Below are 72,089 nucleotides of genomic sequence, written 5' to 3' on the forward strand. Positions count from 1 at the left end.
AATAAAGAAATTTTTTTTTAAATCCTTCCAGGGTTTCTTCATTCAGACATTTTCTCTATTGTACTTCTCATGTGAAATAGTTTCCATGATATTCACAATTCTAAAGTATCTTATAAGTAGCAAGTATTATGGAACTTTAAGCATCCGAATTATGCATTTATGCAAAATATTTTTTCAAAGGCCAAAATGGACTTTGAAAAACGTATACCATGAAGTGATATACGAGAGGTCGCTTTAATAATAGAAATCAAGAAGGGTCATATTGAGAATGTTACCAATATGACGACTATGGACAATAATTATAATGAAACTTTTTCCTTAATATGCGTTACTATATTGCCTCATGAAATGTCTCATGTACCTCATTTCAATTTGTTTCTTTTTTTTCTTTAAGAGATAGTTATGATATTGCTAACTGCTATTTGCAAAAGATGCGATCGATAAGTTTCATTAAAGAATGTAAGCATGGAATGATCTCATCTTGCATTCGCAACATTAAAATGAAATAAGTAAATGCTAACTGGTTGTTAATATTTTAAATTTTTTTTTGTACATAGAAATGACTTTATTCCATATAATCAAGTCAATCTTTTAACCAAAATGAATTTCTTACAACTTTTTCAACACAATGAAATTCCACTCAATATTGCTTAAGTTGTTTAAATAATAAAATCCGTTCTTTGGTTACTAGTAAAGGGTTTATTGCCGCAGTGGATGCAAAAGAAATCATAATCCTCGTAAGGGGGTTTTGTAATTTTTTTATGCAATAGCTTCGAAGTTACTTTCCGTGCTAACAAACAAAGAATGACATTTGATTGTTCATTTTTACATCTGTATGAATAGACCTTCAAAGTAAAATTAAAAATTGTATTATAAATGAATACGTCACTGTATGCAAAAAATTGAACAAACATTTTTCAAGAAATCTATGCATGTGGCTGCTAAGTATCGGTAGTCCACTGATTAATGATAATGGTCTTCATAAGAAACTGGAGGTACTGTGAGCAATGAGCTCACTAAATTATACCCCCGCCTCCCATATGAATATAATGGCAGTGTCCATGTTTTGCTCTGAGAAATCAAAAATATATGTCAGATAAAAAAGTAAAATATGAGGAGCACAATGACAATATTTAATTAAGAATCTGTGAAAGTTTCATTAAATTTCCTTCAGTGGTATGTGAGGAGTTGCGGATAGGAGATATGTACCCCAAAGCGTAACAGACGGACGGACGGACGGAAATACCGATTACTATATATCCTCCCACTTTCCAAACGGGTGGTATAATAAAGGAGAAATAGTCAGTGGATGTACATGTAAATATACCATAGTGACCTAAGAAAAATGTAATGCTTATGGAGATATATCTTTAATATAACATTTAAATATATATACGTATATTCAAAAAGGCACACTCTTTTCATCGACCATAAAATTTCTTTGTTGCAATTTTTTTTTACTTTTCCTTTATTTTATCATAGTATCCTACATTATCGACATTCATTCAAGATAAATAGAATTACCACTTTTCTTTTTCAAACAGAAGTTTTTATTTAGTTTGTAAATGCTTCCGGGCGTCCTAGTTTCTTTTTATAGATCAACTTTTACAGATTGTTTCAAGGAAAAAAATAATACGAATTCAAACAACTTCAAATAATTGGGGTTTTGGAAAATAAATGAAACTAGAGGTACTGTGAGCGATGAGCTCACTAAATGATACCCCCGCCTCCATATAGTTTTAATGGCAAAGTCCATGTTTTGCTGTGGCCGGAAAACCCAAAATATGTGTCAGATCAAAAAGTAAAATAGGAGGTCACAATGGCAAGATGTAATAAAGATTCTATGAAAGTTTCATCAAATTTCATTCAGTGGTATGAGAGGAGTTGCGGATAAGAGATGGGTACCACAAAGCGTAACAGACGGACGGACGTACAGACGGACGGACGGAATTAACGATTACTATATACCCTCCCGCTTTTCAAGGTGGGGTATAATAATTTTGTTCAGGCGTTTTCAATCTTTGTTATAAGGTACTGATCAACGTATAAATAACAACTTTGGAAAAACATCTAGATCTTTTTTTAAGAATAATTGTATGTCAGAAAAAAAACTCATTTAAAAGTTTCACGAAATAATAATGGCTGTCGAAAACTCTAATTTAAATAATGTGTGTGGGTTTCTTTTTTAAATATTATAACTATTTCCGATTTACTGATTTGAAACTATAAATGATTGCTACCAATTATAAGCAATTATAAGCAGTATTTTTTCTTACAACAGTAGACCAATGAAGAAATTTACATGTACACCAAACAAATGATAGAATAATCTTTATATTGCAACTTATTTCAAATACCCCGATATATTAAGTAAAAATCTTAACAAATGAAAAGACAGTAAACTTATTTATGAAATTAAACATCAAACACGGACCTCTAGAACATTCAGAGACGGGATGTGATGCCATTAAAGAGTAGACATCCCCGGTTGACCGTTTACACCGGCGCCTTACCCTTAACATGATTTGTCGAACGAGAAAAAATTGAAATTTCTGTACTAAAGACCCAATAATGTTTTTTTTTTAAAACGCCTGTCAATTTCGACTAAATGATACATAAGATATTTTCCTTATTTAACACAAGTTATTGTATCGATCATAGAATAGCGAAATATAAGTAAAGACTTTTAACGATTTTGGCCATTTCCTTATTTCATCAACCTCTTTTCAAAAGCTTACGGTTGTCTCTTTTTTTTTTTTTTTGAAAATATTGAATTTAAAAATGTAAAAAGAGTGCTGAGAATTCTTTGCAAAGATCCTTTTCAACACTATATGATCCAGATCTTTTTAAAAACACTAAGATCATGATTAAACATAATTTCATAATAAAAATCCGTAATTATGTGAAATATTCATTTTAAAATGTCCATTTTAACCATTGCCGTGTTGGCAAATTATGAATTCATCAATCAGCCACAGATTCTATAATTAACTTTTTGATTTACATCAAATTGGAATTTAGGCCTCAATTCTGTAATTATTTTAATAATTTATCATAATTATCTTCTTGTAATTACATGTATTTTATTTATCCAACCATCCATGCATTCATCTCAATATTTAAACTTGCATCCAATAATTTACCAGAGTATTAAATTCTGTGCAATGTAAATACAATTTTTTTATGTTCATTGTGTGTTATATTTTTTGATTTGTATTGCAGTGATACATTAAGAATTTATTATACTAAGTAATCCTTTTGCCTGTTTGCTTACCATAATAGTAGTGTGGGCGGGGAAAGGGGCTTCGAGACCAAAAAATCATCTTATCTAAAACTCGAAGATCTTATCTGATATGTGTGGGGGTGGGGGTCGGAATTTCAAAAATCATTTTCTATATATACATATAAGAAATTATGGTTGAAATACTGATCCCATATGTCAGTAAATGTTAGTGTTTTGAATGCAAACATGTTGTATATAATTGAGTTCAATTTTGAGATTATTTAGTAAAGAAATTCAAAAAACATATACATGTGAATAAAGAAATTTGTTTTATTTTCGGATACTAAAATACCTGAACATGATTTATTATTAATTATTATTAAGAGTGTATACATTATTATTTTCGTCTATGTAAAAATAACATGCGCCACAAACACAAAATTCAAACTCAGAAAACGCAATTCAGATGTTTTAAAATCAATATCTGAAAGTCAGCACTTGTAAAGTGGCATTTAAATTTATTAAATAAATCAATTAAATTAAATATGAAAAAAAAATAAAAAGTCATCCCATTTTGTTATTTTTATAAGCATAAGAGATGTTATATTCATGATTCAATAAATAAATGTTTAAATTTATGAATATGCTGAATCAAAAGATCGGCAACTCTCGACTAACCTTATATAACCCGGATGTTTAACCGTAGTTTACATGCATTTGTTTGCCAAAGGACGAAAGGTAAGCCTTTTAAACAAAACTTTTTGTGTATTTTTATGAGAGTGATTATTTAACATTGGCTTCACAATTGAGATATATCAACTTGTTGAGAAAATAGAAAATGATCTATCCCAGTTCCTTTGTAATATTTTCAAGTTTAATTTAATTCATTAAAAGTTTATAAATGATTTTTTTAAGAGGCAAGCGCAACCTACTTCCTGTTACGTATCATTAATCTTTAGGGTGAAAATATGCATGTTATTGAATATTACTTTTTGTATTGGTAAATACTTTTTCCATTTTTTTTTCATTACTTATTTTTTTACTTTCGTTTTTAATTCAATGTTTTAACTACGGAAACCATTAGAGATATTTGAAAGACGACAACTATCATTTCTTATTGATAATTATATAGGGAAAAATGTTTTCATGTAGATCGAAAACTTTACATAGTAATAAAAATATCATTTGAATACTAGTATATTCATTAGAATAATTACATGAAGGAATTAATTGAACAAGATGTGTTTGTGAAACACTGATGCCCCCGTATGGCAACATAGTGAAGATTAAACTTTTCTTAGATGCAAAGTTAATATATTGGTACCGAAAGTGGGGTCTCCTAACTGGAAAAACAATTGTATTGTAAGCCCTATCTGTTCCCAAGTAATGGCCAAGCTGACGTTTTTTCATAAGTACATAAATTCTCAAGATCAAGGTCATAAGGTCAAGGTTATTGGTATCCAATGAAAGATCTTTGCACAAAGATCATATATTTGAAGTATGGAAGCCCTAGCCCTAACCATTTTAAAGTTTTGGCCAAGGTTAAAAAAATTTTATAGTACGTTAAACTCCAAGGTCAAGGTCAGAAGGTCAAGGTTATTGGTCTTCGATGAAAGGTCTTGTCACACGAATTACATATGTGAAGTATGAAAGCCCTAGCCTTTATTCTTCAAACGTTATTGCCAAGGTTAATGTTTTTTCAAAAGTCCGGAAATCTCCAAGGTCAAGGTCAAAAGGTCAAGGTTATTGGTATCTAATAAATGCTCTTGCTACAAAAAATACATATATGAAGTATGGAAGCTCTAGCCCTAGCCGTTCAAAAGTTATGGCCAAGGTTAAGATTTTTTAAAAGTAGGTCAAACTCTAAGGTCAAGGTCAAAAGGTCAAAGGTCTCAATATCAAATGAAATGTCTTGTCACGAGGATTAAATATGTAAAGTATGAAAGCATTAGCTCTTATCCTTTAAAAAATATGGTCAAGGTTTGTTTTTGAAAGTAGGTCAAACTCTAAGGTCAAGGTCAAAAGGACAAAGCTCTTGGTATCCTTTGAAGCATCTTCTTACAAGGGTTACATAATTATGTTATGTATGGAAGTTCTAGCTCTTACCGTTCAAAAGTTATTTCCAATGTTAAAGTTTTTTTCATTAGTACGTAAATCTCCTAGGTCAAACGGTCCAGGTTGGTGGTTTCCTGTGAAAGGTCTTGCCACAAGGAATATATATGTGAAGTATAAATGTCCTGGTTTCTGTTGTTCAAAAGTTATGGCCCAAGTAAAACTTTGAATTTTTTGTGTAAAAGTGGATCAAATTCCAAGGTCAAGGTCAAAAGGTCAAATTTTGTTGTTACCCAAAGAAAGTTCATGTCTCAAGGAATACACATGTGAAAAATGAAGAGTCAAAGCTCCACTAAATCAAAAGTTATGGACAAGGTTAAAGTTTTTTTGGACAAACAGACAAACAGAGATACAAACAGACAGACAGACACGACAAAAACTATATCCCCGAAACTTCGTTTAAGGGGGCATAAAAATAATTTAGCAATACTCCTTTTGTTGTAAAATCATTTTTAAATAATAATATCACTCTTGATCCTGAAAAAATCACATACCATGAACACAGGGAGGGTAAAAACTGGTGAAGAAAGCTTTTCCATGTCCCTCTGTATTGAATCCGTCATCGTATAAAAAACACTAACACAACGCAAGTGAGTTAAGGCTACATATGGTGTTTTTAATGCAAAATATCTAGTTAAAACCTGTAATTGCTTCACAGTACGCACAGAAAATGCTAAGACTTGTTTTCTTATACATTCTTGGTACCCACGATATGCTATAGCCTGTACACATTATGACGTCATATTATGACGTCATCAACCTTTACTACACAAGTTTATAAGAAATATCAACAAAATCGCTTCGGCGCAAGGGCATACATTACTTTGTTTTACAGAAACAAGGTATAAAGGGAAGCAGAATATTCCAAGGATGTAAGATATTGCTGCGCATATGTCGAAACTGCGATTGTTAAGTCACTTTTCTTACAGTACTAAGTTGAAACGGGGTAAAAATGAGCAGTCAAGTGTAAGATAAGTAAATTTTTTATCGTTTGAAGAAGAGTATAGGATTTGTGCAGCAATTTTATTACTTTTAGGAACATTCTCTTTACCATTATACATTATTTATTTTAAATTAAATAAGATATGCCCTTGCGCCGACGTTGTTTTTTTATGTGTTTTATTGCCTTCAATGGGAAAGAACTATGACGTCATAATATGACGTCATAATGTGCACTTGCAATAATATACTGTCGGTACTAAGTATATATACGAAAATCAATTTGAACATTTTCTGTACATAAAATACACAATTTATGCATTTTTACTAGCTCATTTGCATAGAAAACCCATAATTAGCCTTAACTCACTTGCGAATCTTGCAATAAAATTGTTTGAAACATGTCAGTCAAGTCATTATCAAATACAAATTTGGTCATTATAACGCAAATTAATTAACAAAATACACATAATGAAGAATATTGTTATAAACCCTTTAACATCTACTTATTTGAATGTGCTGGACTGAGTTATTAAAAATAGACATACCAAGAACGTTTATTTTCAAATCGAATGAGTTGAGATAAATATAGTGTAGTGAAGAGTTTGCTTTCAACTTAAGCAATGCTAAGGAATGCTAAAAGACAATCTTAATATTTTTAAATCGTTTATATTATATATGAAGAGCATTAATGAACCTTGAAATTATACATACGAAATATATAATAGTGTGGGGACACATGTTTGAATATTTTTTATTTTGTCTAAATAAATCTTATTTTATGATAAAAATGGTTTTAATTTATAGCGAAATGTCCTTATTGTTTTAAAAATGCCATAAAAAGGTTAAATTAAAATTTGAAAAAAAAATCGTTATCATTTATTGTGCTATTTGCAGATGACAGAAGTCAAGACTTCGAAAAACTGGCGTTCTGGCCTCAGTGTTGCTGATTGTAACAGATACATGCTTGAAAACGAGATCCATTGTGACGTATTATTTAGAGTGGGAAAAGAAGAAAAGCTTGTACGCGCTCATAAGTATGTTCTAGCGAGCAGAAGTCCCGTGTTTGACGCCATGTTTTATGGTGACCTGGCGGAAGCTAAGGAAATTAAAATTCCTGACATTGAACCACCTTCGTTTGATGTTCTTCTCAGGTAGATAAAAATGTTTTTTATTTGTCCTTTTCTGTGGTGCGTCTTATTGATTTTAATGATATTTAAACAACCTTTCTCCTTTTCTGTCAGGCCACTCCTACGCAGACATTGAACCTAGTAAAAGCATTATCACAATGGATTTTGATTGATAAATTGAATGGCAAACGCCTTTTAATAAGCATTTCGTCGTCATCTCTTTTTTATAGTAATATCGTTCGTTTTTAACACATTTATCTTGTTTTACCTTGTACTGACCTAAATAAAATTTCGTTTAGTAGCTAGGAAAAGATTTTTGTTCAATTTATGAAATATATCTCCTACAATATAGTAGGTTTTAAGTCATGAATACATGTAACTAGATTACCAAGACCATAATGCATTTAGAAATAAAATTATATCGACTTTTATCTCTTACACTAATAAATGTTTGACTTTTGTGATTAAAAGTATATGCAAGTATCTTTCCCATATGAGCTCAACCAAAAACAAAATTGATTCCTTTAAGCCAAAGATGATTAAAATTCACCGTTTAATGATTACTGCAAAATGTATTTGAAATTTTCATTTTGTTTTATTAAAATCAAAATGTATTTATGCAAGCATTTCTTTCCCATTAAATTGCAGATTTGTGTATTGTGGCGAAGTAGAGGTAAATAAAGAAACTGCCATCGGAGCGCTCTACGCTGCTGAGAAATACGATATTGAGGCGTTGAAAAAAGCGACGATATCATACTTAAAAAGTAACATAACAACGGAGACTGTTTGTACATTTTTGGAAAATGCCAAGTTATTTCACTTAGAACGTCTGACTAAAAAATGTATAGAATTTATAAATGAAAAGTGCTCAATCATTTTACAATTACCGATTTCCTTACAGATAAGTAAGGACACCTTAATGGAAATTTTATCCTCAGACAACCTAGATATTGAGGAGTTGAAAGTTTATCATTTTCTGATAAGTTGGGGTGAAGGCCAGTGTGAGCTCAAAGGTTATGAGAGGTCGGATGAAAATATCAGAAATCAGATAGGAGATGCCTTGTATCAAGTCCGTTTCCAGTTCATGGATCTAGATACATTTGTTAAAAACGTTTGCAGACGCAACATACTTACTTCGAAAGACAAATTAATTTTGCAGCAAGTGATTGTTGGGAACCTGGAGAAAGAAAGCACCAAATTCAATCTCGGAAAGCGAAAACCTGCATTGAAGACCTACAATGTTATACGTAGAAGTAGCCCCCTTAAAGGTTCGTATTCCGAATATACAGGACGTCGTCAGGATCGTCAGACATTCTCTCCATGGGGATTTCACGTGAAGAAGGCTTCCTGGCCCTGATACATATAAAATTGAACATTGATTAAATTTGATTAGAATAGTAAATATACCTTCACAGAATGAAACACAAGGGATATCCAGTTCAATATTGTATTACAATAATCTATACTTTAAACTCCCAACAACAAATATAAGCTGGGCGTGACGCTTTAGGGATCATCAACCTGGAAAGGAACATTTTATAAACAATTTATTTCTGAACAAGGTTTTCAATTTGATTTTTTCTTCGACATGATGGAGAAAATAATGGAAGTTTAGATTCCGGTGGATAATTTCCTGGGTTTATTTTTTCATTGCAATAATAAAAATACATGAAAAAATTTATTTAATTTTATTTCTTTTTTTTCAAGAAAAAAAGACGGATATTTATATTTCTATATATTTTTGAAAAAAAAACTACAGTATTAAAACATCTCATTTTTCATTATTTTCTCCAAATATAATACGACCTCAAAGTTTCATTTATAATTTTATAACAAAACATATAATCACCTCTAACATAAATACGACCACTGTGGTTAGACATCACCTATTTAAGCAAGAATATTGAGATTTTTCAACTGAAACATATTTTGTGTTACATATGTTTATTCATAATAAATTAATAATAAATAATAAAAAGTTCAATTTAATAAAAATGAGACAACAAAAACAATCCATGTCTAAAACTTAATGAATTACGTAAACAGGTTATTCTTTTTTTTTGATTTTCAGTTATGCATAAATGTAAAATTCTGAAATCGTTCCGCACATAAAAAACATTGTTGAGTTTTAATATGAAACATGAGATTTTTTGTGGAAAGGAAGGACAATAAAGTTTGGTGGAAAAAATGATTTAAAAAATCAGAAATTATTATGTGTCCATTAAGCAATGACCCTGATTGTAAATGTAATAATACACTTTGATCAGGTGAAAATTTCATCACCCCTTTGATCTAAATAGATAAATGTGTGTCTTATGTGATCCAAATATACTATATGTGTACATGCATTACTTTTTTTCTTCGTAATCACATGTGCATTTTAAACGAAGGAAGTTTTATCAATTCACAATATTCATTTTCTTTCCTATATATATTGTTTAAAATAGCGGTTTAATAATAGAAATCAGAAGGGTCATATCGAAAATTTAACCTTTATTCCGACTATAGACAATTATTGTGAAGAACTTTCCTTCTTAATATCTGCTTTACCATATTGCCCAAAGGAACGTCCTATGTACCTCATTTCAATTTGTCTCCCAAACGTGTATCGTTTATGAGATAATTTGATAATTGTAAAGTACAAGATCTTATTCAAAATGTATATTCACTAGATGTATAAACCTGTGAAATAGGACGTTATTCATGCATTACATACTAATCAATTTTAATTGACGATTGGACCTGTTTGCTTCAATACTTATTCGGCAATAAAGAAATTTCATGATAAATTAAAGAATAAATTTATGAACAAAAAGTGTTTCACATTGTGCAAAAAATTATCATTCTCATTTTTGTTCATTGTAAATGCCTCTATTGTCCCCCGCTTTCACAAAAGCCATGAAACATTAAATCTCATTAGTCTGTCTGTCTGTCAGTCTGCAATTCTGTCTGTCTGTCGCAAAAAAACTCTAACCTTGGTAAGGGCATACGTATTTGACATTATATGTCATAAATAATTGCATCTCATCCGCTATGACACCGATCGGTGGACCACAGTTCTTTGAATGAAATATATATAGATAACGACCAATATTCAAGATCAAAAGTCCGTAAAACAATACAAAATAGGAGCAGAACAAACATGGACTTCTAAAACATTAGAAGATAAGGTCAGTGGAGGAGTGGACATTTGATTGTTCAAAGTTGGTTTATTTGCTTCACATTAAATTTCTTTTAACATTTAATTTTTTCTTCACTTGATAAATACATGATATAACAATAATCATATGAATGTGTCGAACCATTATCATATCTACGTACTAATATAAGCTCATCAAATGAATTTATTACGAAAATATCATATGCTACTTTAATTGAAACGAATATTATTTGCTTTCAAAAAATTTTCAAATTAAACAATAAAAACATAGATATGAAATAGTTGGGGGAAAAACAAGATCTGACATATATTTTAAAAAAAAAACCTCCACAACAAATTCAAAAGAATATTTTTAAATTATACATCATAAAACAAAACAAAAAGAATTAGATATTTATGCACATTTGGTATCATATCTTTTATTATAACACCTTGTTAAATGTCTAAATATTTATTTATCATAAATACAATCTATTACATAAGCTTAATGTGCAAATGACGAAGATTTCTTTTCTTTCTTTTTTTGTAACAATATATAACCTTTGAAAATGAAGATTTTTTAATTCCATCTGTTAGAAGTTATTAGTAGAAAAGTTTTCAAAACGTAGCATATAGATTCTTAAAATCATGATAAATACAAACAAAACAAGATAAATACCCCAAAAAAATCGATCAAAGAAATAAGAAATTGAATCTGTATGTCCACCATTAACGACAGATTCCGTGGCTTTTCTATCACACACAATACCAACGGGAAGTTCCTTTACAACTGGTCGTAGATCATACCTACCACCACATTTTGGTACCAACTGCATAACATTGTATCGTTTCTTTTCTTGCCTACATTCGCTATCTTTCTTCAATTCACATTCTGTCCTATTGAGGTTCTGTGCTTTATATATTACTCTTGGTATCCAGTTCTCGTCAACATCCGGTATCCATACCCAAGCACAGGGACCACTTCCGGTTTTAGTGGGACATCTGTTGGCTTCAGCGATCATTTTTGAAATTCTTTCAAGAGATGACAAGGAAAACGTTATGCTTGGAGATTGCTGACCAGATACTTGTTGAATGGGATGATGAATCAATCCAGAAAGGAAGACAAAAATAATTGCTGATGTGATAACCTGAAAAAAGGATATATATATATATATTTTTTTAATGGAATGTAATGATTCATTTATACTTCTGTTTGATAAATGCCTCTGTGAATATCCACATATCTTAATTATATTAATCAGTTTGATTTATTATTGATCTGTTATACTAATACTTAATTTAACCGATAAACATAACAGGATTGGACTGCCTTCATAAGTCCTCTTAAAAATACTTTTAAAAAATTACAAATACTTACCGAATTATGGGTTTAATTTAGCATATGAACACTCATTTAACAACTAAATTTTGCATGCACCACAGTGTATTTCGGAAAAATATTTTGCAATTAAAGCAGCTGTATTTTAAGATATTATTTTCGTATTTCAATTACCAGTATTATTTTCAGAAAACACATTTCGTTGCTTAAAATATATAAGGACGTAAAACGTTGGGAATTTAAACGTAAGTATACATTGCTTGGACGATGAAACAGGGCTTAGTTTAAACAGCTATGTTTGTTGAATTTTTTTTCTGGTAGAGAATTCAAATAGTTCATTTTTGATACTGCTATTGAAAGAAACTTTGATTATTATGTACAATTAATGAATTCTGTGGTTTTCAGAAGTCTATTGCTCATATGCTAGTGAAAAAAAAATTTTAAAAAAGTTTTGAATTGTCATAAACTGACCTGGAGATTTTCAAGTAATTGTAGTCCTCCGTATTCCAGAATTTTTTCCCCTTTCAGTTTCTTTAATGATTCAGTGTGTGATTAGATGAAACAGAGTTTTCTTCTTCATCAAACCATCGTCAATCTCAAAAAAAAGTTTTCATCAAGACATCTAGGTCTTTGTATCGAAATTTAAACCAAAGAAAAATTGAATGACCTTGAGATTTTCAATTAAGTTTAGTCCTCCACACGTCAGATGTACTTTTTCTCCTCTCAAGAATATCTTTGCCATGCACGGGTAGATGCTATTTTCAAGTGTTCTTTGAAAATAACCTTTGATCCGCGTATCACTCATTATTTTTTTTTAAAAAACAAATTAACCTCTTGCTTCATTATAAATTTAAATGTGTCTATTGAAACACCTAATTTTTTCATCAACATCAAAAGTACAAATTTTATTACAAATGATGTGACTTTTCTCTTATTTCTACGAAGTACCTTGTTATTATCTGCAAAATCAATTTTAATTCAAGAAAAATAGATGTACCGGTTTTCTTTTCAAAACAGAAGTTTTCATTCACTTTGTAACTTCCTAGAGTCCTATTTTTTATCAAAATAAACAGATTCATTCTATGAAGAAATCCTGATGAAACAACTTCTAATACATGTAATTGAGTTTTCGGATTTTTTTAAAGATTTTTTTTTAAATAATGGTATCTCAGAAGAAACTAAATTAAATGTTTTACTTAATTATAGTGGGTGAGGAAGATTAAACATATCTTTTTTTTAAATAATATTTTCACATTTAAGGATTAATTTTAAATGACTGCTATATGTATTTTAAGCAGTATATTTTTCTTCTCAAAATAGCTTCATTGTAGGTAATTTACATATTCTTAAAAAAACGAAAAAAGAATCCCTCTATTCAAATTTAGTTCAAATATCCTGAAATATATGTGAGAAGTAGTACATTAAATTAAGAATGAAGAAAGAAAACATTATTCATGAAGTTTAACATCAAACACGGACATCTAGAACATTCAGAGACGGGTTAGATGACATTAATAAGTAGACCTTCCCGCTTAAAAGTTGACACAGGCCATTTGCCCTTAACATGATTTTGCAAACGAGAAAGACTTTAGAAAATTCGGTTTCGCACTGAAGGCATTATTTTTTTTTATCAAAACGTGAGTCAGATTTCGACTCAGTGATAGATTTCTTGTAACGATAGTAGAAATTGCAAAATATTTACGTTTACATATAACTTCTTTGGTCATTTTATTGATTCATCATTTTATTTGTCAAAAGATTGTCTCATTTTTTCTTTTGAAAATATTGCATTAAATTTTAAAAAATGTAAAAAGATTGCTGAAAATAAGTTGCAAACTTCTCTTTTTTTTCCCCCATATTATCCAGGGGCGGGATTCATAAAACTTTTTGGTTTATTCTTAAGTTTAAATAAACCACTTAAACTATGTTTATTTACTTAATTTCCTTAAGTTTTACTTAAATGTGGTAGAAATATACTTTAGTGTAATTCATAAACATACTTACTGCTTAAGTACTGATTTAAAGTTAAGTGTCCTTAGGAGGTGTCTTAAGTAGGTAAGTATTTCTTAAGCAAATAAGTATTTTTTAAGTTTTCTCTTATATCTAAACAAAATGGCTGCTCGAAGAAGGAATTTTAGGGAAATAAGAGATTATTTCAATGAATATTCAGATATGAGTTAAAAGGTTCAGACTTGATTCTGGTGGGATAAACTTTATTGAAGGATTAATAGGCAATGAAATAAGGTCCGCGTCCGTACGGAATCATGCACTAACATCTACAGAAAAGATTTTGTTAACCCTGAGATTCCTAGCTACTGGAAAGATGCAACTTTATAATGGGGATGATATGGGAGTTTCCCAATCTTCTGTCTCTAGAGCAATATCTTGTACCATAAAAAGTTTGTCATCCGTACGAATGGTGCGAAGATTGATCAATTTCCCTACATCACCAGATGAAATCAGACGTAACCAGGAACGATTTTTTCAGATAGCAGGATTCCCTGGGATTGTTGGTGCCATCGATGGCACCCATGTTCAAATAATTGCACCTAGACAAAATGAGAATGATTTTTTCAACAGACATCATTACCACAGTTTAAATGTGCAAGTTGTGTTTCATTCCCAATGTAAACTCATTGACATTGTTGCAAAATGGCCCGGTTCGACCCATGATACTCGCATCCTAAATGAGAGTGGGCTTCGAGTCCTGTTTGAAAATGGTCACATTCCTCTTCAAACGCATTTGTTGGGTGACAGTGGCTACCCATCTCGTAGATGGCTACTTACACCATTCAGAATTCCTCAGCCTGGTCCACAGACAAATTACAACAAGTATGTATGATTCATTATCACCCATTCTCAGAAAACTCATGTCTCCTGGCCTAAGACTTAACTTGAAAAACATGATAATTATATATTTCTGACTTAAAAAGCACCAGCTTATGCTATGATTGAGCTATAGACTACATTATAAGTATATACTTAGCCATATAAATTCATCCCTAATTATTAAAATAAATCATAAAGAATGGTTTAAAAATGCATGTTTTGCTGTTGCATTTTGTGAAAAAAAATACTGGCAATAAAATATACAAATATGATATACCAACATAAATCAAATTTTCTATAAGATATTAAATTGCTTTAATTATTTACAGTGCACACAAAAGGACTAGGAGCACTGTTGAAACGCCGCTTTTACGTTCTGCATGGGGAGATAAGAATGTCGCCTCAGAAGGCATGTCAAGTTGTGATGGCATGCGCAGTCCTCCATAATATTTGTAAAGATCGACAAATTCCAATTACTGATGATGATGACAACAATGATACCAGTGATGATGAAGATAGTGGAGATGATACTGCTCAGGGTCATCATGTGCAAGCAAGAAATGATGGTGCTGCTAGAGGCAACAACATTAATGGCATATTGTACAGGCAGCAGTTTGCTGCAACTCACTTCTGACATTAAAAATAAACAAACGTTTCAAAGTCAACAATTAAGATTTAATATTCATGAACAAAATTTAACATGTAATTATAATAATTCAGCTCATATTCACTTAATCAAGGTCAGATAAACATTAATGTATCTCAATAAATATCATTCAAAATCTGACACACAAGCTTTTCTTTATATTTTGGCAATTTCAGTTTGCAAGTAAAATGTCTTTAAAGGAATACCATATCAAAATTTAATCGTTGGATCTTGAAAATATCTTGTTTTGAGAGATTTTCATGGCTGAAATACCTGTATGAGTTCTTGCTTTTTCTATATTTTTTCAAATAAAAAAATTGACAAATGACATTTTAGAGCTTAAAATTGGCTGTTAATGAATGTATATAAATGTAACAATTGAATTCAAAAAAATGAGAAATATACATATTTAGACAATTATTTCTTTTTTATATTTATATATATTTAGAAATTTAAAAGAAAATACTTGATAATATACATTTTTTTTATTCATGAAAAGAAAAACAAAAGGCCCATGGGCCACATTGCTCACCTGAGTAACTGGTGATGCAGTTCTTTACCAGATTTCCCCTCTTCTTATATCTATTGTGGCCCTCTACCCCACCCCCTCCCTCCTACCACCCCTACCCCGTCTTGATTTTAACAATTTAGAATCTACACTACCCCAGGATCCTTCTACTTAAGTTTCAGCTTTCCTGGCCAACTTGGTTCTTGAGAAGATTTTTCCTATATATTTCTATATAAAATTTGGATTCCCTATTGTGGCCCCGCCCTAACCCCGGGGTCATGACTTTAACAATTTAGAATCTACACTACCCCAGAATGCTTACACATAAGTTTCAGTTATTCTGGCCGACTGGTTCTTGAGAAGAAAGATTTTTTAATGACCCCACCCTTTTTGTCTATTCTTTATTATCTCCCCCTTGTGAGGGGACTTGGCCCTTTATTTGAATAATTTATACTTCCCATCACCCACTGATGCTTTGTACCAAGTTTAGTTAAAATAAGCCCAGTGGTTTTTGAAAAGAAGTTGAAAATGTAAAAAGTTTACAGACGGACGGATGGACAGACTACAGACAAAATGAGACCAGAAAAGCTCACTTGAGCCCTCGGCTCAGGTGAGCGAAAAATCTTGACAAAATATAATAGAAGGAAAATCTATGCTATAAAAATAATGTTTTTTAAAGAAAATTGTATAAATGACATTTTGAATTTAATGAAAATTCTTAATTATCAAATTTGAACATATTCAGATTAAAATAAAACTGAATTAATCAAACCAGATACTTTAATAAATAATCATTTATATAAAATTTTGGTTTGGTATTCCCTCTTTGTTTCAACATGTATTAAACTATCAAAAATTTCATTCCTCCAGTTGACGCTTGAGGGTCTTTACTTTCAATTCAAAATATTCTACATAATGTATCTCTAATTTTAGCTTTTTAACAGTCAGCTCCCCAATTAGATCTTGTGTGCTTTGAGGTGTCTTTCTTGACGTTACTGGTGCCCTGGATATTGTGTGAGGCAACAATGGGGACCTCAGGCTCTGGGTAATCACGGGCTCTGGGCACGTCAGTGTAGGAGCAGGTGATGACAACTCTACGGACAGTGGTAAAATGCTAGTTGATGCTGATGCTGCATTGCTGGTACTTGCATCTTGCGCAAACTGAATAGAACTGAAACAATAGAAAGACAATCAACTTTTATAAATATGCATGGTGTATATTTTTTTTAAAGAAAAGTCTCATGTCCATTGGAGACACGATAATTGCTTCTAAAGCATAAACATTTCCTCATAAATATCATTACCATATAATATTTTAGCCTGAATGCAAAAACAAACATTTTTGCTAAGGCCTAGCTGAGTTTAAAACAAATGATTTTATCAATTGAGAAGTCCATAAAGATTAAAATTTTTAATTTCTCCCACAAAGTTGAATATTTATAATTGAGTAAATAATGTAAATAAACTGAAGAACATTACTTTTATTTACCAAACATTTTCATCTGTCAGGAGGTGAAGAATGTGTGATGAGTCTATGCCTCCGTCGATCCCACTTATAATGGAGTTATTCTCCCCCAAGCACCATTTGTACTGTCTCCCCTATAGCACTTAAAGGTTTTGAGGGAGGTCCTCCACCTATACATAATACAGAAATTGATATTAAGCGAATCTGTATACATCTGTGAAGAATTAAATTTGTATTATAATATACAATTGGGAAATTAAATGTCAAATTCCTATTTGTAAAAAATATGTTTATTTCAAATATATTATAGATATGAAAGATACAGTTAAATTCAGTTTTGCAGTTTATGTAATAACTTATCAGCACTATGCCTAAAAATCTTCTTGAATTGTGTATTCAAATTAAATCAACATATAAACACATGTATTTAGATTAAAAAACACAATTATCTGAAGAAAGATGAGTGAAAGATATGAAGAAAGAAAAATCAGATACATGTAGCAGTAAATATTTCAAGGCTTGACAGATCTCTGCATAAATAAGCTTGTGGCACTTATGCGGCGTATTTTCTTTGATGACTAGTGTACTGTAATTTCCAATACCCGTTCTATTCCCAGGTAGGCGTGGCCTACCATCGTACAATAACTTTAGAAACTGCAAGTTATTGCACTGTATCAAAGGGGGCGTGGTAATTGTACCGTACAATAATTTTAGAATTATTGTAAAGTAAGAAAAGAAATCAAATCCTCACAAAATTTATCCTTTAATCAACCATTGTAAAGTTTTTTTTTCTCTCCAAAAAACACCTTTCAATTAAATTTGATGTCCTTGTACAATTCTTACAAGCAAGTTGAAAACAAAGAAATACAAAAAACCTCAATTCTAAAAAAAATGGGTTTGAGTAATTTAACAATCTATCTGGCCAGTAATTGACCTTTGTGAAAATTTCACTTTAAAACTGAAATGTAATGTTACAATTTTTAAATTCTCCAAACGGGAATCTGTTCGGTTTGAATCTCTTGCTCTGAGGTTCCTCCTCACCCTGGACGTTTGCTGCAGTCAGTGGAATAGCGGGGCACTTGTCTGAAATATCTGGAGCGCATCCATCTGGAGGATTCATCGGAGTGGAATTCTCGGTACACTCCTTGGGCGGATCCAAGATCTTTGACACATTAGCTTCCATTTGCACACTGGATCTTTTGTATTTACGGACACCTGCTTGAGAACGATGACCAGTCCGATCCATTATCTGCTGCTCCGCAACACCAGACATATATAGCTGGGTCGCACAAGTACGTTTGCCGCTATGATTCGAATAATTACCCTGTAAACCACCTTCCGTGCAAATGATTCGCATTAAGTTTTTCAGCTTGTTAATTCCCACGACCTGATTTCCGTATCGAATTGGCACCTCAGATGCTGCGGGCAGAGGTCTTCGATAGAATGCTCCTTGACGTCCAAGGGAATCCAGATATAGATCAAAATAGTCAGCAATGCATCTCTCCCCTACAAGAAAATTTTAACGAGTAATTGTACATCCTCACAGAGAGAGAGAGAGAGAGAGAGACAAAAAGTGAGAGAAAGAGAGAGATAGAGATTCTCTTACCGGACTGGCAGTGATGTTTAATGGTCTTGTTGCACACATTTAGCTGTCCGAGTCCACCTTTGTACGTTTTGGTTTTTCGACCCGTAAACTCAATAAATTTTCCCAGCTTATCTGATCCAATAGTAAACTGTTCACATGCTAGGTTATGATGTTCGTCACATCCGCGCAGACCAAAGATTTTACATGCGTAAAAGAAAATCGTTTTCTGAAGTTGTTCTGCATTTTTCTTTCCAAACACTCCAGCATCCCACAACTTGGCCTCATCTTCTGGTAAAATAGGATCGGCCTGCTTCGTAGTACACCCTATGCCTTTTTCAATCAGCGACTTCAATTTTGCATCTAGAACTTTCCGAAATTCAATGAAAGTTGTGTTTTTTTCGTCTAAAAAGTTTTTATCGTACACACCTTTGTCTCGCAAAAAACGAAGTAGTCCACATGAAATCAAGTACAGGCTCTTAGGGGGGTAGTCCTTACCATCCTGCCGTCTTGCTTCTACTATAAAACGTTGTAACCAGTAATTCATTTCCTCGCTGCCCTGGAATTGAAGTTCTGGAATAGTTTCGGATCTGCCGGTTCGCCATTTCTCAAAAACGTTGACCGCCCATCTAGTGTTTTGTTTAGTGTTAATGTTTTCCTGGCTTTCAATTAGAGATTTCAGTTCACTCTCCGTCACTGGGGCCGCAAAACGATCACCTGATGTGGTCAGCAAATTCGAACTATTTTCATTTTCTCTCAAAAAGTCATATTCAAGCTTAAATTCACCATGCTCCAACCCTGTGTCGTACTCGGCAAGCGTCTGTGTAAGGCTCATGTTCTGTAATCCGTCGAAAGCTTCCATTTCGTCGCAAACTTGAGATAATGTCAGGTCGTCTATTTCCTCAACTTTGAAGTCATTATCCAAAAAATCTACGTCGCAAACTTGAGACAATATCATGTCGTCAATTTCTTCAACTTTGAAGTCATTATCCAAAAAATCTACGTCCATCGTTCAGCTTGATTCGATCCCAGTCTAAATTGTAGCGCGAAAAATGCCACTGAAGCTCGTGAAAGTAGGCGTGCCACAAAACATTTGCTGGACCAATAGACATACAATAATTGCTGTATCTGGAAATGAAACGGGGTCGTGACCTCGTGCCCTGCGGGCACTCGTCACGCCCCCGTTTCATTTCCAGATACAGCAATTATTGTATGTCTATTAGTCCAACAAATATAACTTATTGTTATAGGCCTAGTGCTCAGAACCATGGTCATGACTAGATTTAATTGCGTACAGAGCTCATAGACTAACGTGTCCGAACGGAAGAAATTCGGGTTCTGCAAATTGTTCAATAAATAGAAAATAAAGGTAAACAGGCATAAATTCTACCAGCAAGCTTTGCCTGTTTACCATATATTTCTATTTATTGACAAAATTGCCGAATCCTTTGATTCAATGCACACCGCTTTCTTAATTAGTACACATGTCTATCTGCAGCTGATATGAGCTTGTCGCATGGGCTTAATCATGTATAAATTTTATTATTGTTACCTGTGGCAGTTGTTTCCTTCCTGTAAGAAGAAATTTCAGTCTTTGATGTTGATAATATGTTGTGCAATTTCTTCTCAACTTCCGAAGTTGTCCTCGGAGTACTACTGGATGCGTTCAGCTGAACTGTCACCTTCTCCCATGTTTCTTTCTTCAGTTTTGATGTTACACTTGGTCCTAGCTTTGAACGGAGTATATCTTTATTTTCATTTACTAATGTTACAAGTAACAAACATTCTTCCTGCGTCCAATTTGGATTCCTCTTTTTCCTCTGCTTCTCCTCAGTCGCCATCGCGGCCATGTCGTCTGTATACGATTTGAACATAATTTACCTCCTTCACATAAGAGCGCACTTTTTTGTTCGGGAATTTTTATGCGTTGCTATGGTGATTGTACTTAAGTATGCTAATTTTCTTAGCGTTAAACTTTGTTAAGAATTGTGCTTAGAAGTTATATGAATTAATATTTAAGAATTTTACTTAACTAAGAATTTTTTTAGTACTTAAGAACAACTTTTAAGAAAAATTTTAGAAGTTTTATGAATTCCGCCCCAGATCTTTTCATGCTTTTAAAAAAAAATATCGTAAAAAAAATATAGTTTCCTATACATCATGTACATATCTGCAATTTTTTGCAGAAATGTGCATTTCAAAATGGCCATATTAACCATTACCGTGTTGGAAAATTATCAGTTGATAATCTTCTAAAAATCTTTTCCTAAAATTGGGATTTTCACATTTATTTTGTAATTATTTATTTTTTCTTATTTTGTAATTATTTTAGCTATTCATCAATCCTTGTATTCATTTAAATATTTAAACTGACATCAATAAATTGACCAAGGTATTCAATTCTGTGCAGTTGAAATGTTAATTATTTATATTCAGTACGTGTTATGTTTTTTGATATTTCTTGCAACGATACCATGGATACGTCAAGTATTTATTATACTAAGTAATTATTTTGCCTGTTTGCCGGTCATAAAAGTAGACGAAGGCTTCGAAAGAAAAATAATCATCTTACCTCCAAACTCGAAAATCCTATTTCATATATGTGTTGGGGAATGGGATTTTTAAAATTATCTTATATAGATCTAGTAAAAAGTTCTGTTTGAAACAAAATTAAGATCAACATCCCCCTCCACTTTATGACTGTTCCGTGTAAATGCAAACGTATTGTATATAAATAAGGGGGCCGACTGGGGTTTTCATTGCGCAATTTTTCGCATAGCATAATAAAATGGAAGCGTTTTTACTTTTTTACATTGTAAAGCAACTTTTTTCACTTAATAACATTAAACAAAATTAAGAAATTACAGTTTTAAAAATGTAATTACAATGTTATATAACTGAATTTTTAAACCTACTGCGCAGCTGATAGGTAGGTTGACGTCGATATAGTGTGCTTTTGACGTTATGATAAACTGAAGCTCTTAAGGGAAGGGGTAATCAAGATGTTATTAAAGAAAAAAGTAATAACATACTCTCATGAAATTTAAAACATAGACATCTGAGAATTTCTCCATTATTTTTAGTATAGGCCTAATTTCATATAAATCATTTGTGACTTTCATATTTTGTACATGTAGTACTCTATAGAAAAAAGGAGAATTCGTTAATGTTTGGCCTTTTGAGATGCTCCCTCTGGTAACAAGAGTGTAGAATTTTGTGTGTCTTACATATAATGCACAATATAGTATTACTTATCATATATTATAGTTTGAACAAAAAGTCTATCGTAGTATTTGTATAATTTTCTTTTAAGTGCTAGAATTGGAAATTTTCTATATACACTCTATAGTAAATGTACCTGTATTTTGAGACGGTCCCTTAAAAATACCTGGAAGGTAGATTTCTCTTAAACTCGGCGTGTACGCTATAGTTAATGTAAATTATACGAGGGCTGTTCGGAAATTATTGAGACATTGTGAATATTTTGCTTTCTAATGAACGTCTTTCGGTGAAAATTTGCATATATACGTTTGACATACACTAAAAATTAATATAAGCAAGAAATATTTTACAAATATTAAATATTTTCTTTACAATGGTATATAAATGTGACTATAGTAGGGGTACCCGGAGCAGTCGCGGAAATATGTAACACCAAAATTCTAACTCTTCGTTGATCCATAATGAGAGTGAAAATAATTCAGTTTAAGTGTATAATTTTTCAGCTTTTTTTCAAATTCGTGTTGTGCAACTTTGATAGAATTTTGATCAGAAATACGGAGATCATAAAAAAAATTAAGCGCGGTAGAGAAATCTGCTAACAAGGACAAAATGGATTTTGACGTCAAGGGCGGAGCAGCCAGCATACCTAAAATTTTGTGTAGCGCAATGTAGAACTCTTTTCAAGACTGAACGACCTGCTAAAAAAATAACAACAAGAAAAAATAATGTGTTAGGGTTTGTTTTTTCATTGGCATACATTTTCTTTACAATTAATTTAACCAGAGTAAAATTAAAAGATCTGGACGACCATGAGTTATTACATACATTATTGATATCGTTACACCCCTGCGAGGTGAAATTCATGATTTCAGGAACTTTCATGAATCGTTCATGAACATTCATGATGTGTTCATGACTGGTTCATAAAGATGGTTCATGAACTTTATTCATGAATATATTCATAAAATGTAGTTCATGAACAAATGATGAATATATATGAATATTGGAAATTTTCATTTTAAAGACAGAGAAAATGTAGAGTTCAAGGTATTATGAATGTTCATGAATTTTCATGAAGACTAAAATAATTGACAAAAATGATTGACAGAAAACACTCAATACTCTCATAATACAACTTTTGCATGCAGATGCAATTGTTGAACAAGCCCCTGGTATAATTTATATTTATTAACATTCTTTCACCATCTGAAAAAATAAATCATGAAATCTCTAAACATTTCGTGTTTTTATTTGATTTTAATTAAACAAACACGTACTGCATCACCATTGACAGCATTTTTTTTCAAATTCATTACTTGTGTTTCTTCATAATTTAAAATAAACTGTTATATTCATCATAATGTGCTTTAATTAATGTCGTTTTTCATCACACAACTTTGTTCGACCGGATTTTCTCTAACATCAAACTTTTAACAAGCTGTTGGAAAATGAAACATTCTGGAAAAAGAACTTTGTGAGCTTCGTAAAAAACGTTTTATATATATTTAAACAACTAAAAAATTATATAACTTGTCTGTACTGTACCATATTATTCCTCGATCGAAACGCTATATACATCTCAATTTTGGTGCAGTTAAAATGTCAAGTTTCCCTTGCTTCGTGCGTAAATGATAGAGTACAGACTGCATGGTTGTAAAGTATCTATGACATAATCCACATTCGTATTTTGTAGTTTTAATTCTATGCGTTTTCAAAGCTCAGAATATTCTGTCTGAGGGCGTGAGATTGTTATTATCATGTCATAGGGGGCCGCCATACTTGCTATGCGAAACTAAAAGTCAATACATGTAAAATTTATGACGTAAAAAATTCGAATTCTTCATTGATTAAACTTAGTTTGATATGAAAAATTGTATTTTCAGTGAAAAATTATTCAGATAGTGTTTGTATTTTTTTTTAAACAGAAATCTTGGAAATTCGAAACTAACGTATTTCTTAGCTCTACCGTACATTTTTGAATAGGCGCAAACTTGAAAACGCGCGAGACGTTGGAAGTGGGAATTTGTAGAGTGGAAGAATCAGTATTTGTGATCTATTATTTACATAGTCACTGTGCCGTTTTCGTATTGCATAATTTTATTTCGATCGGGTTCAATATTCTGTTTATACTAATTATGGTAGCCATGCGGTTTGCCTGGCGTTTTGACTGTTAAGTTTGGTGATGTTGGCCACCCTAAGGAGTAAGTTTTATATTGGTTTACTTGAATTTATATCTAACTTGATCATCTGTATCTAACAGTATTATGGAATATATTTTATCATGTTTAAATTATGCAACTACAATGTTTTGTAAAACCGCGCATTTCCAGCATGCGATAGGCATAGGCCTGTTCAGCTCACATGTTAAAGTTACGCATTTAATTTTGTATGATTGCTTATGATTTTGATATTTTGTCAAATTCTTATTATGCTTTTGTAATTTATAGTTTTTCACCCTCTCACGAGGTGTGTCCAATAAACAGTACAGTCACTGATCTTTGTCAACTTTTTAAGAAAATAACAGAATATGAAGAAGGAAGACTATATATAGGATCGATCTACTTCATAACTGGTGAGTGACAAAAATGTAGGCAATCACTGAGTCAGAAATCTGTCTGTAAATGTTACTGTCTATTTGTAAAATAACAACTAATTAAAGTACATTATGATAAATCAATATGTCTCTTTTTTTAATGCAGTTTTTGTCTAACTGTGCTTAGAGTTTGGATCCAACCATATAACATACATTAATTATAGACTGAGACTCAAAACATTCATAGGCCTGATTGATCTACAAAATGACGGTCCAAGAAAATAGACTTAAATTCTACTCAGAATGATTTAATTCGGAAGTGTCTCTGATGCAAAATCAAATGAAACTAAAATGCAAGAAAATACAAAAAAGTCTTATGTTTTACAATCATGGGTACTTTCAGAAAATCTTTCTTTTTGAAGGAAAAAGAGAAGCAGTTCACAAATGTTGATGAGCAGAAGACAAGAAACTCTGGCTGCACAAAAATCTGAGCACTTGAAAAAGAAAGAAAAAAAGAAATGAAAATATGAATGATATTCAATCAAAGGATCCAAATGATGAAATTATGGAAATTCCACATGGAGAGACAATAAATAATTTTGAATTGACCATCTCTGCTCGAACTGCTTGAAAGCACTGAAAACTGTTACCCTGGTGCTGAACAAACTTTTCTCCTAGACTGGGATTAAAAACTGTTCAATTTCTGGCATTAAAACACAATCTGAAACATGCTGAGGAAGGATCGCCCTCTCCTTTTGACCAAGTAAGGATAAGCATTCTACAAAGAGTTGCATTTGAATTGAAATTTTTTATACTTTTACCAGGAATGAACTACATTACTCATTTACTTATAATGGTTTAATGTATCAAAATTGTCTATTTTAAGTTTTTTAACAAAGATTGTGTTGCCATGGTTGGAAAACAAAGAACATTTCTGTGAAATCTTTCAAGATGCTGTATTATAAATCATCTACTGTTACTTTTTTAGCATGACTTCATGCATTTTCATGAATAAACATGAATAATAATATTGCATTTTTTGTTTACAAATAAGCAAGAATATTCATGAATGCTAATGGATCATGAATTTTATTTATTCATGAACATTCCTGAAAAAAATCATCAAATTATTCATGAACAGTTCATGAAGATCCAATGAACTTATTATTGGACATTCTTGAAATGATGAATCTTCATGAATATGACTCTTCATGAATTATCCATGAAAAAAAATATTCATGAATATTCATCAATTTTTCTCCATGAATAAAAATTCATGATTTGAAAATGTCCAATAATAAGTTCATAGGATCTTCATGAACATTTCATGAACATTTCATGAATAAAATTCATGAAAAATTCAAGGAAATTCATGAATTATTCATGATCGTCTCGCAGGGGCGGTATTAAACCCGCGTTGCATAAATCGGCACTGCATGATTCTAAGTCATCCTTTCCCACAAATGAACATTTTTCACTGGGGTAGCAACAGCATACATTTTTAAAGAATAGTTTAAGAATAGAGACTATTTGATTTTTGTAATGTTATATGTAATAACAAAGAAGGAAGAGTATTAAAAGCTTCCCGATCGTTTCACATGAAACCATCTGCGGCTAACGTAACGTTAATTGACGTAACGATGCTGTTCCGGGACGATAGACATATGCATATTTATTACTTCACCGAAACTTACCTAATTACAGTACCCGCATCGTTATTCTTTACAAATCTATCGTGTCCTATCGTGCGTGTATCCTGTCGTATCGTTCGTGTATCCTATCGTATCCTATCGTATCGTGTTTTCCGTTTATCGTGTAGATCGTTTATCAGGTTCTATCGTGTATCGTGTTTTGCGTTTATCGTGTATATTCGGAAACCCTCGCTTTTTTCTTTACTACAGGAAGAAAATACCGAGGTGTTCCGAGTTTCTTTTTCGTTTTGTTAACTAAAATAAGATTATTTTTACCAAGAAAGAGAAAAGAAAGTTTTATCCCTTAGTTTTTCATCATTAAAAGGAATATTAAAGCGTGGATGGAAAAGGATAAATATATAAATAATATAATTAATAATAAATTAATTTAAGAAAATAATCATAGTCAAACGGAGAATCAAAATTCATTTTTGAAAATGAAATAATCGATTCCCTGTTTTTTTTGTTGTTTTTTTTTTATTATTATTCATCGAATTGTATGATTTTTTTTTTGGTCAAAATTAAATATTAATAAGATTTCCTTGAATTAGTCAGAGTCACTAAAGGATGAGTTTCGGAAAGTCACTGTGTACACGTACCCCCCCCCCCCTCCAAAAAAAATAAATAATAATAATTAGCAGGGGATTGATATGTATCTTTTTTAAAATGCAATATTCATTTTCTCCCGATCAATCGTCTGGTTCTATTAGGAATGGTTTTCCCCTCTGATCTGTATGTATGCATAATTATTTAAAATCTTGATTAAAAAAAAAATAATAACGAAGTATTTAAGACATTGATCCAGATAACTTTGACACTGATTTTGTCCGTAAAGACTCAATTTTTTAAATTTATTTTTATCTCTATCTAATTAGTTTAATTCCTTAATATGTCTAAAAAAAAAAAATAATCAAAATTATAAAATGTAATGCATGACAATGCTCTACCCGATTTATCACCCATGGCAGTTAATATAAAATAGAAGTTTTTCATTAATTTTATCTGGCATTAGATAATCTAAAAATAATAAACAGGAAAAAACATGATGACTTGTAACAGCTTACCTTTTCGGCGTGTAAATAAACTGAAAATATAATGCACCTGAGAGTCAAATCGAAGAGCTTTCCTTGCCAGAAAACTGACACGTATGTGTACCTCTCTAATCAGCACACTGCCTTCCTGTGCGGTCAACACCCCTCCCCCTAGCTTCTCCCCTATCCCCCTAAATGACAATTCGACCCGTGGGTGTTCACCGTCAACATACCTGAACTGCTCTCTCACCTTGTGTCAAACAGTATCTATTTTCGAAATTCTGCTCTTACCTTGTGTGACCTACATGTACACTCATAAAAGATTTCTTCTAAATCAATTAAATATAAATTGTACAATTTATGGATTCAAAAAAATCATTTCCTTCCATGAATTTAAATAAAAAATCTAATAAATCAATTTAATGAAACAAAGTCCCTTAACTCAATCCGCTGATTTATTTATTTTTTTTTTGTACGATGTTTCTATAAAGTTTATGTAAATTAGTTTTTTCATGAACTTTTTTTTAAATACTGCGCTTATGGTGCATGAACTTTCGGATCATCGGGTATTCTTTCGGATCAACGGGTTTTCATCGGGTTACAGACAGAATTAATTCTAGGAAACAATTTCTTTGAAAAGATTGAAATAATTCCATCATTCTAAACTATGAAAAATTGCTCGCATTAATTTTTTTTCTACGGTATCCAATAGAGTACACTGCTCAAATTTCAATAAACACGACGCACTTGTCGTATTTCTAAAATGAAAGAAGATTTCGTGACATCTCTTTGTACGACTTATCAAAAGGTGTGACGTCAAATCCTCGTGCAGAGAAAAGAAGCGCCACTGAGTTTTCACAATGTCGTCCAAAAATACTCGTAAAAATGGATGAGATGCAACTTTCAGTAAGTAAAACGTGAACATTCATAATATTTTTCATTTGATCTGACCGTAGATGTAGTAATTTTTTAATTGTTTTGCAGCATTTTCGTGAAAACAACAACTGCGCAGTTAAAATTCATATTTACATTGTTCATACGTTTTGTGAATTGCCCATACGTAATAAGTCAATCTTGTCATTACTGATCCATATTTATTTTAGGATACTCGTTTTCTGAAGAGCTCCCAATATCATGACAGGTACAAAAAGAAAGAGAAGTCATAATGTAAGTTCAACAATTTCATTTGTGCAGAAATTTATGTCAATCATTGTAAATAAATCAACATGTACAGTTTTTACAATGACATCAATGTCCATTCAGCAAGATGCAAGAATCCTATACTTATCAAAATATATGAATTTGGTAACGCAAACATTTTTAAATCATCAAAAATTTCATCTTTTGTGAATTTATACAACCAATTCACAGAAACTATTAGATTTTTTTTTATTTTTAAACAAATGACCAATGTTATAAATATGGAACTTATGTACATTTAAATGAACACATTAACAGTTATGAGTGCAACAACAATGAATACACTTGTAATTAAAGAAGCATGTGTACATGGAAGAATACAATGACTACAGTTAGTCATCCCAAAGCCTGGCTGAAGAGGAACATCCTTTCCCTTGGCTCTTTCCTCGACGGCATGAACAAGCCCGGTTAAGCCGTAATATGTTGCCTCTACATGGATCTGCCTGAGAATGCACTTATCATTCGGGGGGACTTTGGGATTGTAAGTTGACGATCTCAAGTAGTCTAGTATACAGTCAAAATAGCGAGGGTTCCTGTCTAGGTAAAATGTTTTGGTGTCACAGTTAGTGGAGCAAATGTCCTTGGCCACCATTCGGGTCTGACTGCATGGTCTGTCTGCTAGTCTCAAACCGCCTTCCCTCGACATTTAACACTACCCGTTCCTTTTGCTGTATTTCCAGTCCCTTCATCATTATTTTTCTCTTATCTGTTGGGTTATATTGCGGGGTTGTAACGTCGGCCACCTGGTACTCCAGAACTGCAGTGTACTTCGAAACTTTCGGTTCCACCGCATGCACTGAGATGTCAGGACTTTCTAATGAATTCGCTGACGATCTGTTGGAGGAAGTGCTGCTGGAGGACGATGAAGATGACGTATCGTCGAATAGCCTCCTGTTAACTGTCCTATCTAATTGTGGACCTTGTGTTTCAGCTGGTGTTGATTGAGCTTTGGTCTGTGGAATAGGTGTTACAGCTGGCACTTCGACCGATGGAAGTGTAGTTTCTGTTGGCTTTATTAAAACAGTTCTGCTTGTCACACCAGTTGGTTTAGACACGTTATGTTGCTTCTCCGGCAGTTTTTGCTGCTTCTATAGGGGTTCATTGTGGCTAACTCTGATGGTCCTTTTCCCCGTATATCCCTTGTACATATACATAGGGGATATTTTCTTCATGAATGGTTCGACGAACCTGTATCGGTTTCTTTGAAATTCCGCAAACTCTTTCTTATCAGCTTCATTGAAGGTCATGGTGGATTTCTTTACGGATAATGTATAGCCCTCGCAGTTATGTTTCTGATTACGTCGGAATAGTATATATTTGCATACAGAACACTGGAAACCGAATCCCGAATGTGTCGTCGTGATGTTGTGCTGTTCAGCCTGGTGTTGGTGGGCGAATTCCCGCCCATCACACAGTGTGCATTTGAACTTTTGCACCTGCAACGTATAAAATATACAATGTGACTATTTGATTTATAAAACGCACAAAGCAAACACATAATATACATGTATATAACTAGATATAAATCAAATATTTTTAGATCATCAACTTTTTATAAAAGCATAACATAAATAATCTCTTCAATTTCAACAATGTCTTTCAAAGAAAACAAAATTTCATGCAAAAATAAGCAATGTCAACTACGCAAGTGAGTTAAGGGGGCTCTCTACAACGTCACAACATGGCGTACTTCCGTAAAAACGCCATTTTGATCCCAAATTTTCAGATTCAAATTCACTTAACACCGATAAATCACTGACTATAACACAACATGCGATATTGTGGATAAATGTACATTATATCACATCAATTAATATGTAGTGTATTGCCCAATACGTATCCTTTCTTTAAAAATGAATTGTTTGTCAATTTATTCAATTTCTACTTATTTAATTATTAAATAATACATTTACAAACTTATTAGAATAAGATTTTTAGTTGAGAAAAAATGATATAAAACATGGCTTGTCCATATGCTAATTCATCATTACATGTCAAAACGCCACACACTCAGAAATTTCTTTCTTCAATAAGCATATATGCTTTCCAGCAAAATATATCCCCCCCAAAAATGCAAATTTGATCAGATAAGACATATGTATTATCTTTCTATCGACTAGACGATTTGTATACACCCGAATGAATGGTTATACCCGGTGAAATTTCGCATGACCCAAACGTTTGATCAACATTGATTGTCAGCTGTTTACAAGTATGGGAAACGTGCAGGTTTTAGACGAAGTGTGCATTTGGTTACAGGAATTTCTTTTACCGCATTTGGCCATTTACCATCTTAACTTGTTTTGTTATATATTGCACTGGATAACACATGAAAGTTGGATAAAAACGGTAAGTAAATCTACCTTTCTCAATACCATGAATTCACTAAATACATGTCTGTCATTGACTGGAAACGCGATGATTTTCGCTTAAACTAATTGAAAAACAATACATGTACAATACGAACTTCTTTTAATGTCCTTGCGTGACATTTGTTTAATACTTGTGCAAGTAGAGTTTATTTGAAGTTTATATAAAAAAAAAAACAGTACCAAGATATTTGAGTCCACTCTTAGAGCGGATCTCTTACACCTGAATTTTTGTGATGTTCATAAATTTTTGACAGTTTTTCAATTTTTTTTCAGTTTTTTTTTTCATTGTTTTTACCCTTTGATATTATATATCTTTTCAAATATTGAAGAGGATCCAACCAGCTATTCTCAAGAAAATGCTGTTTTAGTTTTTCTTTTGTCTATTTTTGTAAATTTAAATAAAAATTATGTTCATTTTATTTTTAACTTTGTTGGTTATTATTTCAATATTTTATAACACTAAACTTTGAAGAGAAATTTAAAGCAATGGGCATTTAAAAAAAATCGATAGGAGGGATTTTAACAAAATAAATAAAATATTTCAAATATTTCTAAAAAATAAATTGAAATACTTTGGAATCTTATTTTATCGGATATGGGGCCTATTATTAGAAACAAATGCATGCAACAAAAATCAGTTATACTTTACAGGTGTAGAGATCCTCCTTAAGGCTACATATGGAGGTTTCTATGCAAAATATTAATTAAATTCCATAATTACTCTACCTACCGAATAGAAAATGTTAAAACTTGGTTTCTAATACATTCTTGGTACCCACGACATGCGATTGCCACCACACATTATGACATCATATTATGACGTCATCGGCCTCTACTACACAAGTTTTTAAGAAGCATCAACAAAGTCGCTTCGGCGCAAGGGCATAGCTTACTTTGTTTTACAGAAACAAGGTATAAAAAGACGCAAGATAATACAAGGATTTAAGATATTGCTGCACAAATGTCGGCACTGCAATTGTTTAGTTACTATTCGTGCAGTTTTAAGTTTAAGCAGGGTAAAAATTCACAGTCCAGTGTAAGTTTCTTGAAAAATTTATCGATTGAGAAAATGCATAGGATTTGTTCAGCATTTTTAATAATTTTAAGAATATTCTCCTTAATATTATACATTGTTCATTCAAAATTAGATAGGATATGCCCTTGCGCCGACGTGATTTTGTTGATGAGATTTATTAACTTAAATGGAAGAGAACAATGACGTCATAATATGACGTCATAGTGTGCACTTGCATTAATAGACTGTGGGCACTATGTATGTATAAGAAAATCAATTTGAACATTCTCTGTACAGAAAATATTAAATTTATGAATTTTTATCAGCTCATTTGCATAGAAATATCCATATTTAGCCTTAACTCACTTGCGTATTCAGCATTTACTTCTGATACCACTTAGGTTTATTCTCACCAACATACAGTTTTAATCTGTTGTGGTGCAAGATATCTCCTTTGTGTTTGGGAGATTTTTTGATTTTATATAGAACGAAATTGTCTAAATGTTCATCAAAACTTTTTGAGAGGACTATAATATCGTCAAGGTATACTAAACAGATTTTCCAAGACAAATTTGATAGAACTTTTTCCATGAGCCTCTCAAAAGTTGCACCTGCGTTACATAAGCCAAAAGGCATTTTACGAAATTGCCAGTGTCCACCACCGGGTATCGAAAATGCTGATTTTGGGATATCTTCTGGAGTCATTTCGACTTGCCAGTATCCACTCTTCAAATCTATTGTCGAAAACCACTTGGACCCTGATAATGCATCTAGTGTAGAGTCAATTCTAGGGATTGGGTAACTGTATTTGATTGTGATGTCATTTAACTGTTGGATGTTTCAATGACCCCTTTATCTAACATACATGTATCTTTAATTTCATTTTGAGCTTCTTGCATTTTTGCTAAAGGAATGCGTCTTGGTAATTGTTTTATTGGGGGTGCATTACCGGTGTTAATCTTGTGTTTCACTAAGTTTGTTAACCCCATGTCAGTAGAGTTTATTAAGAAACTACTTTGAAATCCTATCAGCAATTCTCTTAATTTTTGCTGTTGTTCTTGATCAACGTTTTTACTAGAATTTCAAACACAGACTTCAAATGTTCAGGAAAATTTTCATTTGTTTTCTTCTTATGTTTTGTCAAAACATTTATTGATTAGAGAGTACTTTCAATGATCCCTGAAGTATCTTCTAAATTTGCCACAACAGTCCCTTTGAAAATTTTGACACTCTGATCACCTAAGTTCATGTATCGAACAGGTACTCTATCAGTTTCAACTTTTGCCAAAATCTTGGGAACTAATACATCATGTTTATCTAAAAATTTTGCCACAGGCTCTAACAAAGTAACCTTGTCATTAAATAATGGGTTTTCTACTTTAGCCGGGGCAATGAATTCACTGAGAGGGGGAATTTCTATAGTTTCTGACAAAAATACCTTACAACATTGCTTATTCAAAGCCTCATGTGTAAAGCAAGAAACGTCTTTCCCCTTTATTCTAAGTTTCATTTTGTTCAACAGAACATCACAGTTGTGGTCTTTCATGAAATCTAATCCCAAAATACATTTGTTTTGGATATTAGCCACTAAAACATTCTGATTTACAGTAACATCTCCCACACATATTTTCACTAGGCATTCTCCTAGGACAGATATTTTCTCCCCACTAGCAGAGGTTAAATGTACGAATGAAGGGTTCAAATCTAATTTCCCCTTTAATTTTGAACTGTCTGCAAAATCTGAGCTAATAATTGTTTCACTACCTTCTGTGTCAACCATCATTGTAGTTCGAATGTTCTCAATTTTGCCTACTACAAAAATTCCTTTACATCACCTACTCTCTCATTTCTAGGTGCATTTTCACACATCATTTTCTAATTTATTGTTCTCAATATCATTTTTTGGTTTATTGTTCATCATATTTTCATTCTGAGTTACATTAACTGTATTTTGAGGACTCTTTTTAATACACTCATTTCTTAAAGCAGGAAGAGGTCCTCTTATTTCAACTTTGTTTAAAAGCGATTGAGGCCTACCCTGGGCTTTGTCGACTTCTGCCCCCTGAATTCGACAAGGAAAGTTTCCCTGATTTGAAGATTGAAGGCGACCACTTTGAGATTTCTGATTCTATAGCTATTTCTTCTCTCAAAATTATTTGCATTGTACGGCTGCCTTTGAACTTGAAACCGATTGTTCTGCCGATCATTTTGTGCATTCCTGAATCGAGGATGCGCCCTGCTTGAAGGAGAAAAATTGGGTCTTGAATTAGGACTGTCTTTTAAGAGTGATCTAATCTCTTTTGTAAGTGATTGGAGATCATCTCTTAGGACCCTATTCTCTTGCTTGATTGAGGCGAGGAGATTGGTATCCATTTCTGGATGTATGGCATTGACAACTTTTACCCACTGTGCATCAGCCAGTTTGTGGGTTCCAAGTCTTATAGCCAATATCTCAGCCTCATTAATGTCTCTGGGTCTACTTTCTCTCAAGCGAAGGCGCATATCCGGATCAGGAAGTGCATCTATGAAGTGATTCAATGACAGAACATTTGTCAAGTTAGAATCGGCAGTACGATATGCTTGCCTAGTAAGTTTCTTGATAGATTGTGCGAGCTCAGATAAAGATTCTTTGTCACCCTTGGTTTTTGTCTTTAACTTGGCTCTGAACATTTCAGATCGTTCAACTGAACCATAACACCTATCAAGAATTTTGACTAGGGAATCATAATCTCTGCACTGAACTTCGTTAAGTTCACTTAAAAGTGCCCGAGCCCCTCCTGCTAAACTGCTAGCTAGGTATAGTGGCTTTGCCCTGTAATTCCAACCATATAGATCGACCAAGATTTCAAACTGGGCTAGATATTCCCCAAAATCTTCTGACCCATCAAATGTAGGAGGTTTTTATAGATACAACTGGTTTGGAATTGAAAGGGGAAGGAACTCTATTTTCATTGTAATTTACCTCCCTTGCAGGGGTATTTATTTGACTGATACTTTCCCAAGCCCCAATGACAAGAGACTGATCATGAAAACCCAGGCACTCTCTACACCCATGCACTTGATATTTGATTGCATTATCTTTGGGGTCCCCTTTTGTTTTAATTCATCAACTTGTTCTTGTAATTGACGAGAATCTCGTCTCATGTTTGACAATTGTTCATCTATGTCTTGTCTCATGTTTAAGTCTTCTTTGTTCATCATTTCTACAGCTCTTAACAAAAGTTCATTTATATTTTCAGCCTTGTCAGAGCCTGATTTCTGTGTAGGAGAAGAGGTACCGGACCTATGATACTCATCACAAGTGATGTCATCATTCAGATCGCAGGACCTGCACCCATTCTCCTCAGAGGCTTCAAATTGGCTGTTATTATTTGACATTTTGTTTTTGTAACACAAATGTTATGTGTTTATATGTCAATATGCTTGTCGTTGTCAATAGACTTAACAAGTCAATATTTTAAGATCCTGATGTAGACTTTCGATCAACCAGAATAACAGGAAGACTTTATCCCACTTCTGACACCAATTGTTACGACTTACGGATGTCAATGTTTAGCGGCGTAACATTGTGGGGTTCCTTAATCTGAATGTTGAACGAAAAACAACAGGATATAATTTGTTTTTAATATTTTATTAGATTTACCCGTTCCAACGAATGTTAATTTAAAAACCACCCTTAAGCAAACCCTTTAGGCCTTTAGGTCTTGAATAAAGTTTCAACTAGTGATTTCTTCACTTAGTGAATATAATTTAAAATGTCTGGTTATAGCAATCAACTAATTGTATAGGGACAAAAAGTTATGCTAATATCTCGATACAATGCGTTTAGTATTTGTTAACATTTAAAGGTTGTAGCAAACAACTAATTGTATAGTGAGAAGTTATGCTAACATCTCAACAAAACTCAATACAATGCACCATGCATTTGTTAGTTTGTTGTTAGTAATAATGTCAGAATTTTTGAATATCAAGTTCAGGTCACTTCTTGTGCCTTAGTAAATACTACTCATCAATAAACAATAACGAGTCCAGATCACTACCTGTGTCTGAATAAAACTCGTTCAACTAACAAAGCAATCAAGCGTTGCTAACAAGTCAATACTAATTCAGGGATAATTACCCATCTAAATTCCTCGGAGCCTTGCTCTTGCAAAGTCATCGTTATCTGGCTTTGGTCTGTCTAGTTTTGGAGACCGCACCGTGAGTGAGACAGCAGACGTCTGACTGTCAGAGCCCGGGGAGCTCGTATATAAAGCCTTTACACCCATTATGACGTATATTGCATGAAATTTGGCGCCATAACTTCAAATGGCCGGAAAGCTTCGGATGCAGTTAACTATTATACGCATCCGAGCTGTTCCGAATGTACTTTACATCTTTTGCCGCTTAGTATGAAAAGCAGAGTGTAATTGTAAGGTTTTACTCTAATTATCAATGAAAGGATTTATCAATTATCCCAATTATCAAAGGTAAGCATATTTAGTACTATATAAAAGCATTTATAGACCAGTAAATAGTTTATTTACGTCCCGTATTCCTCAAAACGTGGAGGAAATTCGGTACCTGGTGAACAATTTGTACCTAGCATATAATTAATTTTAAATAACACCAATCAATAACAACAAGTAATAAAGAATAAATGTCAATACATATCATTCATTCAATCATTCATTCAATCATCATTTTAACGACTCGTATAGCAAACAAGAGGCCCATGGGCCATATCGCTCACCTGAGATTGGTTTATTATTGGAAAGTTTAAATCAAAAAGTAGTCCCATGACTAATCATGGCTTTGCTATTCTTGAGAAGAAGATTTTTAAAGAATTTTCCTATATATTTCTATGTAAAACTTTGGTCAGCCATTGTGGCCCCGCCCTAACCCCGGGGGTCATGATTTGAACAAACTTGAATCTACACTACCTGAGGATGCTTCAAAATAAATATGATCAATTATGGTTTTGTCATTCTTGAGAAGAAGATTTTTAAAGAACGTAACGAGAATTCATGTACACAAACACAAGAAATCGGAATCTAAAGCATTTAGAACAAATTTCATGTGTGATTCATGTGGGAATAAAAAAAGATAAGGTACACTAATATAATTCTACAATTTCTTCGTAAAATAAAAGCAGATAGGGTGTTTACTTGCCGATCAGCCTTTCCTCTGTCGTTCGTAACAAAAAAGATGCAAAAGTTCAACACTACGCCGCATTATTTGGAACTTAATTTTTGTTTCTATCTAAAGTTCTTATTCTATTGTTTTTGGAAAGTGATGCATTTTTTCCGATGCTTTGAACAAAATGTAAAAATTTTGGGAAGGTTTCGTCCGAAAGTGTTGAATAATTATTTCTGTGATAGGACAGTAGGATTCTAGCAGCACTTTTCATGGTACAGAGATGTTTTTTACATAATTATTATTACAAAATGAAATTAATTATCCCCGGGGTAGTGTTGAACTTTTCACTTTTTCATTAAGGCATATTTACTAATTATAGACGTCATGTTGTGACGTCGTGGTGACTTTTCCGATTTGTTAGTTTTACATATTATAAAAAAAAAGTGTCACTTCGCCGAATTCTGATCCGTGTGCTGCCTTAACAAACCCGCGGTGTCTGTCATAAAAACTCTAACCTTGATAAGGGTGTACATATGTAACACAATATGCCATAAATAATGACATCCCATCCATTAAGAAAAAGACACCAAGCTCAAGATCAAAAGTCCATAAAACAATACAAAATAGGAGCAGAACAAACACGGACTACCAAAACATCAGAAGATCTGATGCAATGAAGTAGCGAGCATTTGATTATTCAAGATCAATGTTTGTTTATTTGATTCACATTAAATTTCATTAAAATTGTGTTATTCTTCACTTGGTAAATACATGATAAAACAATAATCATAAGAATGTATGGAATCATTATGATATTTACCTACTTACATTTGCACAGCATATAACATTATTACATGTACGAAAATATTATATGCTACTATAATTGAAACGAATATTATTTGCTTTCTAAAAAAATTCATAGTAAACAATGATCAAAATAGATATGAAATACTTTTAAAAGACAAGATCTGACTTATATCTTTAAAAAAATCCACAACAATTTCAAAAGAAAAATTTTTAATTTATACATCATAGCACAAAACAAAAAGAATTAGTATATTTATGCACATTTGGTGTCATATTTTTTATGATAGCATCGTGTTTAATGTACGAATATTAATTTATCATAAATTTAATCTATTACGTAAGCTAATTGTGCAATTACGAAGATTTCTTTTATTATTTTTTGTAGCATTGGATAACCATGAAAATTGTTTTGTTTTATTCCATCTGTTAGGAATATATGTAGTAAAGTTTTCAAAACGTAGCATATTGAGTTTTAAAATCATGATAAATGCAAATAACCAAGATAAATTACAAAAAAAATTAATCAAAGAAATCAGAAATTGAATCTGCATGTCCACCATTAACGACAGATTCTGTTAACTCTCTTTCGCAAACAAAACCAACAGGAAGTTCCTTGACATCTTGTCGAAGATCATAACTTCCATCACATTTTGGTACTAACTGCATAACATTGAATCGTTTCTTTTCCTGCCTACATTCGCTGTGTTCGTTCAATTCACATTCTGTTCTGTTGAGTTTCTGTGCTTTATGGATAACCCTCGGTATCCAGTTCTCGTCAACATCCGGTATCCATACCCAAGCACAGGGACAACTTCCGGTTTTATTGGGACATCTATTGGCTTCAGTGATCATTTTTGAAATTCTTTCCAGAGATGACATGGGAAATGTTATTCTTTGAGATTGCTGACCAGAGACTGGGTGAATCGGATGATGAGTCAATCCGGATAGGAGGAGAAAAAGAATTGCTGATGTGATAAGCTGAAAAAAGGATATATATTTTTAATGGAATGTTATGATTCTTTTATTATACTTCTGTTAAAATGTTTCCTATATAAAGTTCAGAAGGTAAAACAGCTATCTTTTATAGTTCACGCATAGAAAAGCTATACCCCGGGGTATAGGTTTTGCTATCCATCCTCGGAAAATTTTCATGCAATTTTTGCCTCCAATTTTGATTTCCAGCGATAAATGTATTGACTATTGATGTCATAATGACTTCAGTAGCATTGTGACGTCATCAGGATTTCAGATTATTCTTGCAGTATCTTACTAAAAAAATTCAGACCTCAGAAATTATACTATACATCAGTATAATAAAACGCTTATCCACTGTTAGTGAGTGGGATAGCTCTTTTATCAGACCCTTGACAGGGACTATTCCCCTCGGGCAAGCCCTCGGGGAATAGTTCCCTGTCGCAGGTTTGATAAAAGAACTATCCCACTCACAACCAGTGGATAAGTGTATATTATACATCTGTTTGATAAATGCCTCAGTGAATATCCAGGCATATCTTAATTATATTTTTCAGTTTGATCTGTTATACTAATACTTAATTTAACGGATAAACATAACAGGACTGGACAGCCTTCATAAGTCCTCTCAAAAATACTTTTAAAAAATTACAAATACTTACCGAATTATGGGTTTAATTTTGCATATGAACATTCATTTAACAACTAAATTTTGCATGCACCACAGTGTATTTTGGGAAAATATTTTGCAATTAAAGCAGCTGTATTTTAAGATATTATTTTCGTATTTCAATTACCAGTATTATTTTCAGAAAACAGATTTCGTTGCTTGAAAGATATAAGGACGTAAAACGTTGGTAATTTAAACGTAAGTATACATTGCTTGGACAATAAAACAGGGCTTAATTTAAACAGCTATGTTTGTTGAATTTTTTTTTCTGGTAGAGAATTCAAATACTTCATTTTTGATACTGCTATTGAAAGAAACTTTGATTATTATGTACAATTAATGAATTCTGTGGTTTTCTGAAGTCTATTGCTTATATGCTAGTGAAAAAAAAATTTAAAAAGTTTTAAATTGTCATAAACTGACCTGGAGATTTTCAAGTAATTGTAGTCCTCCGTATTCCAGAATTTTTTTTCCCTTTCAGTTTCTTTAATGATTCAGTGTGTGATTAGATGAAACAGAGTTTTCTTCTTCATCAAACCATCGTCAATCTCAAAAAAAAAGTTTTCATCAAGACAGCTAGGTCTTTGTATCAAACCAAAGAAAAATGAAATTTTCATTGAATGACCTTGAGATTTTCAATTAAGTTTAGTCCTCCACACGTCAGATGTACTTTTTCTCCTCTCAAGAATATCTTTGCCATGCACGGGTAGATGCTATTTTCAAGTGTTCTTTGAAAATAATCTTTGATCCGCGTATCACTCATTATTTTTAAAAAAACAAATTAACCTCTTGCTTCATTATAAATTTAAATGTGTCTATTGAAACACCTAGTTTTTTCATCAACATCAAAAGTACAAATTTTATTACAAATGATGTGACTTTTCTCTTATTTCTACGAAGTACCTTGTTATTATCTGCAAAATCAATTTTAATGCAAGAAAAATAGATGTACCGGTTTTCTTTTCAAAACAGAAGTTTTCATTCACTTTGTAACTTCCTAGAGTCCTATTTTTTATCAAAATAAACAGATTCATTCTATGAAGAAATCCTGATGAAACAACTTCTAATACATGTAATTGAGTTTTCGGATTTTTTAAAGATTTTTTTTTAAATAATGGTATCTCAGAAGAAACTAAATTAAATGTTTTACCTAATTATAGTGGGCGAGGAAGATTAAACATATCTTTTTTTTTGAATAATATTTTCACATTTAAGGATTAATTTTAAATGATTGCTACATGTATTTTAAGCAGTATATTTTTCTTCTCAAAATAGCTTCATTGTAGGTAATTTACATATTCTTAAAAAAACGAAAAAAGAATCCCTCTATTCAAAATTAGTTCAAATATCCTGAAATATATGTGAGAAGTAATACATTACATTAAGAATGAAGAAAGAAAACATTATTCATGAAGTTAAACATCAAACACGGACATCTAGAACATTCAGAGACGGGTTAGATGACATTAATAAGTAGACCTTCCCGCTTAAAGGTTGACACAGGCCATTTGCCCTTAACATGATTTTGCAAACGAGAAAGACTTTAGAAAATTAGGTTTCGTACTGAAGGCATTATTTTTTTTTTTTTATCAAAACGTGAGTCAGATTTCGACTCAGTGATAGATTTCTTGTAACGATAGTAGAAATTGCAAAATATTGACGTTTACATATAACTTCTTTGGTCATTTTATTGATTCATCATTTTATTTGTCAAAAGATTGTCTCATTTTTTGTTTTGAAAACATTGAATTAAATTTTTAAAAAATGTAAAAAGATTGCTGAAAATAAGTTGCAAACTTCTCTTTTTTACCCCATATTATCCAGATCTTTTAAAAAAAAATATCGTAAAAAAATATAATTTCCTAAACATATCTGCAATTTTTTGCAGAAATGTGCATTTCAAAATGGCCATATTAACCATTACATGTTGGCAAGTTAAATCATCAGTTGATGATCTGCTAAAAATCTTTTTTTTTTCCTAAAATTGGGATTTTACCATTTATTTTATTAATATTTATTTGTCCTTATTTGGAATTATTTTAGCTATTCATCAATCCTTGTATTCATTTAAATATTTAAACTTGCATCAATTAATTGACCAAGGTATTCATTTCTGTGCAACTGAAATGTTAATAATTTATGTTCAGTAAGTGTTATGTTTATTGATATTTCTTGCAACGATGCGTCAACTATTTATTATACTAAGTAATTATTTTGCCTGTTTGCCGGTCATAAAAGTAGACGAAGGCTTCGAAAGAAAAATAATCATCTTACCTCCAAACTCGAAAATCCTATTTTATATGTGTTGGGGGATGGGATTTTTAAAATTATCTTATAGTAAAAAGTTCTGTTTGAAACAAAATTAAGATCAACATCCCCCTCCACTTTATGATTGTTCCGTGTAAATGCAAACGTATTGTATATAAATAAGGGGGCCGACTGGGGTTTTCATTGCGCAATTTTTCGCACATCATAGTAAAATGGAAGCGTTTTTACTGTTTTACATTGTAAAGCAACTTTTTTCACTTAATTAATAACATTAAACAAAATTAAGAAATTACAGTTTTAAAAATGTAATTACAATGTTATATAACTGATTTTTTAAACCTACTGCGCAGCTGATAGGTAGGTTGACGTCGATATAGTGTGCTTTTGACGTTATGATAAACTGAAGCTCTTAAGGGAAGGGGTAATCAAGATGTTATTAAAGAAAAAAGTAATAACATACGCTCATGAAATTTAAAACATAGACATCTGAGAATTTCTCCATTATTTTTAGTATAGGCCTAATTTCATTTAAATTTTGTGACTGTCATATTTTGTACATGTAGTACTCTATAGAAAAAAGGAGAATTCGTTAATGTTTGGCCTTTTGAGATGCTCCCTCTGGTAACAAGAGTGTAGAATTTTGTGTGTCTTACATATAATGCACAATATAGTATTACTTATCATATATTATAGTTTGAACAAAAAGTCTATCGTAGTATTTGTATAATTTTCTTTTAAGTGCTAGAATTGGAAATTTTCTAAATACATTCTATAGTAAATGTACCTGTATTTTGAGACGGTCCCTTAAAAATACCTGGAAGGTAGATTTCTCTTAAACTCGGCGTGTACACTATAGTTAATGTAAATTATACGAGGGCTGTTCGGAAATTATTGAGACATTGTGAATATTTTGCTTTCTAATGAACGTCTTTCGGTGAAAATTTGCATATACGTTTGACATACACTAAAAATTAATATAAGCAAGAAATATTTTACAAACATTAAATATTTTCTCTACAATGGTATATAAATGTGTCTATAGTAGGGGTACCCGGAGCAGTCGCGGAATCGGATATTGAAAATATGTAACACCAAAATTCTAACTCTTCGTGGATCCATAATGAGAGTGAAAATAATTCAGTTTAAGTGTATAATTTTTCAGCTTTGTTTCAAATTCGTGTTGTGCAACTTTGATAGAATTTTGATCAGAAATACGGAGATCATAAAAAAAATTAAGCGCGGTAGAGAAATCTGCTAACAAGGACAAAATGGATTTTGACGTCAAGGGCGGAGCAGCCAGCATACCTAAAATTTTGTGTAGCGCAATGTAGAACTCTTTTCAAGACTGAACGACCTGCTAAAACAATAACAACGAGAAAAAATAATGTGTTAGGGTTTGTTTTTTCATTGGCATACATTTTTTTTACAATTAATTTAACCAGAGTAAAATTAAAAGATCTGGACGACCATGAGTTATTACGTACATTATTGATATCGTTACGGTATTAAACCCGCGTTGCATAAATCGGCACTGCATGATTCTAAGTCATCCTTTCCCACAAATGAACATTTTTCACTGGGGTAGCAACAGCATACATTTTTAAAGAATAGTTTAAGAATAGAGACTATTTGATTTTTGTAATGTTATATGTAATAACAAAGAAGGAAGAGTATTAAACGCTTCCCGATCGTTTCACATGCGAAACCATCTGCGGCTAACGTAACGTTAATTGACGTAACGATGCTGCTCCGGGACGATAGACATATGCATATTTATTACTTCACCGAAACTTACCTCATTATCATAGGAATAAGAAATTTTGCATAAGTGTTTTAGTCGTTCTTTATAAGATGTTGATGAATTTTCATGAAATTATCTCCGTCCTTTGTGGAGTAAATGTAATTGTCTCAATAATTTCCGAACAGCCCTCGTACATGATATAAAAATGAAGAGTTTTTGCTATTGTAGTTTTCACACAATAAGACCCAAGTCGGCCACCTAAGTTCAAAGAACAAGGTTCACTTTTGCCTTATTTGGCCCTGTGAATTTCTGAAAAACTGAAACTGCATAAACTTAGTGAACAATGCATTGAATATCACTTAGGTCTTTGGTGACTGCGTATCTATCAAAAATGACGTCATTTTCTGGCTAGTCAATGCATTATGACGTCACAAAATGCGTCAATATCCTCATATTCTGAAAAAGTCTACTAAAACGATCAATTTTAAAGCTGTTTTTCGATATTTAATATAGATCGTAACCTAGGATCTAAAATATGCAACTACTAAATGATAGAACTGTTTCTAGGCATTAAATGACATGTTTTATTTTTTAGATCAGAGAGTGCGCTGATATTATTTTTCTTCACTGAAAGCACTCAGTTATGCATATTTACCCTAAAATTCAAGAATATTGCTATTTCATAAAGCCAGTTCTCGAAGACCTGGACTTTTAGGAGAAAAATTTTAAAAGGAAATGAAAGTACTAAGTCTCTATTTTATTTTAATGCTTCAAATGGAAAATCAAGTGTTAATCAATCAATTGGTATATCTACAGGGCCATTTTATGCATAAAGTGAACCGAGCTCTTTGATCAGATAATTTTATTTAGTAGAGAAATTCAAACCACATATGAATAAAAAAGAATTTTTTAATGTATTTAATCCCTAATAGCAACATATTCAATGAAATTGAATACATTAAAGATGTGTAAGTTTTGTGTAAGTATAGAATACTCAGTTTATAAGATATAATTCCCGTCTTTTACAATTAGCATGTAAGGGTGGGATGGTCCTAAGAACTGCGAACGATAGTATTGTTCTCCCGTCTACCTCCAAGTCGATTTTCAAAAGTTAACATATTCGATGATTTTTTGATATTTTTAATAGATAATTATATGGATTTTCATCATTACTTATTTGGGAAAACAAAGAGAGATAACTCTAAAATTTTGGTGAAACTTGTGTTTTACACTATAGAAATCATCGGAAAATGGAAAAAAAAAATTTAAAAATCTTTCCCCACTGTGACAAAAAAATTCCTTTTTACAGGTAATATGGACTGTTATTTCACAAAATTATACTAAAGCGTTTTGTGTGTCACGGAGGGAACATATATTTATTGACAAAAAACGACAAAAATGCTTATATTTCACCAATTTCAAAGCGATTTACAACTGAAACATTATATTTTATTAATATATCTATGTTTATTTATTTGCCTAAAATATAAGAAAAGATATAAGGAACATTTGATCATATCCAAGACTATTTCAAAATATGATGATGCCTAAAAGTCCGATTTGAATGGAAAATATCATCTACCCCCTTTTTTCAAGGGCTGGAACTATGGATAATTTAATGTTTAGCGCTGGTATTATGACAATTCATCAATTACCATTGAACTTTTCTTTGTATGAAACAAAGAATTTATGGCCAAATTATCATTTTAATTGAATTAAATGGTTGCAAAATGTAGGCGGGAATCGAGAGTTAGGTTGCGTATTTCTTCATGACCTTGAAATTTGGTAAGAGTTATCACCCTTTATTTTCAATTAAATAATAAAAAAAATCAATTTTAAAAAAAACTTATCTGGTGAAAAAAAGTGTTTTAAATTGTTATTCTATTTCTAATGATTCAATGCATCTTTCCACCACAGTATTTAATGATATTCTAATTATTCGAATTTTTATTTTAATAAAAACGCTTTTCACTACAGACCTCAATGCAATCTCTTTTAATTAACTACTTCTTAGTTAATGAAATGTTTGACAATTTCACGTGGGCAATTCGTGATCGCCAACACTCTAAAGAAAACTAACGTTATATAACCCGAACGTTTCACCGTAGTTTACATGCATTTGTTTGCCAAAGGTAAGCGTTTTTAAAAAACTTTGTGTGTATTTTAATGAGTGTAATTACTTTATTTAAAAAATGGTATCGTGATTTAGATATATAATGAATATGTTGATAAAAAAAAAGCTTCACTATATCCCAGTTCCTTTGTACGTTTACAAGTTTAACATAGTTATTCATTATCAGATTATAACTTGCTAAATAATATGGAAAGAGACGCAGATAAGCCATGTAAGTCTTCAAGGTAAAACATACATGTTTACATATACTAGTGATTGAATTACTGAATTCCTTTTTTTTTTTTCTTTTTTTATATTATCTACTTTTACTTTAGTTTTAAATTCATTGTATCAGCTACGGAAACCCATTGAAATATTTATTTTTTAAAGTAGGAAAAGTTTCTTTTCTTATCAATATATGGGGGAAAATGAAATGACTGTTTCGTGTAGATTGAACACTTTTTAAAAATACAATGTCATAAAAATAGTCTTTTAAATGTATTCGTAACAAAAATGATGAATTGAGAATAGATCTGTTCAATTTTATAATACAAATCGTTAAATTCATTCTTAAAAATCATATTGAAATTAAAAAAAATATGACACTTGATCGGGGAAAAGTCACAGACCCTGGTAACACAGTGGGTGATCAGTGACCCTTTTCACATTTTTTTTCTTCGAATGAAATTTCACCACTCAATATTTTTTTATTTAATGAAGATGTTTTTTTCTTTATGAATATTATTTACAATGCATTCATAAAATAAAATTATAGTGTAATAGAAAAAAAGATTTTTCCGCCTTAGATACCTGTTGAAGAATGGTGGGGAAATTAATTCTTAGTCGTAGGATTTTTTCTGAAATGACCAACAGGTTCCTTGTTGAAGTAAACGTTTCCATGGCGACTGATCAGAACCCGCTTTTTTGAACCTCATTGTTAAAATTAAGGTCACCAAAATTAACAAGGACACAATTCATGAAATACATTTGTACGAAACATGTCAGTCAACATGTTCAAGTGATGACTGCACGTTGAGTAGTGTTTACAAACATTTTCTTTATAACGAAATGAATAAGCAAAATACTGGCAAAGCAGGGAAATATTAAAATTCCTTTGACACCAACTTATTTGAAATTTATTTGATTCAGTTATTAGAACAAAATATACGAAGATTATATATTTTCTAATCGAATGAGTTGAGAGAAGTTCTTAAACTGATAATACCTGCTAGATTTTGCCTTAATGTTCTGGAAAGTTTAACAAAATACGCCGATTTTTTAAAGCTTAACAACAATTTTAAATCATTTATATAATTATGAAGAACATTGATAAATCTAAAAATGTACATAAGAAATAGATTTAAATGTGGGGACTCATCTATACTTATATTTTAATACATTTTGCAGATAAACTCCGAAACGGCTGTACCAACGTTCTTACTTACTTCTCTGGAAATAAACTAGATATAAGGTCATGTCAATAACTAATTCAGATTTCACTCGCATAATAATTATCGTAAATTTAATTGATAGTCTACTTTCATTATCGGTTAACAGCCTCGAAATAGCACAAAAGAGAGTACGGTGGTGGTTTCTGTTAGCAGCCATGCTATAAGCCTGTATATTTAACTGTCAGTAGAAAATTACAGATACTTTTTGGAATAGTATTTATACTAGTTAAAAAATTATTCTTCCGCGCTTGCGCGAGATTTCATCTAGTACATGTATGTACATGTATATATTTAGATTAGATCTTGACAAATTAAATTTTATGAATTAAATCGTTTAATTTTTAAAGCGAAATGTCCAACTTATTTAGTTGAAAGCCCATAAACATGATATAAACAATTTTTTTTAATTAAAATTTAATTATTTTTAGATGAATGAAGTCAAGACTTCGAAGAACTGGCGTTCTGGCCTCAGTGTTGCTGAATGTAACAGATATATGCTGAAGAACGAGATTCATTGTGATGTCTCATTTAGAGTGGGGAAAGAAGAAAAGCTTGTTCGCGCTCATAAGTATGTTCTAGCGAGCAGAAGTCCCGTGTTTGACGCCATGTTGTATGGTGACCTGGCGGAAGCTAAGGAAATTAAAATTCCTGATATTGAGCCAGCTGTATTTCATGTTCTTTTAAGGTAGAATTTTCATTTTATTATTCCTTGCCTTATTTTTTAGCTCTTTGAAAATCAAATCCATAAATCTGTTGTTTTTTTCCTTTTCCTTGCGTTTTACGAATCATTTCTACAATCAGTAATATCTACAGAGTAAATCAAAGTATTAAAACAAAAGCATTAAATTTTACATCAGGTATTCTTTATATGTATAGATTTGCATTCAACGTAATGCCTGCATTGTGTGAATGTGCTTAAAAAAATCATGTTCAAAATATAAACGCCATATTTTCATTTTTTAAAAAAATATGATGAAGTCTTCCAGTAGTCATATGCACAGTTTCCGGTTTTGCTGAAGTATTTCCTCTGTCAGCTTACGTTCATGATATACTTATACCATCGTGTATCTTTACTTCAAATACCTATATTCATTTTTTTACGAAAATCTAATCTGTTTTTTTATTTTTTATTTTTTATTTATTTTTTTTTTTTTTTTTTGCCAAAATTTGATTTCAACAAATATTTGAATTGAAAAGAGAGAGCATTAATTACAAATGCCAATGAAATATACAGCAGTATTGTTTTATATAAAATATATGTTACATCTGTCACAAGACAAAATTAAAAACAGCCCAGAAGGTACATACAATAAAAGAAATGAAATGCATATCTTAAATTTGCCCTAATTAATGTAGAACAATCGTGCATACAGAACTCTATAAGTGTACAAAAAAAAAACATGACTAAAAATGGCAAAAAAGAATGGACTTGATTAAAAAACATACCACAAACTTGTCGAAAACAAGCAGGTCAGATTTTATACTTATAATTTAATATGTTTTTTATATAGATTTCTGTATTGCGGTGATGTTGATGTTACCAAGGATACAGTCATTGGGGCATTGTACGCTGCTGATAAATATGATGCTGATGAATTGAAAAAAGAAATGCAATCATATTTAGATCAAAATATTACAACGGAAACTGTCTGTACAATCCTTGAACCTGCAAAGTTATTCAACTTTGAAAATCTGAAAGAAAAATGTATGGATTTCATTGAACAAAACTGTGAGTCCGTATTTCAGTCGCCGTCTGCTTTAGGACTAATGAAAGAAACCCTCAGCGAGATAGTCTCATCCGATAACTTAAATATAGAGGAACTGGAAATTTATCAATTTCTTATAAAATGGGGCTGAAAACCAATGCGAAAGAAAACGTAAAGAAAAGTCTGATGGCAATATCAAAAAAGAGATAGGAGATATCATCTATCACGTTCGTTTTCAGTCCTTGACTTTAGAAACATTTGCAAAAGATGTTTGCAAACGTCAAATACTTACTCCTGAAGAGATGATAATTTTGCAGCAAATTATTGTTGGTAATCTGCCCAAAGGAAACACAAAATTCAATCAAGAAGAGCGCGGATATACATGTAAAACATTTACGGTTTTTCGTGGCAGTGGACCGACAGAAAGTTGGAGTTATGGGGGTACCGAGGACAGTTTAGAATTTACAGTGAACAGAAAAGTTAAACTTCATGGTTTTATGATGTGGGGAGGAATGTCGGTTCCATATAGGTACACGGTTGAGGGAAAATTGATTGAAAACTATAACGAAATGGCCGATATACCTTCTCAGGTAATAGAAAAAACTGTTTCTTCGGATTATCAGTTTGTTGTTGAATTCAGGAAACCAGCGATCTTATATCCTTATAAACGATATAGAATTTGGGTTAAATTACAAGGTCCTGACAGCTGGACGGGTCAAACTTACAAACAATCCGTCAATGAACAGGGTGTTCAGATAGACTTTTATAAGCATGATGGGAATAATAACGGGACTTCGGAAACTAATGGACAGTTTCCGGGATTAATCTTGTCATTGCAATCCCGTAGCTTTAATATCTAATTTATAATTTCTGTCATTTATGTCATATAAATTGTTTATTTTATAAAGAAAAATCAACACCGACTTGTATTTCACTAACTATTGTTTTACTATTTTTGCTGTTAATGTAATCACTTTTATAACAATAAACTCAGTAAACATTTCTTGTTATTTCAGTTTTATTAATTAACCAAAAATACATAATGCGCTTAATCGAAACTTAAATTAACAAACAATTTTGCCCCGTTTTAAAATCGCCCGATCAAAGTTTTGTTTTAGAAATTATACTGCATTCTTTGAATTCGCCTCGTTTTATATTCGCCAAAATGAGGGTGGGGCGAAAATTTCCCTGTATACAGTAAATCAGCATTTTTAATAAAACAAAGAATGTGACACATTGTTATTATTGCCAACAGTAAAAAAAGAACATTTGATTTTTTTTAATTCATCAATATCAAAATGTGCAGGTACTAGTAATACTTATATGATAGTGTTGCATTATGCATGTACTATGCCTAAATAGTAGGCAGGGTTTGACACATGGTGCACGAGCCGGAGGTGAGTGCACTATGTGTCAAACCCTGCCTACTATTTAGGCATAGTACATGCATAATACAACACTATTGTTATTATTATGCTGACTGTTGTAATTATTTATGCGGCAATCCAATCCATTTGACTTTTTCCTGAAAATATCGGTGCTAACACAGCGCACTTGCAAGAACTCATTCAAAATCTTCATGCTAAAATTGGTTGCATTCTTACTTATTTTGGTTACTAATATTTTCTCTAAATAGGTCGGGATTTTCTGTCCCAAAGCAACTCATCTTTATTTTCTGTTTTGTTAGTAAGATTTATTTGTTTGCAGACGTCGATTCTCATTGATAATTTTCTTTTACATCCTTCAATCAAGCGTCATATAAAAAAGCGTTTTAATGACCCTATGAAATCAGTTCATCTAACGATCTGTATGTAATTAGTTTGAATCTTTGTTGTACACATTAATCTAAGGTTCCTTAGAATAATATAACTGTTTTCAAATAATATTAGTCTATTTTCTCCTTCTTGTGTCAATTGTATAAATTAAGATTATATATATAATAAAATTCTAAGAAGTGGTGATCGTCTCTGTGGCGTAATCGATAAGGCATCGGAGTGACAATCTCATGGTCGTGAGTTCGATCCCCGGCGTGTGCATTGAAGAATTTTCTTCAATAAATAAAGCCGTGCACTATTTCGGCATAGTATGCTTACGCTATATAAATCCTTAGACCACTATGCGAGAATAGTAGGGTAGGGGTTATATAGAGACAAACTGACAGGAAGCATAATAATTGTTCATATGTATCTTTTTTTTTTACTGTTGTCAATAATAACAATGTGTCACATTCTTTGTTTTATTTGAAAATGCTGATCAACCGAGCGAATAATTTTAGCAATTAAGACGAATTGGTCCGTAGGTGAAACAGGGAATGTTTTGATGTATTTTTACGATCAATGCCGTCAATATTTCTTCCTTTAGTATGCGAACAAAACAAGGGGATTGTATAGCGACTGCTATGTGGATTTACTAAACCGTATGGAGATAACGAACGGGTTTGGTATATGGTTCTTACTTTTTCACAAGACAATTTGATCCATAGATATGATGGGTTTTGATACTAAATTACAATAAAACATGCCAAAAGCGCTGGTATCGCCTGTTTTAGTTTTTATAACTCCAAAGGAATTTTGGGTTAAGAAAGGTAAGTGCGGTTTTAGGCTAATCATAGTATTCAAAACCTACTTCACAACGAAAGAAGATTTATTGTACATCTCGTGATTGAAAAATATCCTTATTATTTATCATTTTATCTTTTTCATTGTATTAATTTAGAAATATTCCAAAACAAGTTGCACCGTGACAGAAATATGAAGACAAAAAATCACCTGGCATTGTTATTCGGTCGCGCTATGACCTCTGACCCCCAAATGAAATTCACACAGAATTGAACATATTTTCAATAGGTTCATCTAAGAAAGATATCTGCATTGGAATGTTGAATCTGATCACGTGCTAAATATTTTTTTTCACCATAGTTAATCATGAATAATATTTCAAATGATAAAATTACTGAATTTTAAATTTAATATAAAAACTTATTTTTTATCTTAAATAATTACAAGAATGCAAATGTATTGTATTTAATAAATTTCAGATTTGATCAGTGCAATGTATTACATAAAGCAATTCAAATCTAAAATTAATTGAAAAAAAACTCTATTACGTTTTTTTCTTTTATTTGCTGATACATGTTATACAGTTTTTTTTCTCATTTTATTTTATTTATTTATTTATTTTATTTTTATTTCTTATTATTTTTTTATTTTTATTTATTTATTTATATATTCATCTTTGTTGTTGTTTGAAAATCCCAGTAACCGCCGTAAATATGAAATCTGTCGAATGATTTCGAAGTGTTTGAGAATACTAGACGTAAATGAAACTTGGACAGAAGACAAATACAAAGCTTAACAATTGCTATCTTCCGCGGGATACTTGCTTTTTTGAAAATATATCTTACAAATACCGAAAAAAGACGTGACCTACATCGCTTCTGACTCCGAAGCGGTGAAAAGCTACTACCCCATACGTTGAAAACGACTCCCCCATACTTTTTAGCGACTCCCCCGCGTTACCCCTTGTATACGGTGAATTTCCATGTTGTATTAGTAATGAAGTTTGGGCGGGACATTCATTTTTTTTCACCAGGCACATAATGACCAAAACTCTTCCTTATCCTAATTTTAAAAAAATAGCAAGAATATACATGAAACAAAACAAAACCATGTAAATATATTAAAGCAATTTGTGGAAGGGGTTACTCCATGTAGTTAGAAACCTTGTGTAAAATTTTATTATAGTATGGGGTAATTTTTTATTAGAGAAATTAATTGCATGTGTCTATATAATATGATATACTGTCAAAATTGATGCAAAACATATTTTAAAATCAATTTCAAAGTCCGGTGGAAAGTAAATTTGATTTCGGAATATTCAACATGTCCAATAAACTTTTTTTTAATTAGACTTAAAAACATTATACGAAGAAGTATGTCAGTTTGGGACATTAATATATATTACTTTTCCATAATCATATTAATGTGTTTTATATCCAAAACAGTACTCCATACAATGTGCGGACCTTATACCCGACAGTATGTAGCAAACAATCTCAATTTCTGTGGGGCGCCTGAAAGAAATCCTAAAACCATGAAAACTGATTACTTTTTCTATCTAACTCCTGAACAATATTGACATGTCGTGTACAAACTTTCCGAATGTAATACATGTAATTACAATGTATTATCGAATGCAACGCATCTTGCGTAACTTTTTCAACTTAAAAAAAGAAAATCATCATCCTTGCAGAGTCCCAAATACATGTAGTCTCTTTACAAACACAACTTAAAGGAGAGGCAATTCGGAACGTGAAGGTTTACAGCAATATGAGTTGCATGTTTGACATCGGAAAAGAAATATTTCAAATTTGTTATTAACTATTTTAATGACAGGAAAATAGAACGTTTATAAACCTCTGTTGATCATATTTGGTATGGAAGAACTTTTTATAAGCTTTGATTGAAGCAAAATTGAATTATTGTCAACCTGTACAAAAATAATTTCTTATATAACACTATATTTTCTCGTGCAAAATATTTCCGCTGAAACATTTTAAAACTTTATTTTGGTCTTTTTGATCATAAGGGCTTAGATTATTTACAAATTAATCATAATAACACATTTTACCAGCAAAATAGCATTCTCAAAAATGCAGCTCATATTGCTTTAAGTAACGGATATCTGATAACTGAACTGAAATCACATAGATTTATGGCGTTTGTAGAAAACCTGCTAAGTTGCAGAAAATATTTACATGTTCATTACAAGGATTCAAACAAAGATTCACGTTTTTTACATACCAGAAATATGTCTTATCTTCTGTCAGTTCTTTTTACTGTAAATAATGGACATTCATTCTTCTATCGCCACAGAAAAGAGATCAATTGTAAACACATATGTTTAGGACTTTTTAATCATTTTTCATATTAAGTTTTAAAGGAGACAACAAACTATGAAGACTTGTTCAATTTGAAATTCAACTGTTATAAATGTTGTTAAATATAAAAAAAAAATTCGTAGTTAAAATAAAAAGAGGCTGATCTGAGAAAATCACAGACCTTGGAAACACAGAGGGGTGATCAGGTTGCTTGGTGAGGTTATTTTCCCTGTGGAAGGGAAAAACAGCCGTGAGTCCTTTGTATTGAACATGTCGTTAAAATTAACACGAAAACAATTCATGCAATGAATTTGTATGAAACATGTCAGTCAAATCATGAACAAACCTTTAGCATTTACAAACATGGTCATTATAACGAAAATGAATTAGCAGAAAATACTGACAATGAAGAATATTACTGAAAGCCCAGTAACATATTCTTATTTGAAAGTGATATGACTGAGTTATTAGAATTCAATCTCTTAGAACGAATATTTTCGAAACAAATGAGTTTGGAGAAATTTAAGTGTAACTATATATAATACAACCTTAATCTTCTGGAAAGCGAGATTTTTTTTTAGAATAAAAACAATTTTATATATAAAGAACAATAACAAACCTAAAAATTGAACATAAATATACATATTTACAAATTTGATCAAATGTAAGGACTCATTTGTGAATTCATATTTTAGATTTGTTTTAGGAGAATTATATTTCATGAAACAAATTGGTAAATTTTTAAAGCCAAGAATACGAATAAGTTATTTAAAAGCCCTTAAAGACGATATATAAAAAATGTTATCATGTGCAGATCTACGGGGGGGGGGGGTCCGAACCCCCATTAGATTGCTTTTTTAAATAATTAATATAAGTGACCCTGGACCCCCCTTCCCAATTAGAAAATGCTAATTCCTGAAAAGTTTTAGGTTTCTAGGTTTGAAGCATTAAAATTCAATACCCCCCCCCCCCCGAAAATAGGTTTTTCAAGTTTGGAAAAGAAGGTTACGGGTTTTTTTTTTTTTGGTTTGTCAGAAAATTTCTGGGTTGTATTGCTTTTGGACTGGGGTGGACCCAACCCCCCTGGAAAAAATCCTTTATCCGTGCTTGGTTATAATTTTATGTTTTATTTACAGATGACAGAAGTCAAGACTTCGAAAAACTGGCGTTCCGGCCTCAGTCTTCCTGAATGTAACAGATATATGCCTAAAAACGAGATCCATTGTGATGTCTCATTCAAGGTTGGAAAAGAAGAGAAGCTTGTTCGCGCTCGTAAATACGTTCTAGCAAGCAGAAGTCCCGTGTTTGACGCCATGTTGTATGGTGACCTGGCGGAAGCTAACGAAATTAAAATTCCTGAAATTGAACTACCTTCATTTGATGTTCTTCTCAGGTAGAAAAAGTTTTTTTTGTCCTTTTTTTATGCTCCTTCTGATTAATCCTGATGATATTATAATTTTTCCCATTTTCTTTCAGGTCATTCTTAAGCAGACATCGAGCTACGTAAACGCATTAATATTGTCACAATGAATTTTGAATGACAGATTACTTAATTGTATGAGAAACGAGACGTGTTTAGCTTTTTATCGTCAACTGTTTTCTTTTTAAGTAATATCCCGCTATCATCTGTATATGGTGTTAACTTCTTATATGGTGTTAGCTTGTCAGCTTATTCGACATTCAAATGCATGCTTCCAATGCGATCAGTTTCTTTATTGTCATTGGTTACTGTCAGATAAGTTTATGTTACAGGAATTTAAATATCATTTAACTTTCGAAATTCTATGGGTATAGTGACCTTGTAAGCAATTTGAACTTGTCAGTGGGTCTTATTTGTCTGACTTGTTTCATAACAATTGTTTGCTCTTTGATTTATACTGGATATAAACAGAATGTTCCCTTTACCGTTATCTATACAAAGTAATAAGGGCGGATGCAGAATGCTTATTTTTATTTTGCACGACATCCTACCACGTGGATATACAGGGTCCGTGCTTGATATCTTATTTACGGATTGATATTGTTTTTATTTTTTCTTGATCTTTCATTGTTCGTTCTTTATGCGTTTTACATGATTTAACCTGAATGGACCTATTGAAATTGTTTTAGTACATAATTGAAACGAAAAACCCTTTCTACTTGAAAGGGCCTTTTGTTTCAATTATTTTTTATCTATTTTTAGTTGCCTCTAAGTAAAGTATCACTATATTACAAAAAAAAAAACGATAATGCATGAAAGAAATTCAAAAAAAAAAAATAGAGCTTTGTGTTGTTTTGTTTAAGGTAGGATTCTTCTCATATTTCTAATATTTAAAAATTAATGAAATTTTCACAGAATCAAGAAGACAATAGCAGTAAGTGATAGTATCAGTAAAATTAAATTTGACTGCTTTATATTAGAGGCAAGGTCAGGTCAAGGTCATTATCTTTTTCCTTGACATTAAGAATAAAATATAACTGTTGCCAATCATGTGATACCTACTTCTAATTCAAAATATTAATAATTGTTCTTTTTGCATAAAAACATATTACTATATCGGGTCTATAGCATGATATTACAAAATTTACATAAATAATTTAACTTAACTGGATATTGGCTAATCCGAATTTTCTCTGTTTTTCTTAATTTTTTTAGGATATATTAGTTATTTGCAAATGCTTCCTATATTTAACTTTTTCTTATTTTCACATATAATAAACAGATAAAGTAGTCTTATAAATGTACAAAATGATACAAAAACAAAAAGTTTTGATCGTTTACTAGGAGAGAAAAAATACTTTTTATGGATTTTTGGCTCAAATCTGCACTTTGACAGGAAGCGTTTAAAAGTTAATAAAGTTCTAGTTTGTTTGAAAAATCATATTTATTTGATATATTTTGAAAGTTTAGTCCCTCATTATTAATCTAACTTACATTTGAAAATTTCTCCAAGTCTTCGATTGTGTAAAAATTATAACTAAATTCATGGTTCTATTATAATTTTGAGAGGCAGAAAAGAAGATATTTTCATACGCCACCAATCCGCCAAAAATATAGTCCCTGCTAGTTTTCAAACGCAGTTTACCATTTCTATTTAAAGTTGTACAATTGTGATGAGGAAAGAAAAATATGGTCTTTTAAATTCCTTACACCTCAATATATAAGACATATAAGCAAATATACTTTGAATGTTTCATCTAGTCAGAAACCAGAGAAGAATCCTACCTTAAATCTGGAATGTAATCGTTTTCCCATTAAATTGCATATTTTTGTATTGTGGAGATGCTGAAGTCAATAAGGATACTGTAATCAGAGCCTTGTACGCTGCTGAAAAATACGATGTTCAGGCGTTAAAAGAAGCGACGGAATCATACGTAGACAAGAACATTACAAATCAAACTGTTTTGAAATTCTCAGTTTTTGAAAATGCAAAGTTATTTGGCTTAGAAGCTTTGTCTAAAAAATGCATAGAATTTATTGATGGGAAAGGCGCATCCATGTTTCAATCACCATTTGCCTTAGAGATAAGTAAGGACACCTTAAAGGAAATTTTATCCTCAGACAACCTAGATATTGAGGAGTTGAATGCGCAGCACAGTTAAGGTTGCAAATGGAAATATCGGCGATTTTTTAAGATGAAAAATACATACTTTATTAGGATGGGCGATTCCTTTTAGGAATTCACTGATATAAAAAAAATGTTATGTGGTTTAAATCTACATGTTGGGGACATCTAGATTTTTCATTTAGACTTGTCATGTGATGTCGACGACACATGACTTTGGCAATTATACTTGCAGTTTAGAGGTCATCTATAAATTTCAATATTGCAAGGGCATAACCAAGTTAAAAATCTTAGTCTATTTTATAATCCTTTTCAACACTATATGTAGTTTGTGAAAAGTGCTGCGAACCTATATAGATTCCCTTTTTTAATTGGTAAAATTTAATTTGTTGGACGGCAGGTTGAATATTTTGCTGGTCAACTACATTAAATATAGCTATAATTAATTTATTTGCAAGATTCCAAGAGGTTCGCAGCACTTTTCAAATATCTTAATGCTTCTTGAGTTTATGTGTACAATTTTGACAAGATACATTGAGGGTATGCCCTTGCAATAAATCAATTTATTAGGGCCCTTCCATTACTTTTTCAACGAATCTGCATAAAAACACACGAAAGTATCGCTTGTCTGGAGAATGCACGTACATTTTATAAATAAAATTCTAAAATGGACATCGCATCCAAGTTAACGGCTTCTTATTTTACTGCAAATAGTATTTCATTTGAGAACAAAAGACATTTTTCATTGTACAAAATGAGACTTGATCAGCCTCTCAATGTGTACAAACTGCGTCATTTTTGCGAGATGACGTCACATTGACAAGTGCATTGCGATCGATACATCGTTTATATACTGTTTTGTGGGATTTATCAAACGACAAAACTGCATGTAATAGTAAGCTTGTATGTAGTATACAGCTATCCAGCTGTTTGAAATAGCAAATAATTTCATTTTGTGGTATTTTGAAGACCTTATATTATGTGTGACGTCATAGTAAACATTTCCCGTACAAATTACGCCCCGCCTCCTTACTGTAACCTTAACTGTGCTGCGTGTTTATCATTTTCTGAAGGTCAGTGTGAGGTCAAAGGTTTGAGGAAGTCGGATGAAAATATAAGAAATCAGATAGGAGACGCAGTGTATCGAGTCCGTTTTCAGTTCATGGATCTAGATATGTTTGTTAAAAACGTTTGCAGACGCAACATACTTACTTCGGAAGACAAATTAATTTTGCAGCAAGTGATTGTTGGTAACCTGGAGAAAGAAAGCACAAATTTTAGTTTTGGAAAGCGGAAACCTGCATTGAAGACTTGTAATGTTTTACGTAGTAGTAGTCCTTATGAAAGTTGGAGGTTTTCCGATCATAAAAAACGTAGACAGGATCGTCGCACAGTCCCTTATTGGGTGCAGCATTAAGGTCGCACGGTCCCTTATTGGATGCTGCATTGAGGACGAGCTGTCCCTTATTGGATGCAGCATTAAGGACGCATTTCTGTTCCTGATACGTATAAGATTTGGCATAACATGCTTGCAAACTCGATTAAAATAGTAAATATACCTTCACAGAATGTAACTCGAGGAAATACGTCCGATATCCAGTTCAATATTGTGTTACAGAAAAACTATACTTTTAACTCCCAACAACGTATTTAAACTATGCGTGAAGCTTCAGGGGCCATCAAGCTGGACAGGAACTCTCTTTAAACAATCTGTTTAGGTGTTCAATTTGATTTTTTTCGACATGATGAAAAAAATAATGGAACTTCAGATTCCGGTGGACAATTTCCTTGCTTTACCTGTTCATTGCAAAAATAAAAATACCGGATGAAAAAATAAATTTACTGGGGTTTTTTTTTTTCAAGAAAAAAACTGAATAATTATATTGTTATATATTTTGTAAAAATATGAAGGTCTTTCCACCTGCTTATGATGTCATAGGTTTTAGCAAAAACATCTATTAATTTAAGTTCATACCAAATAAAACAATATTTTTGAAGAATGCTTATCAAAAGCTAGGTGAAATGATAAATATTGTTAAATAAAAGAATCTTAAAAATTCATATTTTTCTTAATTTGTTTCCCTGATATTCAAAGTATCTAATACGTAGAAAGTATTTTGGAACTTTCAGCATCAGAGTTATGCATTTGAACCAGTTTTTACATATTTATTATAGCACAGCTTACAGTAAATGTAAGTTTTTTTAACGTTGAAATGTACTTCTGTTTATTCATGTCTCCAATCTGAGATGATATGGCGACCTATAAATGTTTGCAATAATTGGTAAATTTAAAGTATATTAAATGAAAATAATTGTAGTTTTTGTAATTTGATCCATTAAAACTGTAAGGGTAGAAAAACCTTAAAACATCTCAATTTTCATAATTTTCTCCAAATATATTATGACCTGTAAAGTTTCATTACCAATTTTTATAACAAAACATAAACCACCTCATCGTCGGAAACCCACGGGTGATCTCGTCTTTACTTATCACCAGTGGGCAAACTGCTGAAATATCGCTGTAAAATATGCTAATTTGTTGTTTTTAGTCAACCAATCAGAAAGTTGGAACTCTTCAATTTTGAAAAATACGTTTATTACTTTGCTATTTATGGTAAATAATTTGACCCTCTTGAAAACAATGAAAATCATTTCGTACAGGTCACTGATATTAATATCCGTCAGATATTATGAAGGAGTACCTCTTTCTAACTGCAAAATGCACCGGTGAGTGGTTTTATCGGCTGTGTTAACTACGGAATGAGTTTCTCATGTTTTTGGCAATGCCGAACATGCATACGTAACGTGAACTGTGATTCGTTGTTTCGCATCGCGACTCTGTGATGTGGCCAATCAAATGACCCATGCATATTTAATTACATACGACGATTTTTCGGCGAGTTTGCCCATGGGTGATAAGTAAAGACAAGATCACCCGTGGGTTTCCGACGATGAAACCACCTCAAACATAAAGTTGATTACGGCTACTGTAAATAGACAGAAAATATTCAGGCAAGGATATTGTCAATGAGATTTTAAAACTGAAATATGTTTCGTAGGTTACATGTTGGTATTTTTTAATAATTTTATTTTGGTTGTAACGCTGTATTTGATTGGATGAAAAATTTACTTTATATCATATAAAATAGGTTGCCTACGTCACAATGAATTTCGTCAAAAACGTATCAATCTGCCAAACGTTACATTCAAATTTTGAACAAATTGAAGTCATTTTGTTAGAACAATCATCTTTTTTTTCCTACATCAAATGAATGAAAATTAAATTATAAGCAATGAATTTAATAGCTACCCATTTTATACGGTATAAACTGGGTTTGAACAGTTTATGCTTTTTTATAAACCGCTTCGCGGTTTATAAAGCGTAAACTGTTCCAACCCAGTTTATACCGCATAAAAAGGGTAGCTATTAAATTCATTCCTAAAATAAAAAAGTTCAATTCTAGAAAAATGTGACGAAAAAAACAATTCTTGTATTAAATTTGGTGAAAAATTACGTAAAATAGTCAATCATATTTTTTCTAATTTTCAGTTATGCAGTAATGTAAATCTCTAAAATCATTCCAAACATAAAAACATTGTTGAGTTTTAATCTCCGAGTTTTGATAACTAAAGGCTGCACATGAGATTTTTTGGAGAAAGAAAGGCAATTAAATTTGGTGAAAGAAATCATTTTTTTAAAAATCATGAATGAATTATCCATTAAGCAATGGTCCTGATAGTAAATTTGACGATACATTTAGATCAGGTGAAAATTCCATCCCCCTTGATCTAAGTACACTGTACATAAACGTGTGCGCTACAAAATACACGCTATGTGTACTAATAGTACTAACATATATTCTGTTCTGTTGAGTCTCTGTGCTTTATATATACCAAGTGGTATCTATCCTGTTTTCATCATCACAAGGTATTCATATGCAAGGACAGGAACAACTTGTTCTGTTGAGTTTCTGCTCTTGAATGACATGTCCTTTATAACTCGAAATAAAAGAATCAAACTTATCTTTCTTTTTTTTTAATTTCTATACGAAACAAAAAATGTCAAAGTGCCAAAAGCACGCATCGATCAACGTAAACTTCGGGAATGACACAAAAGCCTTATTCAGCAACAGACTCGTCCGACAGTCCATATTGAAAAACTTTATACAAATATTATGGTAAAAGTTTTCTTCGTAATCACATGCACATTTTAAACGAAGGAAATTTTATCAATGACCAATATTCCTTTTCTTTCCTACATTGATGATATACCGGTATTTCTTTGCACTCGAAATAAAACACCCAATCTTTTCCGTCTAATTTATTTCTCTTATCTAATTTATTTAAAAATGATATTTATCAACTTAAACATGTACCATCAACTAATACACGAGAGTCTCAATTTAATTATAGATATCAAGAAAGAGAATTTAACCTAATTGACGATAATGGACAATTATTATGATGACATTTTCTCCTTAATATCTGCTTTACTTCATTGCCTCAAGAAATGCCTCATGTACCTCATTTCAATTTGTTTCCCAAACGTGTATCCCTTATAGTATAATAATATAATTATTAAGTACAAGGTTTGAATTCAAAATTTAAATTCACTGGATGTATAAACCTGTAAAAAAAGACGTTTTTCATTACATTCCAATCAATTTAAATCGACGATTGCACTTGTTTACTTCAATATATTTATCACTCATCCATCAATATTGAAGTTTCTTTCAATGTTTTAAAGAAAAGGTTGTGCATGCAAACATATATCTATGGAAGATGGAAGAAAAGTGTTTCACATTGTAAAAAATAAATTTTATTTTCATTTTTGTTCATTTTTAATGCCTAAATTGCCCCCCCCCTTTCGCAAAAGCGATGAAACGTTTAATATCATTTGTCTGTCCGTCCGTCAGTCTGCCTGTCGGTCTGTCTGTCACAAAACTCTAACCTTGATAAGGGTGTACATATGTAACACAATATGCCATAAATAATGGCATCCCATCCATTTAGACACCGAGCTCAAGATCAAAAGTCCATAAAACAATGCAAAAAAGGAGCAGAACAAACACAGACTTCCAAAACATCAGAAGATTGGATGCAGTGAAGGAGTGAGCATTTGATTATTCAATGTCAATGTTTGTTTATTTGATTCACATTAAATTTCATTAAATTTTATTTATTCTTCACTTGGTAAATACATAATACAACAATTATCATAAGAATGTATCGAATCATTATGATATTTACCTAGTTATATTTGCACAGCATATAACATTATTACGAAAATTTTATGTTATTATAATTGAAACGAATATTATTTGCTTTCAAAAAAATTTCAAATTAAACAATGATCAAAATAGATATGAAATAGTTGAAGAAACAAAATCTGACATATTTTTAAATAAAATCCACAACAAATTCAAAAGAAATATTCTTAATTTATACATCATAGCACAAAACAAAGAGAATTAGTATATTTATGTATATTTGGTGTCATATTTTTTATGATAGCATCGTGTTTAATGTATGAATATTAATTAATCATAAATGCAATGTATTACGTAAGCTATTGGGCAATCTACGAATATTCCTTTTATTATTTTTTGTAGCATTGGATAACTTTTGAAAATGATTTTTTTATTTCGTCTGTTAGGATTATTAGAAGTAAAATTTTAAAAACGTAGCATATTGATTTTTAAAATCAGGATAAACGCAAATAATCAAAATAAATTTTAAAAAATTAATCAAAGAATTCAGAAATTGAATCTGCATGTCCACCATTAACGACAGATTCTGTTAACTTTCTATCGCAAACAAAACCAACAGGAAGTTCCTTGACATCTTGTCGAAGATCATAACTGCCATCACATTTTGGTACTAACTGCATAACATTGAATCGTTTCTTTTCCTGCCTACATTCGTTGTGTACGTTCGATTCACATTCCGTACTGTTGAGTTTCTGTGCTTTATAGATAACCATTGGTATTCTGTTTTCATCAACATCCGGTATCCATACCCATGAACAGGGACCACTTCCGGTTTGAGTGGGACACCTGTTGGCTTCAGCAACCATCTTTGAAATTCTTTCAAGAGACGACAATGGAAAGGTTATTCTTTGAGATTCTTGACCAGAAACTTGTTGAATGGAATGACGTGTCACTCCTCCGGCAAGGAAGACAAATAGAATTGCAGATGTGATAATCTGAAAAAAGGATATTTATGTTTAATGGAATGTTATGAGTTTGTTTGATAAATGCCTCTGTGAATATCCACGCATATCTTAATTATATTAATCAGTTTGATCTCTTATACTAATACTTAATTTAATCGATAAACATAACAGGATTGGACTGCCTTCATAAGTCCTCTCAAAAATACTTTAAGAAATAACAAAATACTTACCGAAGTATGGGTTTAATTTTGGACATGAACATTCATTTAAGAATTAAATTTTGTTTGCACCACAGTGTATTTTGGGGGAAATATTTTGCAATTAACGAGGCTGGGGGGTGGCAGCCATTTTCAGACTATTTCTATCTCCTTTAAAAGGAGAGCTCCATATAAAGATATAGAAAATTATCAAAATTTAAAACTAAAATTTATGATTTTTTTCTTTGTCAAATGAATGTTGACAGCTCAAGATACCATATCTAAAAAAATAAGTTAAATCTGGTGGTTACTTTGTGGTTAAATTGTTGACCCCCCAGCCTCCTTAAAGCAGCTGTATTTTAAGATATTTTTTTCGTATTTCAATTTACCAGTATTATCTTCAGGAAACAGAATCCGTTGCCTAATGAATATAAGGACGTAAAACGAATTTAAACGTAAGTGTATATTGTCTGGACAATGAAACAGGGCTTAGTTAAAACAGTTATGTTTGTTAGATGTTTTGTCTGATAGAGAATTCAAATACTCACTTTCATTTTTGATCCTGCTTTTGAAAGAAACTTTGATTATTAGGTGCAATTAATAAATTCTGCAGTTTTCAGAAGTCTTTTGCTTATATGCTAGTGGAAAAAAATAAGAAAAGTTTTGAATTGTCATACACTGAGCTGGAGATTTTCAATTAATTGTAGTCCTCCGTATTCCAAAATTGTTTCCCTTTCAGTTTCTTTAATGATTCAGCGTGTGATTGGATAAAACAAAGTTTATTTGATCAAACCATCGTCAATCTCAAGAAAAAAGTTTTCATCAAGACAGCTAGGTCTTTGTATCGAAATTAAACCAAAGAAAAATTAAATATTCATTGAATGACCTAGAGATTTTCAATTAAGTTTAGTCCTCCGCATGTCAGATGTACTCTTTCTCCTCTAAAGAATATCTTTGCAATGTACGGGTAGATGCAATTTTCAAGTGTTCTTTGAAAATAATCTTTAATCCGCGTATCATTCATTATTTTTTAAAAACAAATTAACCTTTTACTTCATTATAGATTTAAATGTGTCTATTGAAAGACCTAATCTTTTCATCAACATCAAAAGTTCAAATTTTATTACAAATGATTTGACTTTTCTCTTATTTCTACGCAGTACCTAGTTATTATCTGCAAAATCAATTGTAATTCAAGAAGAATAGATTTACCACTTTTCTTTTCAAAACAGTTTTCATTCACTTTGTAACTTCCTAGAGTCCTATTTTTATCAACATAAACAGATTCATTCTAGGAAAAAATCCTGATGAAACAACTTCTAATACATGTAATTGGATTTTTGGATTTTTCCATGATTTTTTTTAAATAATGGTATCTCAAAAGAAACTAAATTAAAAGTTTTACTTAATTATAATGGGTGAGGAAGATTAAAAAATAATATCATTTTTTAAAATAAATACTTTCACATTTACGGATTAATTTTAATTGATTTCTACATGTATTTTGAAGCAGTATTTTTTTTTCTCAAAATAGCTTTATTGTAGGTAATTTACATGTACATTGTACTTCAAAGAAATGAAAAAAGAATCCCTGTATTTAAAATAAGTTCAAATATCCTGAAGTATATGTAAAAAAGTAAAAATAAGATTAGCCAGAGGTCTCTGTCGAGACTGAAGCTCTACTGGTTTGTACTTATAGCAAAGGAAGAGAAAAGTACTTAAGCAGTTGGGAATTGAAACTTTACAACAGCAATAAATAGAATAATGATCCTTGATAAAGTCTCTTTATGTTCTTAGTGTAGTCTACTTGTGTGCCAAATTATATTGAAATCAGACTAAAACTGTAGGAGGAGTAGCATTTTGAAACAATTTTACAGAAATTTTTATTTTTAGTAACCACGACAACATCGTTCATGGAAATCAAAAACCGATAAATCTAATTATGTATCTTAGTGCAGTCTACTTGTGTGCCAAGTTATACTGAAATCAAACCAAAACTGTAGGAGGAGTAGCATTTTGAAACCATTTTAATGAAATTTCTATTTTTAGTAACCAAGGCAACGCCGTTTATCAAAATCAAAAACCGATACAAAGAATTATGTATCTAAGTGTAGTCTACTTGTTTGCCAAGTTATATTGAAATCAGACCAAAACTGTAGAAGGAGTAACATTTTGAAAGAAATTTCACAGAAATTTCTATTTTTAGTTACCACAGCAACACCGTTTATCGAAATCAAAAACCGATATACAGAATTATGTATCTTAGTGTTGTCTACTTGTGTGCCAAGTTATATTGAAATCAGACCATAACTGTAGGAGGATTAGCATTTTGAAAGAATTTCACAGAAATTTCTATTTTTAGTGACCACGGCAACACCGTTTATCAAAATCAAAAACCGATACACAGAATTATGTATCGTAGTGTAGTCCACTTGTGTGCCATGTTATATTGAAATTAGACCAACACTGTACGAGGAATAGCATTTTGAAAAATTGTTTACAGACAGACAGACGGACAGACGGACGGACGCCGGACGCATTACTATCGCATAAGCTCTTCTGGTCTCTGACCAGTATAGCTAAAAATGAAGAAAGTAAACATTATTCATGAAATTTAACATCAAACACGGATTCGGACCTCTAGAACATTTAAACATGGGATTAATGCCATTAATAAGTAGACATTCCCGCTTAATTAACCGTTTACACGGGCCCTTTGCCCTTAATATGATTTTGCAAACGAGAAAGACTTCAGAAAGTTTGGTTTTGTACTGAAGGCATTATTTTTTTTCAAAACGTGAGTCAGATTTCGACTCAGTAATAGATTTTTCCTTTTTTAAACCAAAGTTCTTGTGACGATCATAGATATTGCAAAAGATCGACGTTTACGTATAACTACTTTGGGCATTTCCTTGATTCATCAATTTATTTGTCAAAAGATTGTCTCATTTTTTGATTTGAAAATATTGAATTTAATCTTTAAATATGTAAAAAAAAAAAAAAAAAAAATTAAAAAAAAAAAAAAATTGCTGAAAATAAGTTGCAAACTTCTCTTTTTTTACCCTATATTATCCAGATCTTTTAAAAAAAATATCTTGTAATAATTTCCTGTAAAAATCTGCAATTAAGAGAAATGTGCATTTCAAAATGGCCATGTCAACAATTATAGTTTTGGCAAATTATCCGTTGACAATCTGCTAAAAATCTTCTTTTTTTCCAAAAATTGGGATTTTAACATTTATTTTGTAATTATTTTTTTCTTATTTTGTAATTATTTTAGCTATTCATCAATCCTTGTATTCCTTTAAGTATTTAACCTTGCAATTGAAATGTTAATAATTTATGTTCAGTACGTATTATGTTTTGTGATATTTCTTGCAACGATACGTCAACTATTTATTATACCAAGTAATTATTTTGCCAATAAAGATGTGTAAGTGTAGAATACTGAGTTTTGTGTAAGTATAGAATACTCAGTTTATTAGATATAATTCCCGTCTTTTACAATTAGCATGTCAGGGTGGGATGGTCTTAAGAACTGCGAACGATAGTATTGTTCTTCCGTTTACCTCCAAATCAATTTTCAAAAGTTAACATATTCAATGAATTTTTGATATTTTTAATAGATAATGATATTGATTTTCATCATTCCGTACTTGGGAAAAACAAAGAGAGATAACTCTAAAATTTTACTAAAACTTGTGTTTTTCACTATAGGAATCAACGCAAAACGGAAAATGTTAAAAACACCGTCCCCCAACCCCCCGTTGACACAAAAATTCCCTTTTACAGGTAATATGGACTGTTATTTCACAAATTTATACCAAAGCTCTTTGTGTGTCATGGTGGGGGGGGGGGGGGGGCATATTACTGACAAAAAACGACAAAAATGCTTATTTTTTCATCAATTTCAAAGCGAAACAACTGAAACATTATATTTTATTTATGTTTATTTATTTGCCTTAAAGATAAGAGAAGATATAATTTGATCATTTGATCATATCCAAGACTATTTCAAAATATGGTGTTGACTAAAAGTCCAATTTGAATGGAAAATATCGTCTACACCCTTATTTTCAAGAGCGGGATTTATGGATAATTTATTATTTAGCGCTGGAATTAAGACAATTCATCAAGTTCAACTGAACTGCTCTTTGCATAAAATAAAGAATTTATGGCCAACTTGTAATTTAAATTGAATTAAATGGTTGCAAAACGTAGGCGGGAATCGAGAGTCAGCGTGCGTATTTCTGTATGACGTTGAAATTTGGTAAGAGTTATCTCCCTTTATTTTCAATTAATATAAAAAATTAATTTTTAAGAAAACTTATCTGGTAAAAAAAAAAGTGCTTTAAATTGTCATTCTATTTCTAATGCTTCAATGCATCTTTCCAACACAGTATATAAAGATATTCTAATTTTTCGAATTTTTATTTTAATAAAAACTCATTTCCCTATAGACTTCAATGCAATCTCTTTTAATTAACTACTGCTTAGTTAATGAAATTTTTGACATTTTCACGTGGGTAATTCGTGATCGCCAACACTCTAAAGAAAACTAACGTTATATAACTCGAACGTTTCTCCGTAGTTTACATGCATTTGTTTGCCAAAGGTAAGCGTATTAAAAGTTTTTGTGTGTTTTTTAATGATCGTAATTACTTTATGTAAAAATGGTATCGTGATTTAGATATATAATGAACTTGCTGATAAAAAAGCTTCACTATATCCCAGTTCCTCTGTAAGTTTACAAATTTAATATAGTCGATCATTATCAAATTACATGTATAACTTGATAAATAATATCGAAAGAGACGTGCAGAGAAGCTACTTTAAACAAGTATCATAAGTCTTCAAGGTAATATATACATGTTTACACATACTAGTGTTTGAATTACTGAATACTTTTTTTTATTATTATCTAGTTTTATTTTCGTTTTAAATTCATTGTATCATGTACGGAAACCCATTGAAATATTTTTTTTTTAAAAGTAGGAAAAGTGTCTTTTCTTATCAATATAGGGGAAAATGAAACGATTGTTTCGTGTAGATTGAATGCTTTTTCAAAATACAATGTAACAAAAATAGTCTTTTAAATTTATTCATAACAATAGTTATGAACTGAGAATGGATCTGTTCAATTTCATAATATAAATCTTTAAATTTATTCTCAAAAATCTTATTAAATTAAAAAATATGACACTTGATCCGGGAAAAGTCACAGACCCTGGAAACACAGTGGGTAATCAGTGACCCTTTTCACAATTTCTTTTCTTCGAATTAAATTTCACCACTCTATTTTTTTTTATTTAATGAAGATGTTTTTCTTTATGTTAATTATTTACAATGTATTCATAAAATAAAATTATAGTGTAATAGAAAAAAGATTTTAACGCCTTAGATACCTGAGATAAGAATGGTAGTAAAATCAATTCTTAGTCGCAAGAATTTTTCTGAAAAGACCAACAGATTCCTTGATGAAGTAAACGTTTCCATGTCGACCGATCAAAGTCCTCTTTTTTAACTTCATTGTTAAAATTAACAAGGACACAATTCATGCAGTGAATTTGAAAAAAAAATATGTCAGTCAACATGGTCAAGTGATGACTGCACTTTTAGAAGTATTTACAAACATGGTCTTTATAAGAAATGAATAAGTAAAATACTGACAAAGCAGGGAGATATTAAAGTCCTGTGACACTAACTTATTTTAAATTTATTTGATTCAGTTATTAGAACAAAATATTCAAAGATTATATATTTTCTAAGAGAAGTTCACTCTAACTGATAATACCAGCTGGAAAGCTTAACAAAATACGCCGATTTTTTAAGCTTAGCAACAATTTTGAATCATTTATATAATTATAAAGAACATTGATAAATCTAGAAAATGTACTTAAGGACGTTCGATCCTGAGATTTTGGGCGTATTTTGACCAGGTCATTTATTTATAAAAATTCTGCATCATTTTTAAGTTCTAACATTAAATCTAATTTCTACAGTGCAAATTTAAATATATCCAATGAAAAAAAACGGGATTAAATTCCATTCAAGTAGAATTAAGCTAGGGACTATGTTTTGTGGTGGAAGGATTTTTAGACGAAAATCATCAGTTTTTCCATTTTGAACTATAATGGTAATGTTAATTTTGGATTCCTATTTTTCCATCCTGGTTGCACACAAAACTGTTTTTTGCAGTGAAATGTGTTATGCTGGTTCTGAAATATCTATTAAATTATTTCTTATGAGTTCTATCAACAAGGGTGACAAATATAGTACATATATTCTGAAACCTGGGGAAAAATTGAGCCAATTTTAACGTAAAATTGACACTTTTTTAGTAATATCTGAAAATTTACATCATATACCCCCACTTTTGATGTTCTTTTGTAAATATTCAAGACAAATCTGACCTATTTGCTTAAAATCAGAAAAAGTTTAAGACTTTAAAATAATTTTCTTGCTTATTAAATTTTCAATGCCAGAAAAATCGCTTTTTATTAGTGCAGAAAGGTCAAATAATTGATAATGCGAAGCAATTTGATACTTTTTCAGTCACAATTTTTAAGTGTCTTTTTTTAAACAAACTCAGACTTCATTTTCTTTCATGCTTTAATTGGATAAAAATATTGGAGGGAAAATGTCAAAAATTTAATTGTTAATTAAGAAACAAATTTCAGTGCAAAAAAGTCATGTTAAATGTATTGTAGCGCCAAAAAAAGCGTACTGACCCCCATTTTTTGATATGAATTTTAAATAGGCTATATATGTAGAAACTAAAAACATACTTGGCAAAAAAAAAGTTTAAGACTTAAAATATCAGGATCGAACGTCGTTAAGAAATAGATTCAAATGATTGGACTATCTATACTTATATTTAAATAAGCCTAGTATATTTAACTGTCAGTAGAAAACTGAAGATACTTTATCGAAAGGTATTGTAACAAGTAAGTAAAAAAATAATTCTTCCGCGTTTGCGCGGGATTTCTTAAAGTATTTATGTATTTTAGATTAGGTCTTGGCAAACTTTAAATCAAATCGTTTAATTTTTAAAGAGAAATGTTCAAATTATTTAGTTGAAACTTCATAAACATGATATAAACAATTTGTTTTTAGCTCTACTGGTCAGAGACCAGAAGAGCTTATGCGATAGTAATGCGTCCGTCGTCCGTCCGTCTGTCTGTCTGTCCGTCTGTCTGTCTGTCTGTCTGTAAACAATTTTTCAAAATGCTACTCCTCCTACAGTTTTAATCCGATTTCAATATAACTTGGCACACAAGTAAACTACACTAAGATACATAATTCTGTGCATCGTTTTTTGATTTCGATGAACGGTGTTGCCATGGTTACCAAAAATATAAATTTCTGTGAAATTCTTTCAAAATGCTACTCCTCCTACAGTTTTGGTCCAATTTCAATATAACTTGGCACAAAAGTAGACTACACTAAGATACATGATTCTGTGCATTGGTTTTTGATTTCGATAAACGGTGTTGCCATGGTTACTAAAAATAGAAATTTCTGTGAAATTCTTTCAAAATGCTACTCCTGCTACAGTTTTGGTTTGATTTCAATATAACTTGGCACACAAGTAGACTACACTAAGATACATAGTTCTGTGCATTGGTTTTTGATTTCGATGAATGGTGTTGCCATGGATACTAAAAATAGAAATTTCTGTGAAAGACTTTTAAAATATGCTACTCCTCCTACAGTTTTGGTCTGATTTCATTATAACCTGGCACACGAGTAGACTACACTAAGATACATAATGCTGTGCATCGGTTTTTGATTTCGATGAAAGGTGTTGCCATGGCTACTAAAAATAGAAATTTCTGTGAAATTCTTTCAAAATGCTACTTCTCCTAAATTTTTGGTCTGATTTCAATATAACTTGGCACACAAGCAGACTATACTAAGAAACATAATTCTGTACATTGGTTTTTATTTTGATAAGTGGACCATTTTCTATTAATTGCTGTTTTAAAGTTTCAAGTGGCTACTGCTACTTTTCTCTTCCTTTGTTTTAAGTATAAACCAGTAGAGCTACAGTCTCGACAGAGACTTCTGGTTGAAATTATAACTTAATTATTTTTAGATGACTGAAGTCAGGACTTCGAAGAACTGGCGTTCTGGCCTCAGTGTTGCTGAATGTAACAGATATATGCTTAAAAACGAGATCCATTGTGATGTCTCATTTAAGGTGGGAAAAGAAGAGAAGCTTGTTCGCGCTCATAAATACGTTCTAGCGAGCAGAAGTCCCGTGTTTGACGCCATGTTGTATGGTGACCTGGCGGAAGCTAAGGAAATTAAAATTCCTGACATTGAGCCATCTGATTTCCATATTCTTTTAAGGTAAATTTTGATTTTTCCTTTCCTTTTTTATTCCTTTGAAAACTAGTGTTATATACAGCTCAACGCATTTTTTAAACTCACATGGTTTTTCGCACAAATTAAGGTCACATTGTTAT

General features: G+C 31.6%; 4 protein-coding genes and 1 long non-coding RNA gene across 5 annotated transcripts; 4 read left to right on the forward strand and 1 right to left on the reverse strand.

Moving 5' to 3' along the window:
• Positions 1-3,910: 3,910 nt before the first annotated feature.
• Positions 3,911-9,118, forward strand: LOC134248445 (BTB/POZ domain-containing protein 6-like). The gene is made up of 3 exons (XM_062730844.1): positions 3,911-3,961; positions 7,172-7,428; positions 8,053-9,118. Exons 1-3 carry the CDS (start codon positions 3,935-3,937, stop codon positions 8,759-8,761), a joined length of 993 nt encoding a protein of 330 aa, XP_062586828.1. The 5' UTR covers positions 3,911-3,934; the 3' UTR covers positions 8,762-9,118.
• Positions 9,119-14,298: 5,180 nt separating this feature from the next.
• Positions 14,299-15,345, forward strand: LOC134248448 (putative nuclease HARBI1). The gene is made up of 2 exons (XM_062730846.1): positions 14,299-14,692; positions 15,041-15,345. Exons 1-2 carry the CDS (start codon positions 14,299-14,301, stop codon positions 15,343-15,345), a joined length of 699 nt encoding a protein of 232 aa, XP_062586830.1.
• A 2,931-nt stretch (positions 15,346-18,276) lies between these two features.
• On the reverse strand, positions 18,277-19,921 carry LOC134248446 (uncharacterized). Its single transcript, XM_062730845.1, has 2 exons — positions 18,937-19,921; positions 18,277-18,836 (listed from the first exon to the last, which is right to left on the reverse strand). The coding sequence occupies exons 1-2, from the start codon at positions 19,919-19,921 to the stop codon at positions 18,283-18,285; spliced, it is 1,539 nt and encodes a 512-aa protein (XP_062586829.1). The 3' UTR covers positions 18,277-18,282.
• Positions 19,922-24,059: 4,138 nt separating this feature from the next.
• LOC134248447 (uncharacterized) lies at positions 24,060-25,697 on the forward strand. The gene is made up of 3 exons (XR_009988057.1): positions 24,060-24,335; positions 24,582-24,706; positions 25,090-25,697. It is a non-coding gene; the product is annotated as an uncharacterized LOC134248447 (long non-coding RNA).
• Positions 25,698-47,544: 21,847 nt separating this feature from the next.
• On the forward strand, positions 47,545-49,656 carry LOC134248449 (BTB/POZ domain-containing protein 6-like). The gene is made up of 2 exons (XM_062730847.1): positions 47,545-47,801; positions 48,628-49,656. The coding sequence occupies exons 1-2, from the start codon at positions 47,545-47,547 to the stop codon at positions 48,971-48,973; spliced, it is 603 nt and encodes a 200-aa protein (XP_062586831.1). The 3' UTR covers positions 48,974-49,656.
• Positions 49,657-72,089: the final 22,433 nt, after the last annotated feature.

This window comes from Saccostrea cucullata, unplaced genomic scaffold (assembly GCF_032062105.1).
Source record: "Saccostrea cucullata isolate Sc308-1 unplaced genomic scaffold, CSIRO_AGI_Scuc_v1 ctg4026, whole genome shotgun sequence".
NCBI classification, from domain to species: Eukaryota; Metazoa; Mollusca; class Bivalvia; order Ostreida; family Ostreidae; genus Saccostrea; species Saccostrea cuccullata.

What these genes read in the sequence shown, in the direction of transcription:
- LOC134248448 (XM_062730846.1), top strand. Translation starts at nt 14,299, where the DNA reads ATGGTGCGAAGATTGATCAATTTCCCTACATCACCAGATGAAATCAGA. An exon ending in ATTCAGAATTCCTCAGCCTG is followed by an intron (nt 14,693 to 15,040) that starts GTCCACAGACAA and finishes AATTATTTACAG; the next exon opens with TGCACACAAAAGGACTAGGA.
- LOC134248445 (XM_062730844.1), top strand. Translation starts at nt 3,935, where the DNA reads ATGCATTTGTTTGCCAAAGGACGAAAG. An exon ending in TGTTTGCCAAAGGACGAAAG is followed by an intron (nt 3,962 to 7,171) that starts GTAAGCCTTTTA and finishes TGCTATTTGCAG; the next exon opens with ATGACAGAAGTCAAGACTTC. An exon ending in TCGTTTGATGTTCTTCTCAG is followed by an intron (nt 7,429 to 8,052) that starts GTAGATAAAAAT and finishes ATTAAATTGCAG; the next exon opens with ATTTGTGTATTGTGGCGAAG.
- LOC134248446 (XM_062730845.1), bottom strand. Translation starts at nt 19,921, where the DNA reads ATGGACGTAGATTTTTTGGATAATGACTTCAAAGTTGAAGAAATTGAC. An exon ending in TAAACATCACTGCCAGTCCG is followed by an intron (nt 18,837 to 18,936) that starts GTAAGAGAATCT and finishes ATTTTCTTGTAG; the next exon opens with GGGAGAGATGCATTGCTGAC.
- LOC134248449 (XM_062730847.1), top strand. Translation starts at nt 47,545, where the DNA reads ATGAATGAAGTCAAGACTTCGAAGAACTGGCGTTCTGGCCTCAGTGTT. An exon ending in GTATTTCATGTTCTTTTAAG is followed by an intron (nt 47,802 to 48,627) that starts GTAGAATTTTCA and finishes TTTTTTATATAG; the next exon opens with ATTTCTGTATTGCGGTGATG.